Source organism: Camelus dromedarius, chromosome 13 (genome assembly GCF_036321535.1).
Source record: "Camelus dromedarius isolate mCamDro1 chromosome 13, mCamDro1.pat, whole genome shotgun sequence".
NCBI classification, from domain to species: Eukaryota; Metazoa; Chordata; class Mammalia; order Artiodactyla; family Camelidae; genus Camelus; species Camelus dromedarius.
In genome coordinates this window covers 43,220,038-43,292,126 of record NC_087448.1, presented here as the reverse complement: position 1 = coordinate 43,292,126, position 72,089 = coordinate 43,220,038, and the positions used below count along the sequence as shown (strand labels likewise).

Sequence of the window (72,089 nt, the reverse complement as noted above, 5' to 3'; positions counted from 1 at the left end):
GCTGGACTTATTATACACACACCTTCAGGGATGTGTATATTTCAATATGACATCTTTCCTTTTCCCCACAACGGTTTTGCATCAATCAGCCATCAATGGGTGTTCTTCAGGAGGCATTTCCAAAAAAGTGACAAGTTGAACTTTTCATAAATTTCAGTTTTATCTGACAAATGCACAAATTAGGTGAATCTTAAGCTTGGAGTAAGGGAGAGGTGTCCATTACTGTGACTAAAGGCTGAATGACCTAAGGCCCCCATAAAATATCACTGGATTCTGAGTAGCTTCACCAGTTAATCAAAGCTGAAGATTTCTTCACTTGATCTTTTAGAGCGATTTTAATAACACAGGTAGTTCATTAAGCACAGCCTGTCTTTTTTTTTTTTTTTTTTTTTTTAACTAATACTTAAACAGTCACTGACTTCAAGTAATTCAGGAGATAGAGAGATTTCTTCTAGCTTCCAAATGCCAGTTTGGGAAATTTCGATTGCCAATACAGCGTTGGAATCAAGGATTACCTATGGTTACAAAAAAGAACATTCTTTTTGATCTATCCTATTCACTGTGGAGAACCTGATCTCTTTGAAAGTTCTTTGTGGAATGTAGCTACCCCGTTGTATTTCTAAAAGACACAATTGGCTAAACCTTTACTGTAGCAATTGTATTTTCCATTTGAAGGTATTGAAGCTTCTGGGACTTGATAGGCTTTAGTAACTAAAAAAATAAATGATTCCCCCAGCCTGAGAGTCCTCTTATAAAAAGTGAAATTACATGAACTCCCCCTCATTCTGTTGAGTTCTGCTGGCACAAAGATGCCTGAATCTCCTCATCCAGCTGAAACTAGCATTTTTGTCCTTGCCTGGGGTAATGGGGTCGATGAGCAGTTGTTTTGCTTCCAGAAAGCAGGGGAAGGGCTTTGGTGAACTGGTGCAGAGGAATACACAATGCACTGCAACATTTCTTTAGGTAGGAAGGATTTATGCTTCATTCTAAAAAGGATTCATATCCGTTATTAACCTACATTCTTCACGAGGCCTTTAATCAAACTATCCCAGATCTACAGCAGAAATATTAAGCAGTTTGCTTTTGAATGGCTATAAAGGCTTTTAAATACTGGCTCAAGTAAGAATCCGAGTCAAGATAGGCTGTTCCAGATTTTTACCCAAAAAAAGCTCCTGGCGTCAGCTTCACTGGCTTAAACTGGGCTGCTGTGGTTGGAAATGAAAAGCAAGTCAGGAGACATCAAATGGGATCTCATTTTCAGATACACCAACTCTCTATTGCTCTGCAGTAGCCACTTGAGACTTTGAAGAAATTATACGTTAGAGGCGAGAATATGTAATTATGTCTCTGTGGGCTTCTTAGCCTGTTAAGTTAGTGAAATTTTGCTTTCTAAAGTAAGCCTTCCTACGAAGCAGGCTTTTAGAAATTCTCACTCTAGCAAATTGCAGCAGAATTCTATTCTTGTGAAAAATTATATCACTGCTTTTCTTCTCTCCCTTTTTTAAAGGAAAGATTTTTCTTCAATTGGCTAGCAGACAAAGGAGTTTCGGTTAATGTTCGTTTTCATGATGTCTTTAAAATTTTTGAACTATATCTTTTATTGCAAGGTTATAAATGGTGGAATGGCATTTAAATTGATTCACCGACAATGTGCTAATAAATGTTGGCATTCAGAAAATGTAAAATTATAAGGAGGCTTATTTTAGGACATACACATGTGAGAGGGTGGTGTGCTGCATAGAGTGTGCTAATTATAGTGGTCAATCCAACCAGACAACCACAAAGTTGCAAACATTGTTTCTTAATAGAAAGCACAGAATTTGACTCTATTGCTCTCAAATATGAACCACTGTAGGGATGTGGAGGTGCGGGCACTGGGAGGTGTCTTTGAGGAGCGTGCAAAGTCATAAAGAAACCCAACAAGAGCGATTAACCTTCAAAATGGCTTTAAAAATGCCATATAATTCAACCTTGTTTTGTGCTGTTAGACATTATTCAAAGAAAATACCTTAAAACAATTTGCAAGGGTCAATGAAAAAAAGACAAAAGATACAAGGAAGGAAATGAGATGTGGGTACAAAAGTTTTTGAATGAGATTAAAAAAATGAATGAAGAAGTTAGTAGAAAGAACTTATACCGAGAGCAAAGCCTTGAGTTCACATTTGACATAGAGGCACAGAAATGTTTTGGGTCTTACACTCAAAAGCCTAACAAATGTGAAACTGCCCAGAAAGGCATGATGACACTGTTGTCTACATCACTCTGCTTCCACAATTGTAGAAATCTTAGCAGGTCTCATAAGGGCAGCCCATAATCTATCTGAATATTATGGGAGGATTTCAGAAGGCTGTACTGAGGAAATGAAAATAGTTGAGTCGAAGGAATGGAAGATTATTTCCAAAGTCATTTACAATGTGACATATGCAGACACAGAAAAGATACAAGAAAAGAAAGATTGCCTAGTAAATCAGATAATTATATATGTATACATATTTTAAATCCACATTCCTTTACTTAATTTCACTATGGTTTTAGTTCTAGTGATCACTGTATGAATTAAGTTTTAGAAACAGATTTAGGCAAACCTGGCCCAATGTAAGAATGAACGGTAGTGAAAATCTTTGCTCTCTAGGCCTCCCTTTACTGGTCATGTATCTTCCACTTTGGCTCTTTTGAGCATCCAGGATCCTCATGGTGGCCAGGTCAGCTCCAGTTCCTGGTTGCAAGGCTTATATGTCTCTCCACCCTCCTTTTATTTGAGCCTTCTCTCTCTCTCAATTCATTCAATTTTTTCATGCATGAAACAAATGTGTATTTTTATATATTCCTCTTTCTATATCCCTCATTCTCAAATGTACCAGTATTTTTTTCCCAGTTTTTTTTGCTTCATGGCATTTGGCTGACGTGATACACTAATTCACCAAAAGGAATTATTGCATGTTGATGGATTAATGTTTTGTGCCTCCCAGAGATTTCTTGAAGATATGGCCTTATTTTCTACTATTGTTGTGGAAAAATGTGTTAGAGCTTGGTGTTATAGCTCGGTGTTACAGCTCAGTTTTGACAGCAACCTGGATCCGGGCAAGAGACCAAGCAGCACTTGGAGACTTGGAGAACTCAGGGTTATTATACCAGTGGGCCCAGAGAAGTTAACTCTTAAAGGTCTGGACCCCATCTGTAGGTTTACACAGGCCTTTTATAGGCTGCCAGTTTTACACTTTGCAACATCATATGCAAATAAAGTACAACAGAAGTTGACCAACCAGGAACAAGCTTTTTAGAAATAGACCAATCAGGAGTGAGAGAAATAACTAATCAGGAGTAAGCTCCATGCAAATGAAATACTACAAATGGACCAATCAGAAGTTAGGGAAATGAACCAATCAGAAATGAGAGTAATAACCAATCAGGAGTGAAGGAAATAACCAATCAGAAATGAGCTCAGGGAACCAATAGAATTTTAGGTGTAAGTTAGCAGCTTTAGAGGCAGAAAGTGAGATAGAGCCTCTGGGCAAGGGAACCGGACAGTGCTGGGAGGAGAGCAGTGGCCCTGCCTAGGGGTCCTGCGGGTCTTTTTATGGGGCTTCCCGCCTCACTATCAAAATGTTGATAACTACTTTAAAATAAAAGAGGAGCTTGTTTTAAGCAATAATCACCTCAAGTCATACGTGTGACAGCCAATCCTACCGAAATGTGAAATAGCCTAAAGATTAAGCTAGAGAAGATTCTTATGGGAACTTAGATTTTGGAACTTTCTCATTTTTTCTTTCCGTTCTATTGAATGTAGTAAAGGTGGTTCTAAAGCCCCCATTATGGTTATGGGATATGCCTGGGTCCTATTTACTCTAAGCTAAGTGTGTACAGCCTTAGGTATGTTTTTAGCCTGAGAATTTCAGAAAATTTGAATAAAGAGTTCTGAGAAAAAAATTATATGGACAAAACAATCATACAGGTCTTGATAAGCAGGTGACATGGGGGGGGTGGAGTGTCAGACATCAAGAAACCTGAGTTGTGTCTCTAGCTCATTTATGACAAATCTGGTCCCCCCTTAACCTCTCTGGGTGACATTCCTCAGTTGTAAGGTGAGGTGGTCATCGATGCTTCTCTGCTGGCCCCCATGAGTATCCATCGACGAATTTAAAACCTCTGGACTAGATGACCTCTTATGCTTTCTCCAGCTGCTCCAAACTTCATGGGTTTTGATTGTACTTTCCTGTTAGAAACAAAAACTGGGATTCAATAGGGAAACTCTGCTTTATTGATGAGAGATTCTTTGGGATTGAAGAAACCAGGTTTTCTGTGACACATCCTTTACTAAGAATTCTATGGTTGAACTCCTGCCAGAACTTCTGGAATTAAAATCCTCCAAGGTATTTAATAAATACAGATTTGGTATTTGATCTCTCCTAGGGACAAACTCCTTTCTCCTTGAATGAACATAAACAAGGGAGGCTAATATTTCCTTATGTCTGAGGAGTGATTGTTCTGTAGAAAATGAGACTGAGGCTTTCAGGTGCTAAGACCTTTCTTAGCTGAAAGCCTTGTGTCATGTCTAAGACAATCTTGAACAGGCCAAGTAGACATTTCCTTGGGGTTTCTCTTTATTTGGGGGCACATTCTGACATCTTCTGCTCATCATCTCCTCAAAAGTCTCACTCTTTCACTCTTTTATTTCCTGCATCTCTCATTGCCTCTGACTTTCCCTTTTTGTCTCTGACTTTCCCAGAGGATAGTTTGGAGCAGGGTCTCAGCCATGTTCCCTAAGATAATCTGTTTTCTCACAGCTCTTCTAGGTTATGGTTATTCCAAGCAATAGCTCTTTTAAGGACACTCTTCAGAGTCTTCTAGGTTAGCTTTGGGAAAACAAATCTGTATAAATACTCACTGTCATAATCTTAACTGTTCCCTCAGCAACTTCCTGTTTTTCTCAGAGGCAGAGAAATGATCTGTTGATTTCTCCTTTGGCTCAGAGTGTTATCTCAGGTACCCAAATGATTCCAGTATGCTGCACTTCTCTCCTTGCGGTGGATAATTCAGGAATCTAGGGAGCTTGGCAAAACCCTCCAATTTATATTTACTTCCTTGGGCAAAGCAACACACAACGAATTAAGGCTCAGAAACAGCTCTGGGCTTATCATTGTTCCCTGAGGTAATTATGCAAAGTAAACTCTAATAAAGATCATGGGTTATACACATAAGAGTGGCTTAAATCCATGCTTCATTTAAGCTCATTGTGATGAATAGATATTTGGTTGTTTGCTGCCTTTTCCCTGTGGACTAAAAGATTAGCATTCATTTCAGGGTCTTACAATTTGTTCTTCAAGGGAAGACAGTTAAATGATGAAGAAAATTATATCCTGAGGGATGACAGGTGACTTGGACTTCGTCTTTTTGAGTGTTTGTGTGTGTGTAGTTTTCACTGGCTAATCCTTCACAGCTTAGAGGTGGGAGGGATTCTAACGGGGACACCGCTATGGAAAGGGACCATAGGATGGACCAAAGGATGTCTCCTCCATCTCTGGTGCATGGCTGGGATATTTCTGATGCCATCAGACCACTGTTTAATTTTCCTTGGAGGAATAAACTCATACCACTGATGAAAAGATTAGGAAATTGTCTTAGTCAATTTGGGCTGCTGTAACAAAGCGCCATATCCAGAGAGGCTTATAACAATAGAAATTTATTTCTCATAGCCCTGGAGGCTGGAAAGTCCAAGATCAAGGCTTGGGCAGATTTGGTGCCTGGTGAGGGCCCACTTTCTGAGTCACAGATGGAGGTATTTTTGTTGTAACCACAGTATGGAAGGGGCAGGGGATCTCTCTGGGGTCTCTTTTTGGAAGGGCACTAATCCCATTAATGAGGACTCTACCTTCATGATCCAGTTACCTCCCAAAGGCCCCACTTCCTGTACCATTACCTTGCAGGTTATCTTTTCAACGTATGAATTTTAGGAGACATAAACATTCAGTCCATTGCAGAGATAATACACTGTGATGTAGTTTTGCTGATTTTGTGGGCAGATTAACTGCATTATAAAAGGACTTCAAAATCTTGTCCTTGAAGGACCATTAATGTCAGGCATTGTGTTCCCTAATTTTGCACATTTTCAGACCCTAATGTCTGTGAGGTAGTGGCCAGTTCTACCCAGGTTAATCCTCAGTAAGACAGGAACCAAGCATTAGAGCCTTATCTGCTGGCAGGTGAGGTCTGGAATCCTGCCATGTGTATATGGGGCGTGGAATCGAACTCTGCTTCTGACATTCCAGGAACAGCTCTCAGCTATGACATCTGATTGACACTCATCTCTTAATCTCTCCCAGGTGTCAGGCAATGTCAGTTTGGACCCAGGTTTCTTTATTCTAATACTCCAGAGATTTGGAACTCATTATAATTTTTAATAGCCAGGCTTATGGTTAAAAAAAATAGTAATATGGATGGTGGCTCCACTTTATTTAGCACTTTCATTTAGCACTATGTGGAATGAACTTTTTCAAGTATTTTACGTGGATTAGTTTAATTTCATTCTCACAACAGTCCTATTAAATATTTTTATCCTCACTTTAAAGTTCAGATAAAAGGAAGCTTTGAAAGGTTAGTGAATTTGCCTGAGAAAGCCAGTAAATTGCAGAACCAGGATTGGAAGCCAGACTTTCTGACCCTAGAACGTGCAATTTTTAACTAAAATACAGTCATTTATGATGTTGTGTCAATTTCTGGGGTACAGCATCATGTTTCAGTCATACATATACATACATATATTCATTTTCATTATAGTTTACTATAAGATATTGAATATAATTCCCTGTGCTACACAGGAGAAACTTGTTTATCTATTTTTTATGTAGTAATTAGTATCTGCAAATCTCAAGCATGCATTTTAATGATTCCTGTGTTTGTCCATTACATCACAGGCTTCCCTTTATGGGGACTCTGCTGAGAAACTCTTAAAACCAGATATAGCTTGTTCTAGTATCTGATTTGTTGACATCTGATGGAAACACTACCTTTTTTATCTGTGACTCTGGCAAAACTGGTGTGTACTGTGCTGCCCAGGGTGTCAAATTGTTCTCTGGGATTTCAGTGCCAGCGGGGAAATGGTTTTCTTCCAGGGTGAACACATTTTTGTATTTTTAAATAATTCTGACAGTTCTGTGAGCATACCCTTCCCCCACCCCGAACTGAGTTATTTCTCTTTTACCAAATCTGCAAGTAAAGTCTGCCAAATATAATCATTCAGCTTTTGAAACAGAACTTACTGCTCTAATTATCTGTGCCTTTTTTATATAAGGCCATGGTTCTGCATTTGTGTATGTTAATATTAAAAGCTCATGCTCAGAGAGGGTTCTTCCTGGGAGAATGAATGGTGTACCTGAGGGCCCTGAGTCATGGAATATAAAGCATGAAATATAAATGTTACTGGAATATAAAGTGGAGACCTGGTGCGCCAGCTCTGGGGTGTTGAGACCTGGTCCCATGAGCAGGGGAGCAGGTGATGGGAGTAACAGCAGCCTCAAGGAAGCCTCAGGGGTTGGGGGACTGGAGGAGCTGGGCCTTGCTAGATGGTAGGTGGGGGGTTGGTGGTTGGTGTAGGGAAAGGGGCAGCAGTGGCTGTTGGGAGTATAAACATTTTCTTTTGAAAAACAGGAGAGGGCTCATGATGTGGCTTTTGAAGTGGCACAGAAATTTCAAGTGGACAACACGTGACAATTCGTGATCATTGAACTCTGCTTCTCCTTGGCACCAGAAACCACACTGGCTCTAAAATTGTTGTAGAGCTAATGTCCTGTCCACAGGAGCAAAAAAATTGGGTGGGTCTAGAGCTGTTCTGATCCAATTGGGCTGTCCTTGGATACCTCCCAGCCCCCTCTCCATCACCAGGTGGTCTGAGCTCTTTCCATTGCTTGTTTAGCCTGGGAATGAATCTTACTCAGCTACCTGGCCGGACAGGGAGTATGTCCAGTCTCGTACTCTAGCTCTTGGGATAGATGTGCCTCAACTTTCAAAATTTCTGATTTTGAGAAGTTTATACTATGAAACAGCCCCACAAAATAGTGAATATTAGCATTTCTTTTCTTCAGTGAAATATAGGACAACTCACACTAGATAGTATAGGTAAAAATTATAAACCATTTTCATGCCAGTTCAGGTTTGCTGCCAAATAGCTTACATGTAAAAACTTCTGGTTTCCAACGTCTGTTGGCTTTGTGGTTGCTTTTGGTTTTATACATTATACTGATATTCTCATTTACTGATTTTCATTGTGTGGCATGTATTTCAGTGTATCGATTAGAGTAAGAATTCCAGCTGGTATGTCTTTCACTGGCTTTGCAAAGCAGAAGTTCATATTTCGTTCCCATAATCGTTCACTGTTGGTGTTCCTGGCTGGTGGGCTCCCTTCCTCATGGTGGTTCAGGGACACAGGCTGCTTTCACTGTGTGGTTCAGCCTTTCCTGAGGGTTGCACAATCCTCTGTGTCCAGTGGCAAATGGAGGATGAGAGGATGGAGGAGGCACATTTGCTTCTTAAGCAGCCTGGCTGGAAGTGACACATGTCAGTCTCCTTGGGAAGAACCATTCACATGGTACCACTTGAGGCAAGAGAACTAAGAAATACGATCACTGGCTTGCATCAGCTTCTTGACAACAACTGTATTCTGTGAATGGGTGAGCCAGAATCCTTGGTGGACAATCAGTCATCCTTGCCATGTTTGTTAACATGTAGATGTCCTTCTGTCAAAAGGTCAGGTATAAGTAAATGGTAAAATAAAGGTTCTGGAAATAGCTTCGCAGCTGCAAACTTGGACCAGTATGGCTGCCTGAGCCCCAGAAAGCTTTGTGCCTGATGGTCCAAAGTCTCTGGATGCATTTGTATAGTTTATGTGACTGTGCTTCTTTCCTGGTGTGTGATTACGTTCAGCCTTTCAGGTCCTGCCAGATAATCTGACCGTGACTTGATGCCCTCTATCTGGGGTGCCAGACCACTGTCTCCATCCTTACATCTGCTGCCTGGCTCCTCCTGCAAGGCTCGGAGAGCATGCACAACCATAAAGCTGATATCCACCTGGCTGTGAGTTCAGCCAATACCTGGAGACTCAGTGGAGTGTAATCTCCTCTATTAGTTCCTGGGATGGTGTTTCCTTTGGTAATCCCTAGTTTCCAAAGATTCTTACTAGTTGGTTTTTGAAGGCCCTGGCTCCAACCCATAGCAGTGGGATATCTCCCTCATATCTCAAACTGACTAACTAGTAGGTTGCTAGCTGCATCTAATTCAGCAGATGGTCACCAGTAAGGTACAGCTTCATGTCCTAAACACTTCCTCCTCTCCTCTGACTATTCTGATTTAGCCCCCACCTCACTGAATGTCCAGTTCCAAGTAGAGAATGTATATGATCTAGACTCAATCATTTTCCACTTCGTGTGCTCTTTTCCCTTGTTATCAATACTCTGTCAGATTCTCTGCACGCCAGCTGATTGTGAACCTGTCCTCTCTCTAACTCCAAGGCTGCTTCATTCCTTCCGAGTGTTCATAGTCAACAGCCTTTGGTTTCCATCTTACTGAAATCTAGGCAAATACTGACAGATCAGAAGAGGGACACACATCGTAAGTCAGATCACGTGGTACAGGGAGGTGGCCCAGACCATCTGAGGAATGCTGCTTACACTCCATCTTCTCATAGCAACTCAGTGTTTCCAACACGACAGTCACAGACAGTAGATGAATCAAGTTCACTTAACCTTTTCACATATCTGAACTCCCCAGTTAGATGGCATTAACAATCTTGTGTGGCTGAATTCATGATTTATCTTTCTCCCACCTTGCAAGCCAGGGGGCAAAAATGAATGAAAGCACCTAAATCATCTTATATCAATTTCTTTTAGGCAGAATGTTTGAGCAAGTAAACCAAAAAAATTCATGCTTTAGTTAAAGAGTGCAAAAGAAATACCCACTGAAGATGACTTTCCCCTTTAGATTCTCATTCTGCAGTGCAGGGCAGATATTCATGCCTCGGAGTAGGAGACAAGTTGGTAGAGGCTGCTCGTTTGTGCTGGTTGTGTTTCATTTTTACCGTTTGCCCTTTTCACATGTAGAGTGGTGTCCCAAAAGGTAATGTTATTACTCAAAGAGGTAGAACTGTGTTCCAGGGTTCAATACAGTAATACACTTGTGTGGGCCCTGAACAAATTTCTTTACCATGCCAACTTGAATCGGTTCAACAATAAAAGTAATGGAAATAATGATGACACAAATAGACTAGCACTGGGTCACGCCATCTGTTTAGGAGACTTTAGGACCCTTCCACATCAAAGAAGAAGCCTCCATGGCTGAGAAATTTGTTTCCAGATCACCTCTTATCAATTTTAGCTGGGTTGCTAAGCAGACCGAATTCTGCCTTTTTGTTGAATTATTTGGCCCATACAGTTTTTTTTTTTTTTTTAATGTTTGGAATTTGTATGATGTTAGCCAGGATCATGTCCTCTAGTTCACCAGTCCTCATCATTCCACAGAGCCATTTCACTTCTTCCAGGACATGGGGATATTTTATTTTGTGATGTTCCATTTAAAGGGTTTGAGTACAATCAGTTTTTCCTTAAACACTATGCCTTATAATACTATGAGCTGTCATCTAAGGAGGGAAGATAAAATGGAATTAATATTTATTGAGCGGCTACTTTCTGCCAGGCACTCTGTTTGCATATTATTTCAATGAATACCCACAGGAACTTTTGTGTAAGACAGTATCTTCTATTTTACAAATTAATAGACTAATATTATATAAATAGCCCCTGTACACTCGCAGAACCATACAATTAGGGTGACCTCTGAATCCTGTTTCTAGAACTTTCCTTCCTTCAGCCTCTGGCTCACAAGGTTTATTGGGACTACAGGCAGTCACATGCTTATGCTTATTAAACAAAAATCAGCAATAAATATTAATAATGTGAGGAACAAAAAAAAATTTTGAAACTAGGGCACAATACTATGTGCCTTTCCTTCTTTTCTTGAACAGAAAACACCACTAATTTCAAGGGCACTTTTGTGTTGATGAAAATCTTGAGGTAATCTGCTAGTCCTTGATTATTAGTTAGATAATATATATATGAAATCCTGTTTTCTATTTTTCGTATATCCACGGTATAATAGGGGTAAGTAGTAATTTTGCTGTTTAATGCGGTCACGTTTATGCAATGCATAGGAATGCATGATGAGTTTTGCAGCTGAAAACATCTAAAGCTGACATAAACACTGGGAACATGGATATTTACCTGTTATACTATCAATACTGCCATTTCCATCTTGCACAAAAAAGGTATGTGTCAGGTATATAAAAATATATGCATAATTATTTTTTTCCTCATACCTGACATATACTCCATCCATCACTTATACTTTCTAAGAAGCTGTGGAATAGTACTACCACACAATAGAACCACTGTCGGTGTAAGATATGAAAAAGCAGCAAGAGATAAATGGTCTTGTTATTGACTGAAGTCAAGTAGGATGACCCTATGATTCAGATCTGATTGACTTAATGACTTCCTCACATATGGACAGTGTCAGAAGGCCATCCGTTGTGAAACAATCATTTGCCTTAAGAACGCTGTTACTTTTTAAAGGCACGATTCCAACCTTATCAGAATGTCAGAGCAGCAGTCCTGGCAACTGCATTTGTTAACTGGCAAGAAACCCATCTGCAAGCCAGTGATAGAGGGATCTGGCATCTGTGGAGTGTCATTTTATTTTTACTGAGAATAAAGAAGCCTGGAAATGATGAGCACTGAATCTGTTAGGGGATTATGACTGTTGTGCCTTTTCTCTTAATCAGTTCCTGCCAGAACTAAGAAAGGACCTAACCCTTTCCCTATAATTCAGATGAAGAGAATCAGGGGCTAGGGCCTGACAGAGGCATTCAAAACAGAATTCTTAACCTCTTTGATACTGCAGCCCCCTTGGCAGGTGACTGAAGCTTGTGGATGTCTTCTGAGTAGATTTTAAATGTAAAAAATAAAATGTTTGAGTTTATAAGGAAAACCTATTATTTAGAAAAACAATTATAAAAATATACTAAACATTTTGTGCTAAAAAAATCTCTTTGATTAATGAAGCATTGATGACTATAAACACCATTTTAAAATCTGCAAGAATAATAATAAAGAGATATAAGTGATTTCTATTACTGACAAACTCCTAAGTAACACTAATACTACTGGGATTTGTTACCTACATAGTTTATAATTGAGAGGAATTCTCAATTTCAGTTAAAGGCTCTGAAAAACCTAACTTTCCCCCTTACATATTCACAAAACCCTGATTTCTATTCTTCTAGGGAGTCTATGTACACCAGGTTTGGGAAATCTGCTTCAGAATGGTCTAAGAGGGAGTAAAGGGAATTAAGCCCTTTGGTGGGGGGGCTGAAGATAGAAGCGAGATGACCGACTTGTGTACCTCAGCAGTATTTATACAGTAAGGGCAGAGGTTTCACTGTTCTTCATGACACCTCTAGAGGCATCTTTTAGGATCTGATATTGATTGCCATGAAAAAACATTTAAGTTGACTAATTCTGATTGTTTCACTTCAGTTTCTTAAAAAGGTTGAATTCAAGAAAAAGTAATTTTGATCATTTTTATTAAACACCATATCTGACACTATTCTAATTAAAAAGGCTTTTGCTATTTCTAGACTCATTTACAGATCCATTTATCTGCATACATACATAGAAGAGTATCCAGAATATTCCTCACCAATAGCTGCTAATGAGTATTGCTGAATGGAGATTTGGACATTTATTTTTGTCTTCTAAGCTGAGTGGATTCAGCCCATTATTTAAACATTTGGTATTGAAGGGAAGGAGGTATATGACAACAGCTTTTGATGAGAAGGGGAGATGGAAGCGCATTCATGCTCAGAGGAAAAGCAGTGATGGAAGGAGAGACTGGAATTACAAGCAGAGAAATTACAAGTGGTGGAAGAAATGGTGACAGCAGGTGGAGCACTGTCATCAAGATAATGGAGGCTAAAAGAGAGAGAACAATTATTTCTTTAGATGAGATCTAAGGCAATCTTGTCCCTAGACTCAGGAAACAGAAGCTCCTGCCTTGGGCCCCATGCTGGAGGGTCCCATCTGGATTTCCTCAAGCTATACCCCTTCCCACAGGGTCAGGAGTTCATTGGGTCAAGGGGCAAGTCACCCAAGCTTGTGCATGTGGCTACTCGACCGTGCTCCATCTTTCCAGGAACTGGAAAGGCTCTGGGCTGAGCCTAGGGCTCACATGGACTTTCTGCTCAGGTCTGACATCAAAAGGTGGGCCCCACTGCTGATGTGCACATGTCTGGGCTTGAGAGGTAGCTGGGGGATTTTGTTTTGAGGGTGCGTGGATGAACATGCTGGTTGGGTATCCAAAAGTGCATACACAAGGCTACTTGAATGTCAAGGTGGAGCTGGGAATAGAGAATGGAACAGGACAGGCTAAGGGCTAGGGCAGGGAGCCTGAGCCTCTGAGCCACATTCTTCCTGCTGCCAGATTCCATTATAAAACCTGCAGGAGCCAGCATATTCTAAATTTCAACTTGACCTGTTGAATCGTATGATTGTATGATTTTCAAGGTAGGAGGGTAGTAGAACATATTTATTTTAGTCATTTGTTAGATTAATTTACACCTTTTAAATTTTTGAAATATGGACAATGGGTCTCCATTTCTATTTTTCCACCAGGTCCCACAAATGTGGTCTTGATTGAGGCGAGTGTGGAAGACAAAGGATCTGAAGAGAGAAGAATTCATGTTGGATTGCTCAAGGTCTTCAGTAATTCCGGAATCAAGTTCTCCCAGGGATGGTGAGAGGAGAGGGATAGGGGAGTGCAGAGAACATGGGTTGATGAGAATTCACTCGGAACAGGCATGGTGAGCAGCCAAGGATCAGAAGGAGCAGTCAGGGCAAACATGTGAGGTAACATGGACTTCCTTGTGACCTCCTCTGGCAACATTCAGAGGGAGCAGTGCCGTTACCCTGATGAAGCATACCTTTGTCGACCCATTCAGCACATTTACTGGGAATCTGCAGACTATACATACGTTCTATGTGCCAGGGATACCCTGATGAACATGACTGACAAAGCCTTTGCTCTCCTGAGGCTACATCTGCCCTTTTCCAGTATTGTCAGGAACAATACCACTTCTCATTGGGCTACATAGTGAGGATAGAAATCAAAACACACATGCCTCTGACTCAGTAAATAATCACTCTGTGTAAAAACTACATTCAACTAGCAGTGTCGTAAGTGACCAAACTTTGCTTAGCAGTACAGAGATGTAGCCACCTGTACTCTCTCTTTTAAAAAGCATTTTACACAAGCCATTTTTCAGCATCTTGCTTTCCACAATTTTCCTCTCTTTTCTTTCTGTGCTGGCAGAGAAGCGAGTTATTGAAAATCCTCCTATACATTTCCCACTGCTGGATTAATGACTAACATTCATCTCACAATCTGGCTGTCTGTCCGAGTGCCCGGGTGTGCTGTGCTACCTGCTCAGTTGTAAAAAGGCAAGCTTGTACCTGGCCTGTTTTCCTCTTTTACGTGAATTACTCACATTCCAAACACAAGCATGAGAGAAGCCGGAGGCCACAGAATTTGCTGATGGAATTCCTGCTGTGGTCTGATGGAAGTGGCTTTTCTTCATTGGTTTGTGTCATGGTCACATGGTGATGCTAATGTTGAGTTAGTGTAGTTCACTGATTTCTGAGATGGGGCTTTTCAAACGGAGTATATGAGGAAGTCCAACCAAATCAGAGGGACATGCAAAGGTTTTTTTTTATTAATTTAAAATTTTAAAATGTTTAGAAAGACACTGGGCTTTAACACTACTTATGTGATTTCAGTGTCTCAATTTCATCATTTGTAAAATGGGGATAATAATACTTGTGCCAGAGAGTTTTTGAGAAGATTAAAATGAGTGATGTATTTAAAGAAGCCCATACATTGCTCCACTGACATTACTTGATACATTGTATATGTTATAATTAGCACTGCTGTTACTGAGTGAACAGATTTTATTGAGCATTTACTATGTGACAGCTACTGTGTTATACCTGGCAATTCAAGTAGACAAAGGCACTCATCTCTTTGAGTTTAAGTGTAGCAATTATCTGTAACAATTGTAGTGTGATTGCTTTTAGCACAATGATATGATATTTTCTAGTGTTCCTATTTTTTAATTCTCTGCCCTTAATATAAACATTGAAAGGAATTATCAGAGTGCCTCTTATATAATAGATCTATAATAAATACATCAAATGAACAAATAATTACTACAGCCGTGGTGTGAATTTTAAAAAGCCAGAGAATGTAACTACCTATATTAGGGAGGACAGAAGTAGTTACCAATGTAGATCTCAATGAATGCTTCAATGGCAGTTGTTTTCAGAGCACTATCATGAAAGGCTGCAGCAGGAAATAGAGAGTGGAGACCATGCTGGTTGATGTAAAAGAAGGCAAGTTTCCTGGATTTTTTTTTTTCTTATTTTTAAGTTAAGGGTGATAATTCTTCTGGGCCACTTACAAAGTGTTTTATTTATTTATTTATTTATTTTTCTGTCTTTGTTGACATCAAACTGACATATAATTTGTAAGCTTAAGGTGTACAACCTGTTGATTTGATACACTTATATATTGCAAAATGATTATCGCTATAGCATTAGCTCACACCTCCATCACCTCACATACTTACTATTTCTTTTTGTGGTGGGAAAATTTAAGAATTACTTTCTTAACAGCTTTCCAATATGTACTACATTATTGTTGACTATAATCACAATGACAACATTATATAGTATTAGGTTCCTAGAACTTATTCTTCCTACAACTGAAAGTGTAGTCTTCGATCAACATCTTCCCATCTCCCCAACCCCCAGCCCCTGCTAACCACCATTCTACTCTCTGTTTCTATGAGTTTGGCTTTTTTAGATTCTACATATAAGTAATATTATACAGTATTTGTCTTTGTATGCCTTATTTTACTTAGCACAGTGTCCTCAAGGACCATCTTTGCTGCTGGAAATGGCATTCTTTTTTCCTTCATGCCTGAATAATATTCCATTGGGTGTGAGTATATGTGTGTGTGTGTGTATCACAATGGAGTATATAATGTGTGTGTATAATGTGTGTGTATATGTATACACACACACAAACACACACATATCTCTCACATTTTCTTTATTCATTCATCTATTAACAGATAGTTTCCATATCTTGGCTATTGTGAATAATGTTGCAATGATCACAAAGGTGCAGATATCTCTCTGAGATCTTGTTTTTATTTCCTTTGGATATGTACCCAGAAGTGGATTGCTGGATCATATGGTAGTTCTATTTTTAATTTTTTGAGGAGCCTCCATACTGTTTCCCATGGTGATTACACCAATTTATATTCCCACCAATAATGCACAAAGGATCCCCTTTATGCACATCCTCACCAACACTTGTTATTTCTTTTCCTTTTGATGATAGTTATTCTAACAGATGTGAGATGATATCTGTTATGGTTTTGATTTGCATTTCCCTGATGACTAGTAATCTTGAGCATCTTTTCATGTAGGAGTTTGTCATGTGTATGTTCTTTGGAAAAATGTCTGTTTAGATTCTCTTTCTTTCTCCATTGAACTATCTTTGCATTTTTTCCAAAAAAAAAACAAAACAAAACCCAGTTGTCTTTATATATATGGGTCTATTTCTGGTTTCTATTTTGTTTTATTGATCTTTATGCTGATTTGTATATACATATCATGTCATAATAAGTTGTAAAATCAGGAAGTGTTACCCATCCAAAATTGCTTTGCTTTTTACAAAGTTGTTTAAAGCATTTTAGGTCATTTACATTTTTTATGAATTTCAGAATCAATTACTACCTTACTGAAAAAAACCTGGTGAGTTTTGGAAGATATTGCATTTAATCTATTGATTTATTTGGTGAGAATTGATGTTTTAACATTATTGAGTACTTTGACCCATAAACAAGCTATCATTTTTATTTATATCTTTTTAAATTTCTCTCAGCAATGTTTTATAGTTTTTAGTGTGCCAGTCTGATTTATCTTTTGGCAGATTTATCCCTAAATATTTAATAATTTTGATGCGTTTGTGAGTGGTTTTGTTGATCAAATATCAATTTCTGATTGTTCTTTGCTAGTATATAGTAGTATCATTGATTTTTATATGTTGATCTTATATTCTGCGAACTTATAAATTCACTTAATAGTTTATAGTAGCTTTTTAATTGGATTTTGTAATAGTCCCTATGTAGACAACCATGCTGTCTGTGGAAAAAAAAAATAGTTTTACTTCTTCTTTTCCAATCTGTATGCCTTTTGTTTTGGTTTTCTTGTCATATTGCATTGGCTAGAACATCAAATATAATGTTGAATAGAAGTTCAGACAGCAGACATATTTGTTGTATTATTTCTGATATTAGGAGTGAAAGCAATCCATCCTTCAAAATTAAGTTTGATGTTAGATGCAAGTATTTTGTAGATGCACTTTATGAGAATGTTGGTGGTCTTCTACTCTATTCAAAAATTTCTAAAAGTTTTGTCAAAAATAGATGCCAGTTTTTGTCAAATGCTTTTTCTTCATATTTTGATATGATCATATATTAACTTTTTTCCCTTTTAAACTTGTTAGTTTGATGAATTACACTGATTTATTTTTGCAGTTTAAACCAACCTTGCAGTCTGGGATGAACTCCAGTTGACTATGATGTATTATTCTTTTTATATATTCATAGATTCAATTTATTAAAATTTTCTTTATAATTTTTACATTTATGAGTGAAATTGACACTTTTTGTAGTATCTTTATCTGCTTTGGGTGTCTGGATAATGCCAATCTCAAAGAACAAGAGAGAAATAATTCCCTTCTCTTCAATTTTCTGGAAAAGTCTATCTATCTATCTATCTATCTATCATTGGTATTATTTTCTCCTTACATGTTTAGTAGAATTCACTAGTGAAGCCATGTGAATGGAGTTTTCTTAGTGGGACAGATTTTGAGTACAGAGTCGATTTCTTTAGAATATTTATAGAGCTACTGGTGTTATCTTTTATTCCTGAGGTTTAGTAGTTTGTGCTTTTCAAGAACTTTGTCTATTTAATCAAAATTGCCAACTTATCAGCATAAAATTCTTGGTATTATTATCCCAGTAGAATCTATTGTGATGTCACCCTCTCTCATTCCTATTATTGGCAATTTGTGTCTTCTCTCTTTTTTACTGATCAGTTTGGATAGAGATTTATTCACTTAATGATCTTCTCATAGAGTCCTCACTTTTTGTTTCATTGATTTTCTCTATTGTTTTACAATTTCACTGATTAACCCTCTGTTATTTCCTTTGTTCTGACTATGGGCTTAATTTGCTGTTTTTCTAGTTTCTTAAGGTGGAAGTTGAGGTCATTGATTTGAAACTTTTTATTTATTCTAATGTAGATATTTAAAGCTATAAAAGTTCCTCTAATTACTGTTTAATTAGCAACCTTATATTTTGATATGTTGTTTTTAAAATTTTTATTTGCTTCAAAACTAGATTCCCTTTTGTTATCTTCTTTGATAATATGCTTATTTAAAAGTGCACTCTTTAGTTTTCAAATATTTGTTGATTTCCAGATTCTTTGTTATTGATTTATAATTTAATTTCTTTGTGGTCAAGAAACATATTTTATATGACAAGAGTCATTTTAATTGTATCAAGATTTGTTTTATGGCTCAGAATACAGTTTATCTTGGTACACATTTTATGTGTACTTAAAAAGAATGTGTATTCCACTGTTGTTGGGTGAAGTGTTCTATAAATATGAATTAGGTTAAGTTGATTAATTATATATGTTTTTTTTTAATGAGGTATAGTTTATGTACAATATTATATAAGTTTCAGGTATACAACATAGTAATTTACTTTTTAGAGGTTATAGTCAATATAGTTATTATAAAATATCAGCTGTATTCCCTGTGTTGTATTGTATATCCCTGTAGCTTGTTTACTTTATACATGGTAATCTGTACCTCTTAATTCCTTACCCTTATCTTGCTTCTTTCCTTTTCCCTCTCTCCACTGATAATCACTAGTTTGTTCTCTATACCTGTGAGTCTGTTTCTTTTTTGTTATATTCACTAGTTTGTTTTATTTTTTAGATTCCACATATAAGTGATATCATAGAGTATTTGTCTTTCTCTGTCTGATTTGTTTCACTTAGCATAATATCCTCTAGGTCCATCCATGTTGCTGTAAATGGCAATATTTCATTCTTTTTTATGTCTGAGTAGTATTCCATTGTGTGTGTGTGTGTAAGTGTGTGTGTGTGTGTGTGTATATAGTATCTTCTTCATTCATCTGCTGATAGACATTAAGATTGCTTCTATATCTTGGCAATTGTAAATAATGCTACTTTGAATATGGGTGTGTGTGTATCTTTTCATTTTTTTCTGATTAATACCTAGGAGTTGAGTTTCTTGAGAAACCTCTATACTGTTTTTCATAGTGGCTGCACCAATTTACATTCCCACCAACTGCGTATAAGAGTTCCCTTTTCTCCACTTCCATGCCAACATTTATTATTTGTTGTCTTTATGATTAATAATATATTTCCTTCCTTCTGCTGACTTTTGGTTTTATTTGCTCTTCTTTTTCTAATTATTTTAGCTGGTGGGTTAGATTGGTTATTTGAGATTGTTCTCTATTTTTGAGGAAGGCCTGTTTTGCTAGAAACTTCCCTCTTAGCACTGCCTTTGCTGTGTCACATAATTTTTGTGTGGTCATGCTTTCATTTTCATTTGTCTCAAGGTATTTTTTAATTTCAGCTTTGATTTCATCATTGACCCATTGGTTTTTTAATAACATGTTGTTCAATCTCCATGCTGTCATTTTTTTCTCATTTGTTTTTCTGTAGTTGATTTCTACTTTCATGGCATTGTGGTCAGTAAAGATGCTTGAGATAATTTCTATCTTCTTAGTATTGTTGAGGTTTCTTTTGTGCCCAAGTACATGATCAATCCTAGAAAATGTTCCATGTGCACTTGAAAAGAATGTGTATCCTATTTTGGGGGGCTGTAATGCTCTGAAAATATTCACCAAATCTAATTTTTCTATTGTATCATTTAATTTCTCTGTTGCCTTATTTATTTTCTGTCTTGAAGATCTGTCTAGTGATGTTAATGTGGTGTTAAAATCTCCGACAGTGATTGTATTCCCATCAATATCCCCCTTTCTTTCTGTTAGTAATTATTTTATGTACTTAGGTGCTCCTATATTGGGTGCATATATATTAATGAGTGTAATATCCTCATCTTGTATTACTCCTGTAATCATTATAAAATGTCCTTCTTTATCTTTCTTTCTAGCCTTTGTTTTAAAGTCTATTTTGTCTGAAATTAGTACTGCTGCACTTGCTTTTTTGGATTTTCCATTTGCATGGAATATCCTTTTCCATCCTTTCACTCTCAATCTATATGTGTCCTTCTCCCTAAAGTGGGTCTCTTGTATGCAGCATATTGAAGATTCTTGCTTAAATCTTCTATATTTACTGTTATTTTTTGTCAGTTTTCTTTTTATTAATTTTTGAAAGAGGTTTATTGAAATCTCTGATTATAGTTGTGAATTTGTCTCTTCTCGTTGGAGTTATATCATATATTTTTCAGCTTTATTACTAGGTCCATAAATGTTTGAAGTTGTTATGCACTTTAAAATTATCATTATTAAGTAAACTTTTTTATTCCTGGCAATATATATATTTTTTGCTTTGACATTGATGTTGTCACTCCAGTTTTTATTTTGTACTAGTGTTAATGTGTATAACTATTTCTATCCTTTTACTGTCAAGTCATTTTTGTTTTTATAATAAAATGAGTTTCCTGTAGGCAACACAGAGTAGGGTATTGCTTTTTCATTCAATATGAAAATCTATGTCTTTTAATTAAGATATTTAGATCATTTACATAGCTAGTTTATCAACTTCCCATTTCTTTTGTTATCGTCTGTTCTTTATTCCTCCCTTTGTCTTTTTCTGTATTCTCTTTGATGAATTGAATTTTTAAATGATTCTGTTTCATCTCATTTGTTAACTTAATAGCTAAAAGTCATTGTGTTTGCTTTAAAGGTTTATAGAATACATCTTAAACTTATCAAGTCTACCTTCATATGTTATGTCACTTCTTGTATAGTGTAAGAACATTATAGTATACTCCCTGTTTCTCTCTTCTTGGCCTTTGTACTCTTGTTGTCATATATGTCAAATGTCATATATTTAAAATATATTTCACATGTAATAGAGACTAAAAATTATATTATTATTATTTTTATTTAGTCAATTATTTTTAAAGAGATTTAAATAAGAAAAAATGTTAAGTATTTACTCATGTAATTATTATAGCCAGTTCTCTTCCTTTCCTTGTGTGTCAGTAGTTATGAACAGGGGTTGGTTTTGCCCAGCAGTTAACATTTGGTCTAGATACATTTTTTTTTTAATTTCTAAATTTTGTTGAAGTATAGTCAGTTTACAAAGTTGTGTCAATTTCTGATGTACAGCATAATGTTTCAGTTGTACATATACACATATATTCCTTTTCATATTCTTTAGATACATTTTTTTATTGTCATAGTAAAGGTGATGGTGAAGCCATTGGTATCTAGTGGGTTGACAGAGATACTGATAAACATCTTATAATGAACAGGATCCACCATCCTCATTCCACCCTAACAAAGAATTATTTCCAGACATCAGTGGTGCTGTGGTTCAGAAATCCAAGTGTATATCCATATTTCCAACTGGTGTCATGTTTCTTTAACCTGAAAACCCTCCTATAACATTTTTTAGTTCAGTTCTGTTGATAATGAATTAACTGTTGCATACCTAAACAAGAATTTATTTTGTCTATATTTTTGAGATACTGTTTTGTTGAGTATAGAATTTTAGATTTTCTTTCAGAGGTTAGAAAATGTTCCTTCACTGACTTCTTTCTTACATTGTTTCCGAAGTCAAGTTTGCTGTCATCCTTCTTTCTTTTTTTTTTTTTTATGTGTGCAATATGTTTTCCCCCTCCCCAGTAGCTCTTTTAAAGATTTTCTCTACCCCTGATTTTTTGCAACTTTATTATGCAGATGTCCAGAGTTCTCTACATGCAGGTCTCCCTTATCCACTACTTTGTCCTGCACACTCTTGCACCTTGCTGGACCCCTAGCTCTCTCTCCTCAACTGATGGAACTTACTTGTGATGTGACCTGGAAACTCTCTCAAAACTGTAGGCTGGAGCAATCGTAGGGGTCATCAAATTTAAATTTTGTCTCTCAGAGACCATTGTTCTTCATTGCCTGATGTTCAGTGTTTTTGTTTGTTTGTTTGTTTGTTTTTTAATGTGCTAAGATAAATCTAGCTACAGATACTCCATCTTGGCCAGAGGTGGAAGTATAGCCATCTGTGACATTTTGCAATCAGCTGGCAGATTTGAGAAGCTGCAGTTCTTACAGGGATGTTGTCTTATCTTGGACAAATAGACTTTATGAGGAGGGAAACCTCTGAAGTTCAGACTTCTGTGATACACTGAGGCCCTGTGAAGACTGAAAAATCTGGAAAATTTAGAAAAAACTCAGGACAGAAAATGGCATTTTAAAAACAAAAAATTCTCAAGGATTAAAGTAAATGGAGTTTCTGATTTGTATTTTATTTTAAAACAAATGTAGCCATAAATTATTCTGAGACATACTTCCTAGAATATATACATCTATATTTCATTATTTACTTCAAAATTGTCCTTGGTAACTTATTCTAATCATGCTTCTATTGCTATATTTCTCAAAGCATATTTGGAATTACTTTTTTGGATTTATCTTATTACAAAAAGTCAAGAAAGTCTGCCTCACTTTTCTATAGCTCATTACCTATTTGAAAGTAGACAGTTTCCATGAAAATACCTAAAATATCATGGTATCATAACCATATTTAGTTTTATTTATTTTTCCATAATTTCCTATATTGTATTTCATATTTAGCTATTCTAATTACCTAGTACTTACAGAATAATTATTACAGGATCTAAGGATTTTGTGCCTTCATAATGACAAGCAACACAACAACCCTTAATTTTTGGTTTTGAACCAATTTGCTGTGTCCATGCTGAGACCAACATTTAATTTATCTAGTGTTATAGTGAGTTTTGCTTTCATGTATCTCCAAAATTACTGAATCTTCCTTTTTTAAATGCTGAAATTAATTTTTAAGAAATTTGGGGAAGCATAAATCTAGTGCACACTTCATTTCACTCATTAACAAACCTACACTGAATCCAATTAATGAGAACATTGACTAAAGTTAGTTATCATAACCAGTTCCAACTTTATAAATTTATAATACAGTGATGCTCCTAGGAGCTATTGAGATATGTAAGAGTGTTATTTCTTCTTTCACTAAGTTTCCTAAGATTTCTAATTTTTTTTATAGTATTCTTCTTTTAAAAGTTTTGTTTCCTCTCTTCTACTTGGCAGGTATCACTATTAATTTTTAACAAATATGTCACATAATTACAGTACAAGTATCTTTGGAAATACCTCAAGAAACACTCTTCTACATCATTGAGTGTGTTAAAAGTTTTACCTTTTTAATTATGATTTTATTATGTTTTGATTTTAACGTCTTTATATTGGTAAAGATATTTACCCACATCTATTTAATTAATTTTCTCAGAAGAATGCTTTCATGTTCATTTAAATGATAGCTATAAATATCACTTTTAGAAAAAATAATCTTTTCCAATTTTATGCATGAGAAAACTAAGGGTTACAGATATATTATACAAGCTTCCTCTCTTCCAGACTTCTGGAGGAGCCAATAGAGGCAATTTCAGTAATTTCCTGTAATACAGTTAAATTACACTGATGCTTCACTATGACCTTATATGTTAGAACCCTTAAAGAAATACAGCTATTTCTATTTCCTAGCTACTTTCTGTTTCAGTTACAAATGCATTCTAAAGACTCACTGCTGGAAATTTTAAAGAATGACTAGAAAAATTGGCTAGGCTACCTGGTACTGATAAAACATATGTAGATGACTTTAAAACAAAAATCATCCTGCTGGTGAATATCATCTTTAGGGAATAAAAGTTTTTACTAGCTGAACATTTAGCCTATCAGTAAATATAGCTTATATGGGAAAGAAATACCAGCATTCTATTTAAAAGGAAAAATATTCTTTCAAAACATGTTATGGAAAATCAGTGTTCTTAGTGCTAGTTTTGCAGAAGTCATTGCTTTAACCAAAATCTACTTCAGAGATCTACTGACATTAGAGATTCTGATTACAAGTAAAGACAGTTTGTTATACAAAGTTTCAGTGTATTGTGAGTTGTTAAATAGAAAAAAACTTCTTAACTTCAGCTCCACTCAAACAACTAGGGAAGAATACGATACAATATTTTTGGAGAAAAACACAGTTTCTAACTTTATCATAATATCAGATTTAACCAAATCAAAATTAAAATCCTTTGGAAATTGACCCTACTTCTTGGCTCCTTTATATAATAATTTGTTTTTTTGGAGGTGCCAGGATCTTACTTCTCAGGGTTAAATGTTTCAACTCAAAAACCTTTCTAATAATAATTCAATTTAATTAGAACTGCTGTATCATTTGGGTTTACACTGAAAATGTTTTTAAATTATGGATGTCTGAACATACTCTATTACAGGTTTAAAAATCTTGATTGTGTTTCATTCATTCAAGAAAGCTCTACTGAGTACTTGGTAAATGTCAAGTACTGTGCTAGGTAGGCACTTTTCAAAGGAATTAAAGAAGTGTAAGTTATATTTTTTGGCCTTGAAGACCTCAGTATCTAATGGGTGCAGGGAGGAGGAGTGATATGGAACATTTAGGTAACAACATAAGGCATAAGACAATTGTGTCTAAATGCCTCATATAGAAAAGACATAGCATGGAAGGTCAAGAAGAAGGCAGTGCTATATCCATTACAAAATATTTTCTGAAATCTTTATGAAAAGTTGTATGACTTGACATAGTCTCCCAGGCAGAATAGGAACTGGATATACATATAACGTCACTAGTGAAAAATGCATTATTTTGCTACTTTGAAGTCATTTGAGTCATAGTAACGTAGTAGAGAGCACACTGATTTAGTAAGCTTGTGGTCATGTTCATCAGGATCCTGCAGTGATCCTGTGCTTGAAGGGCTTGGCGCATTGTGGAGACAGAGCAATACTTCTTCCTTTGTTTTTTCTGGCCGGAGGCTTTTGTGATCAATCTATGATCTGGCTACTTCATTACCTTGACATTCAATACTGTTTCTACCACTGAATTACTATAGAGAATTTTCAGTTGATTACTGAATTGTCTGAAATGATTAAATTGGCCATTTTAGAGGTGTCAACTGAGTAACTTATTTGATTTTCTTGAGATGAAAAAGTTCTCAGTAACTTATTAGAGATAAGGACTACTTTCTATCCCTCCATTAAAACATCTACCATTACAATTATTATAAATACAATTAAAATACATTTTCTATAGAAAACAGTAACATTTTCCATCCAAAAATTTTCCTGGAAAAATTGGGAAAGATTGACTCATTTTAAGAAAACAGTTTAGTTTTTAGTGAGAGATTTTGTAGCAGGATAGAGTCTACTGCTTTAAGCCAACATTTATCTATGGCCTGACTAGAGAAACTAGGGTATTTTTTTTTTCTGTTGTTTGATTTTCTTTCACATTGAAGCCCATTTCTCCTTTTGAGAGAAATATATAAAATGAAAAGATATAAACCATTTAATTGACTATTTAGGCTCAGGTAGTTTAGGTAGACAATATAAAGATAATTTCTATCTCATTCAGTTGCTTGCACAGAAGTATATACCTTTTGAGCTTGAGTTGTCTTAGTGTGCTTTATCAGTACTGCTAATTTTAATTCTGGAAAATCTTGTATATTAGTCAGCTATTGCAGCAGTAAAGCTATATAACAAATAGTTTTTAAAAAGCATACAAGCTGTTAGCAGTTTACAACAATAGACATTCATTTTTGTGACTCAAGAGGCTATGGGTTGGCCAGGCTCCTGCTGGGCTTGGCTCTGGGTTGTAGGTTGGCTTTGGTTCTGCTCCACGTAACTCATCCTGGGATGAGTAACTCCTAAGGGCATGCTTTTCTCATCATCATGGCAGATATGCTAGAAGCCAAACCAAGTTATGCAAACATGATCAAAGCCTCTGCTCAAATTACAGTTAGTAATGTAATGACTGAAGCAAATCACATGGCTGAGTCACACTGGCTTACTTTAATGGGAGGTTCAGCTAAGTCATGTGGCAAAGAGAGTGTCAAATATTACTCTCTAGCAAAAAGGGATAAAGAATTGGAAACAATAACCTTCTCTGCCACTTTTTGGGTAAAGGAATATGGGTGCTAGTGCTCCCTAAGGATCTGTCAGCTAAACCTTATCATTGTGGACTGAACTGGGTATTGCCTGGGGAGGAATGAGAAAGAACTTGGTATTTTTTTTCCCCAGAAATGAGGCAAATTCTGTTTTTAATGCTTAGCACATATACTTGTGTGTGCATACACTCACACACATATACAGATTAGCATGGGCTCTTTCAAATGCCCAGGCTAATTCTGATTATATAATTATGAAAATGGCCCTGGTTTTCAATCCAAAGAGATTTCAGTGAAATATATCAGCAAAATTAAAAAAAAAAAAACAAAAAAGGAGAGATGCTCTGTTTCCTGCAAATGCTTCAACTTTCAGGTTCTTATTGTCTTAACATGCCTCATTGTGATTCTGTATAATATTACAAGGGTAATGGTCTGTCCCAGACTGAATCCCAGCCAGCAGCAGCCTCTATCAGCCATCTCCCAGTTTGCTCTTTGTTGGAGGGGACATGCTTAGACTAGCCAATGAATACACAGCCTGGAGTCATTTTGAGTGCCACCATTTTATTTCCATAAAAACTGTAAATTTGTTTTTAAATTGTAATATAGCCAGTTTACAATGTTGTGTCAGTTTCTGGTGTACAGCATAGTGTTTCAGTCATATAAATATATTCATTTTTGTATTCTTTTTCATTATCAGTTACTGTAAGATATTGAATATAGTTCCTGTTCTATGCAATATAAACTTGTTTGTCTATTTTATATGTAGTAGTTGGTATCTGCAAATCTCAAATTTCCAGTTTATCCCTTCCTACCCCCTTCCCCCCCCAATAACCATAAGTTTGTTTTCTATATCTGTGACTCTGTTTCTGAAAAAAACTATAAAATTAATCAGGTAAACTCTTAGAGCTGTGGAGGACCAAGTGTTAAAGATACCTTATTTATTCACCATTAAATCACTAGTCTCTGAAATTCTTTATCTTCGCTGGATCCTCAGGATTGAATGCTGAATCCAATAATGACTGTGAATAAATTGGTTTTTTTGGGGGGGGGATTAAAAATTTACTAGTATTTACAATCCAAAGCCACCACAAGCTGAGATTCACCTTTGCTGATGCATTTAGTATTTCTTCTGTAATAAATAGTCCTTTGGTTAAAGGACTTTAACCAAGGACTTCTTGTTTATATGGCAGATGTTTGGGATTATTTTAGATTTTGACATTCTCCTCAGAGGAAACTCAAACCTGCAATCTGCAGAGGAGTGAAATCCTTAGATTTGGACCTAAACCATTGACATCCAGGCCAAAAGGAAACTTATAGGCTGCAGTGACGGGCAGGAGCTGGGAACTCCGTAGAAGAGGTGGGTGTTTGTGAATCTCAAGCTTCAAGTTGAATGCATTTCCAGAATACATGAGAATTGTTTGTGTTCTCGTGTCACCATCACACTGATTCTGTCTTGGACACATCAGGCCAATGGCACAGGAGACCATGGCTACCTGAGATGCTGTGCATTGCCAGGGAGACCTCAGGGAGCCAGGGGTTGCTATGGAGCAGAGGTGCTGGTTTCGTTGTCCTTGCTTTGTGTTTCTAGACCTTGTCTCTGAATGTGTTTCCTGGAACTCTGGGGCATTTAATGTCCTTGATACCTAACTCTTAAACATAGTCTTTATTGGAGAACTGGATTATTTTGTATAAAAATTTTGTCCCCAAAGTAAACCTGAATTAATTGAGCTCATTTGCCAAACCCAAGCTTGACCCCAGATATTTTTTTACTGAACTAGAAGATTTGCTTTCAGACACTCTAGAGGGGAGAACTCTCTTATTTCCTCCCTATTTATTTACAAGATGTATTTAAGGGAGCTTGGAAGACATCAGACCAGTGAGGAGAAATTATAGGTAGGAAGACTTAAATTTAGTATAAATTTGCTTCTCCTAACCACTGGGACTACTTAACAATTAGATTGTTGAGAACAACTGGTTACTCATATCAACATTTCATAAACACACTGTTAGACTATTTTTTCATAATGAATTGAACTACATTATTTACCGAGTTTGAATCTTAACTCATTTTAGCTGAAAATCTCCCTGTGAGGGGGGAGAACCATATTCTAACATTCAGGCCACAAAACCTCCAGAGCAACTTTCCAGCAGACAGAAATGCAGCCTCTGGCACAGGCTTGCTAGTGCACTAGGGCTTGTTGGAGCTGCTCTGTTTTCAGGACAGTCTGCTCAGGATACCAGACCTCTTGGTCTCCTCATGACTGTGATGACTCTGCCTTCATTCTAGGGGGTTTATGCCAGGATGGTGCAGTGGAGGGCCTCCTGCAGTGGAACAGGTTAGGTCTGGAATTTACTTCTGACTCTGTCAGTTAACAAAACATGAGTAAAGCAAGGAGCCTCTCTACAGAATCCAAAGGTTGGTTTCCTTAAGGTCACTTCTCACTTTAACAGTCTGTGGTCTATATGAAAAGGGCTGAAGATGTCTTAAGGAGAGAAAGAATAGTAATACTCTTTCTATTTATTGCCCTTGTTCCATTTTCCCCTTATTTTCCTATAGTGATGACATTCAAAAGAACAAAGGATTTTAAGACAGAAGACCTAGTTTTCTTTCTTGGAAGCAATCTCTTAAATGGTCTCCCTGACTCTCACCAAAAATCCATTCCTGATTCTCTGCTTAAAAGTTTTGATAGTTTTCATTGCCTTAAAGATTAAACCCAAATTTCTTACCATAGACTATAAGACGACTCAAGAACCTTATCCTATTACTACTTCTGTTCGCCCCCTCTTTCTGCATTCTTTGCTAAAACGTGCTAAGTTTTTATCAACTCCTTGAACAAATTTCAACTCCAAGAGCTCTTCATAGCTCCCCCTTGTCCTGAGATATTCTGACTCCACCCCTTCACCCATCATCATGTAGATTTTAGTTTCATGTCACTTTCTTTAAAAGCTTGGCTCCTAGGACTACAGCACCATCATAATCCACCACTGTTGTAATCTGCCACTATCTTTCCAGCTGTATTTCCTGGTACAATAGAAGCTCTGTGAGGTAAGGCCTATGTGTGCCTTGCACACTGCTGTATTTTCAAGTGTAGCACAGTCCATGACACATTGAACAAACAAATGATGACCTGAGTTTGAATCTCACTTCTGAGATTTATTAGCTCTATAACCATTCTCTGGCCTTTCTAAATGTCACTCTCCTTGCCTTTAAAAATAAGACTGGAACTAAATAATCTTTAATGCTGTTTCTTCTCTAAAATTCTATATATTAATATCTTTAATTGGCATTTACATATTTAACATGCCTGAACTTAGTATGGAAAAAGCGTAGTACTTAAAAGTAATTTCTGTCTTCAGCATTCTTCCATCTGATGAATAATAATATTATTATATATATTAATATAGGTATATATATTTGGCACTTGTCATAGGTATTTTTCTAAGCATATTATATATGTCAATTCATTTAATCCTCACAATAGTGTAAATAAATATACCTTGAAAGTCAAGATTGAATTCCTCCACTTGCTGATAATAATGCTAGCCTTTGGTTTATTACATTAACAACTGAGATTCAGAACTGGAAAATAATAGATGGACTGTTAAGCCAAATCTGGGTTATGTTATACCTGGGCTCCTATACTTTCAAAGCATAAATAAATCACTATTATTTTTCCCAATTCATATAGGAGGAAACAGAGACACAGAGAGATAACGTGACTTGCTTAATGTCACAAATCCTAGGCAAAGCTAAGATTTGAACTCAGCAGATCCGATTCCTGGGTCGGTGCTCCTAACAATACATGGCAGCACATTCACTATAGTAAGAAAACTTTGTTTAGTCAGTGTCAGATGAACTTAGTGGAATAATTTCATCCATCATTTAAGTATAAACTCGGTCAAAGTGGAAAGGGAATGATGTGCAAATTCATCATCTTGGTGAAGAAAAATTATCTTCTTTGAGATCCTGATCTAAGTCCCATGGTAAGACGTGGTGCCTCCTGTGTGGTCCTCTTCTATTATGTTGTTACATAGAGTGCCTTCCTTCATCTGACCTCTGATCAGGGGGACCATACTGGGTCATCCAATGCTTAGTGTATTAGACCTCTGATCCTGAGGGTTCTGTCTTGGAGCAACTTTTCATACCCTTTTGGAGAGTCCCAGGAAGCTTTGAAATGCACTCCTATTCTACTCTGGTGCCACAGGAATCTCAGGAGGTTGTCTCTTGCTCTCTAAATCTTAGACCAACCACCCATGCCACCATTTCTACTCTATCTCTGCCAGACTGGGAGGGCTTGAGTGGCCTCTACAGGAAACACACTGCATCCTTCGGACTGACCTAGGAAGCAAGGTACAGGTCCACCCTACTTCCAGATTTTCAACATTAAACAAAGCTCAGTGGTTCTGCCTCCTGATGACTTAGTCTCAGATTGAGAATTCTCTTGGAACAGCTTCTCAAACTCATTTCCCTTTAAATTTATTTTTCTTCTTTCCTTAAACAGTCGTTTAGTTTGGAAGAGCTGGCCATGGAAACTAGCTTGGCCTAATTAAAAGTTCTCCAATATTTTTGTCTAGCATTGGTACTGTGGTTTTGAACTTGAAGCCAAGACTGTAATATCTTGAAAGTCATGATTGAATTCCTCCACTTGCTTATAATAATGCTAGCCTTTGGTTTATTACTTTGACAACTGAAATTCAGAACTGGAAAATAATAGATGGATTGTTAAGCCAAATCTGGGTTATGTTATGCCTGGGCTCCTATACTTTCAAAGTTGATCTTGGTGTCTAGTGAAAATGTTTATTTTCCATATCACCCAGAAGTTATTCTATATGAATCAATCAAAAAGCATTTTTGAGCACTTGCTCAAAAATGGATTCTGCTAGGATAATAGAAAAGGATAAATCCTATAGCCTCAGCTCTTGACTCCCTTCCAGCTCTTCTTAAATGTTAAAGCATCCACTAATACTGTAAAGTCAAACCACTGTAGGAGCACACTGCCCATTCCATGCAATATTTAAAGTAAGAGCTAAAGTATGTTTTACGCATAAAAGTAAATAGGTTACACAAAACAGAGTGGTTCATATACAGAGAGGCCTGAGGCTGAAAAGAACTGAATATCTGATCTCTGAAATGATATCATCTGATGTGTTTGGGAATGACTCCTGTCTATGAAAGCTGGAGTTGTGAAGACAAATGAGAAAGTCTGTTACAAATCAATATGCAAGATAGTGAGGTCATCCATCAGAGTCCCTTGGTAACTTAGTGCTGTAGGGAGAAAAATATCACACATTAGAGATAAGCAATGCAAATGAAAAATAAAGCCGTGCTTATTTGCCTATTATGCTGATCTTAAGACAAGAGAATTGAAGCCCAAGGCTTTATAAAGGCATTCAGGCTTCAGAAATTAAAACCAAACTAAAAAGAAAAAAAAATACACACACACATATATATATACAGCATGTCTGTGTGAGTCTCTGTGTGTACAAAAGGCCAAACATTTTTCAAGCCCAAAAGAATGCCAAACAGTAATAACTTTGTTTTTGAAAAATTAAGGCCAAGTGATTTGCATTCATCCATTGTGAAATGAAAATAGAATTTGTCAACCATTCACGAGTGGGCCATAAATCTTTATGCCACCTACATGGCAATGATATACAATGCCATGTCAACTAACAACATCTGGTAGTGGACAGATGTAAACAGAAAGCTAGACAAGGCAGAAGAGAAATCCTTATGGACTTCTAGGTATAAAACTCAGGAAATGGAATATGGGCTATGTGCTTTACTGTTATATGACCAGTATTCTATTGAGTATATTATAAAATATAGCTTGAAGTAATAGTTTGCAACCAGGCTTGGAGTCAAGAATGTTGAAATGTTTCTTAAGAAGAGAAACAAGATTTTTTTTTTTTCTGAAGAGATCAGAAGACAGAAACCAGCTATACTCAAACTTATTTTTTAAAAAGCCCACACCAACTAGTGAAAGCATCTGAGTAACAATATGTTTCATTCTTGATAAACATTTTGGAAATAAATGCTAAGATTACATAGCCGCCAAAAAACTTGAGGGATTATTGTTTATATTCCTGTAGAGAAAAAAATATGATTCTCAAATGTCAAAACATCCTGTGCGTTTCACTGAGGTACAACTTCCTGAAATATTCCCTGTTAATGACAAAAGGGAAAAAAGTCTATATATCCTAGAATAAGTTATTACTGCTCACCTGGTTCATAATATGTGTAAACAGCAGGTGGACCACACCTTTATTAATTTCCCCAGCCAGAGGGCCTCTGCTGGCCAGGGGGCTCTGCTGGCCAGGGGGAAACTGATTTGAGCAAATTAAAATAGACAAAGAATATTAAGGTCAGTCTTTCCTTGTCATCCTCACATTAGTTTTGCTCTCTGCTGGGGAGCTGAATGTGGACAAATTGTCTTAATTGTGAGAATGGCAACCTGTTCTGTTTTTTAGGTGACACATTGGGGAGTCTCACAGTCACTTTGTCACTTGAGGTGAGCTGCTTCTTGCTATTGATCTGGTTTCCTTTTCCATTAGCCACTCTGACTGGCGGCGAGTCAGCTGCATCACTTCACTGGTGTAGTTGGGGCTTGAAAACTGTGGTCTAAGGCCATGCATATGAGGCCTGGCCATGCCACTTACTAATCACTTAGTATCTCAGAGCTGCATTTCACTCAAATTAAAATTAAACTTACATTATTAGATTTCCATGTGATTCAAACATTCTATTAGGTGTGTTAAGATGTTAGTTATTGCTGCTGCTTGGAAAGCTCTCAGATGACCTTGATTTACATTTACCTTTTTATTATTTCCACGGTTTGTTGTTTTTGGACTCCAGTGACCTTCTTTCAAGTTGATCTTCCAAGCTGAGTTTCCTTTGATCTGAATTCAGTGGAGAACGGTTAAGACCGTTCTTTTTCTAGCTTCTGTAAAGTAGCAGAAGGTCAGAATCTTTGCAGTTCACCTGAATGTAAGTCCTATGATCTATACTATATTTTATGGCACTGCTAAAGATTATATTCATGACCTCTGATAAACTGGACTTTAAAGAACGTTTACGAACACATCAATGCCTGACATTTATTACATTCTTTCCTCCCTCAGTTTTCTGTGAAATTATTTAGGAATCAATTTCTGAAACACAAATCCATTATATTATACTCACTATGGGAAAAGGGGAAGTCAAAAAGATATGTTTAAATCTACGGCTTTCTTGGGAAAACTATGATGTGCAATCTGGTGCTGTCAGGCCAGCTTGCCAGACTAGAACCTGTGGGCTCTCTTGCTTTGCTTTTGGTGGTTGGCTGTCTATTTCTGTTTCTTTTTTGTTTCTCTGATTTGCTCAGCTTTTCTCCAAGGTTATTTCTTAAACAAGTATGACATCAAAATCCACAAATGGAAAAATATAAAAACTGTGAAGTAATCTCCTTGAGTTTATCCCTGGTTGGAACCATTTAAAAGTAAAATTTCTTTTTTTTTTTTTTTTAACATTTTTTATTGATTTATAATCATTTTACAATGTTGTTCAAATTCCAGTGTTCAGCACAATTTTTCAGTTATTCATGGACATATACACACTCATTGTCACATTTTTTTCTCTGTGAGTTATCATAACAATTTGTGTATATTTCCCTGTGCTATACAGTGTAGTCTATTCTACAATTTTGAAATCCCAGTCTATCCTTTCCCACCCTCCACCCCCCTGGTAACCACAAGTCTGTATTCTCTGTCTGTGAGTCTATTTCTATCCTTTATTTATGCTTTGTTTTTGTTTGTTTGTTTGTTTTTGTTTTTGTTTTTTAGATTCCACATATGAGCGATCTCATATGGTATTTTTCTTTCTCTTTCTGGCTTACTTCACTTAGAATGACATTCTCCAGGAGCATCCATGTTGCTGCAAATGGCATTATGTTGTCGGTTTTTATGGCTGAGTAGTATTCCATTGTATAAATATACCACCTCTTCTTTATCCAGTCACCTGTTGATGGACATTTAGGCTGTTTCCATGTTTTGGCTATTGTAAATAGTGCTGCTATGAACATTGGGGTGCAGGTGTCATCCTGAAGTAGATTTCCTTCTGGATACAAGCCCAGGAGTGGGATTCCTGGGTCATATGGTAAGTCTATTCCTAGTCTTTTGAGGAATCTCCACACTGTTTTCCATAGTGGCTGCACCAAACTGCATTCCCACCAGCAGTGTAGGAGGGTTCCCCTTTCTCCACAGCCTCTCCAGCATTTGTCATTTGTGGATTTTTGAATGATGGCCATTCTGACTGGTGTGAGGTGATACCTCATTGTAGTTTTGATTTGCATTTCTCTGATAATTAGTGATATTGAGCATTTTTTCATGTGCTTTTTGATCATTTGTATGTCTTCCTTGGAGAATTGCTTGTTTAGGTCTTCTGCCCATTTTTGGATTGGGTTGTTTATTTTTTTCTTATTGAGTCGTATGAGCTGCTTATATATTCTGGAGATCAAGCCTTTGTCGGTTTCACTTGCAAAAATTTTCTCGAATTCCGTAGGTTTTCTTCTTGTTTTACTTCTGGTTTCCTTTGCTGTGCAGAAGCTTGTAAGTTTCATTAGGTCCCATTTGTTTATTCTTGCTTTTATTTCTTCTAGGAGAAAATTTTTGAAATGTATGTCAGATAATGTTTCGCCTATGTTTTCCTCTAGGAGGTTTATTGTATCTTGTCTTATGTTTAAGTCTTTAATCCATTTTGAGTTGATTTTTGTATATGGTGTAAGAGAGTGTTCTAGCTTCATTGTTTTACATGCTGCTGTCCAGTTTTCCCAACACCATTTGCTGAAGAGACTGTCTTTATTCCAATGTATATTCTTGCCTCCTTTGTCAAAGATGAGTTGACCAAAAGTTTGTGGGTTCATTTCTGGGCTCTCTATTCTGTTCCATTGGTCTATATGTCTGTTTTGGTACCAATACCATGCTGTCTTGATGACTGTAGCTCTATAGTATTGTCTGAAGTCTGGGAGAGTTATTCCTCCAGCCTCTTTCTTTCTCTTCAGTAATGCTTTGGCAATTCTAGGCCTTTGATGGTTCCATATGAATTTTATTATGATTTGTTCAAGTTCTGTGAAATACGTCCTGGGTAATTGGATAGGGATTGCATTAAATCTGTAGATTGCCTTGGGCAGTGTGACCATTTTAACAGTACTGATTCTTCCAATCCAAGAGCATGGAATATCTTTCCATTTTTTAAAGTCTTCTTTAATTTCCTTCATCGATGGTTTATAGTTTTCTGTGTATAATTCTTTCACCTCCTTGGTTAGATTTATTCCCAGATATTTTATTACTTTGGGTGCTATTTTAAAGGGGATTGTTTCTTTACTTTCTTTTTCTGTTGATTTATCGTTAGTGTAAAGAAATGCAACTGATTTTTGAATGTTAATTTTGTAACCTGCTACCTTGCTGAATTCTTCAATCAGCTCTAGTAGCTTTCGTGTGGAACTTTTAGGGTTTTCTATATATAGTAACATGTCATCAGCATATAATGACACTTTTACCTCTTCTTTTCCAATTTGGATCCCTTTTATTTCTTTCTCTTGCCTGACTGCTGTGGCTAGGACTTCCAGGACTATGTTGAATAGGAGCGGTGATAGTGGGCATCCTTGTCTTGTCCCAGATTTTAGTGGGAAGCTTTTGAGTTTTTCACCGTTGAGTACTATGCTGGCTGTAGGTTTGTCATATATAGCTTTTATTATGTTGAGATATGTTCCCTCTATACCCACTTTGGCGAGAGTTTTTATCATAAATGGGTGTTGAATTTTATCAAATGCTTTTTCTGCATCGATTGAGATGATCATGTGGTTTTTGTCCTTTCTCTTGTTGATGTGATGTATTACACTGATTGATTTGTGTATGTTGAACCAGCCTTGTGTCCCTGGGATGAACCCCACTTGGTCATGATGTATAATCTTTTTTATGTGTTGTTGGATTCTATTTGCTAAAATTTTGGTGAGGAATTTGGCGTCTATGTTCATCAGTGATATTGGCCTATAATTCTCTTTTTTTGTAGTGTCTTTGCCTGGTTTTGGTGTCAGGGTGATGGTGGCTTCATAGAATGAGTTTGGGAGTATTCCCTCCTTTTCAATCATCTGGAAGAGTTTGAGAAGGACTGGTATGAGTTCTTCTTTGTATGTTTGGTAGAATTCCCCGGTGAAGCCGTCCGGTCCTGGACTTTTATTTGTAGGGAGGTTTTTAATTGCTATTTCTATTTCCTTTCTAGTGATCTGATTGTTCAAGTGTTCAGATTCTTCTTGATTCAGTTTTGGTGGACAGTATTTTACCAGAAACTTGTCCATCTCCTCTAGGTTATCCAGTTTGGCTCCATATATTTTTTCATAATATTCTCGTATGATATTCTGTATTTCTATTTTGTTTGTTGTAATTTCTCCATTTTCCTTTCTTATTTTGCTAATTTGTGCTCTCTCTTTTTTCTTCTTTGTGAGTTTGGCCAGAGGTTTGTCGATTTTATTTACTTTTTCAAAAAACCAGCTTTTGGTTTGGTTGATTTTTTCTATGGTCTTGTTAATCTCTATTGTATTTAATTCCTCTCTGATCTTTATTATTTCCTTCCTTCTGCTGCTTTTGGGGCTTTTTGTTCTTCTTTTTCTAATTCATTCAGGTGGTGGGTTAAATTGTTTATTTGAGATTGTTCTTCTTTTTTGAGGAAGGCCTGTATCACTATAAACTTCCCTCTTAGCACTGCCTTTGCTGTGTCCCATAGGTTTTGAGTGGTTGTGCTTTCATTATCATTTGTCTCAAGGCATTTTTTAATTTCAGCTTTGATTTCCTCATTGATCCATTGTTTTTTCAATAACATATTGTTTAATCTCCATGCGTTCCTGTTTTTCTCCTTTGTTTCTCTGTTGTTGATTTCCAGTTTCATGGCATTGTGGTCAGTAAAGATGCTTGAGATAATTTCTATCTTCTTAAAATTGTTGAGGTTTCTTTTGTGCCCAAGTACATGATCGATCCTGGAAAATGTTCCATGTGCACTTGAAAAGAATGTATATCCTATTTTTTGGGGGTGTAATGCTCTGAAAATATCCACCAGATCTAGTTTTTCTATTGTAGTATTTAATTTCTCTGTTGCCTTGTTTATTTTCTGTCTGGAAGATCGGTCTAGTGATGTTAATGCAGTGTTAAAATCTCCAACTATGATTGTATTCCCATCAATATCCCCCTTTATCTCTGTTAGTAATTCTTGTATGTACTTAGTTGCTCCTATATTGGGTGCATATATATTAACTAGTGTAATATCCTCATCTTGTATCACTCCTTTAATCATTATAAAATGTCCTTCTTTATCTTTCTTTATGGCCTTTGTTTTAAAGTCTATTTTGTCTGAAATCAGTACTGCAACACCTGCTTTTTTGGCTTTTCCATTTGCATGGAATATCCTTTTCCATCCTTTCACTCTCAATCTACATGTGTCCTTCTCCCTAAAGTGGATCTCTTGTATGCAGCATATTGAAGGTTCTTGCTTTCTTATCCAGTCTGCCACTCTGTGTCTTTTGACTGGAGCATTTAGTCCATTAACATTTACAGTAATTAATGATAGATGTGTGTTTATTGCCATTTTGAACTTATCTTTGCAGTTGAATTGGTATATCCTCTTTGTTCCTTTCTTCTTCCTTTTGTGCTTTGGTAATTTTCCTTTGTATTATCATGGATTTTATTTAATTTTTGTGACTCCTTTGTAAATTTTTGGCTTGTGGTTACCCTTTTTTGTAAATCTATCAACCCATTACTATAACTGTTTTTATTAAACTGATAGTAACATGATCTCAAACCCATCCTACTGTTAACAAAATTTAAAAAAGAAAGAAAAAATATTCTATATTTCCCTGCCTCCCTCTCCCACTCTCAGTGATTTGAATGTCTTCTTTTATAATTTCATGTTTACTTTATTTGTAATTTATTAGTTATCACCTTTCCAGTTGTGTGTTTCTCATTTCTGTAGCATCCTGCTGCTTTTCTATTTAGAATAGCCCTTTCAGTATTTCTTTTAGCATGGGTTTAGTGTTGCTAAACTCCTGCAGCTTTTTTTTGTTTTCTGTGAAACTCTTTATTTCTTCTTCTATCCTCAAGGATAGCCTTGCTGGATAAAGGATCCTAGGCTGCATCTTTTTTTCATTCAGGGCTTTGAATATATCTTGCCACTCCCTTCTGGCCTGTAGTGTTTGTGTAGAGAAATCAGCTGAGAGCCTTATGGGGGTTCCCTTGTAACTTACTCTTTGCTTTTCTCTTGCTGCCTTTAGAATCATTTCTTTATCCTTGACTCTGGCCATCTTGATTATGATATGTCTTGGTGTGGGTCTATTTGGGTTCTTCCTGTTTGGGACCCTCTGAGCTTCCTGTACTTGGATATCTGATTCCTTCTTTAAGTTTGGGAAGTTTTCAGTCATGATTTCTTCAAAAACCTTTTCAATCCCCTTTGATCTTTCTTCTCCTTCTGGGACCCCTATTATGCGAAGATTGGGATGCTTTATATTATCCCATATGGCCCTTATGCTATTTTCATTATTTTTTATTTGCTTATCTTGTAGTTCTTCTGAATGGGTGCTTTCTTTTGCCCTGTCTTCTAGATCACTAATTCATTCCTCTGCATTATCTAGTTGGCTTTGCACAGCTATTAGATCATTCCTCATCTCTGTCAATGAGTTTACCCATTCTACTTGGCTCTTCTTTAGAGCTTCAATTTCATTTTTGACATATTTATATCTCTAAACACTATCTCTTTTAATTCCTTCAGCAATTCGATCACTCCTTTTTTGAAATCTTGATCTAGTTGGCTATCGATGTCTATTTCGTTGATCTTTCTTTCATGGGATTTCTCTTGTTCTTTTAATTGGGAAAGGTTTTTCTGCTTCTTCATCTTGCTCATACCTCTTTGGCACTGTGGTTTATGGCGTATCAGTTGTTTATTTTGGTCCTTAAGGATTTTATCTATCTGATGCGCTTTTAGGACTAAAACTTAGGAAAAGAAGAAAAAAAAATTAAGAGAGAGAGAGAAAGAATTTTAAAAGAACGGAGAAAGAGTGTTTGAAAACAGTGTATAATGAATAATAGAAGAGTGAGTTGAAGCAGAGTATTAATCGGGTTGAGACGTCCTTTTAAAACCTTTACAAAAAAAGGGGTGGGGAGATGAATAGATGTATTTGAAACCTGTGTCTAATCAATAGCTGGATATCAAAATCCAAGAGAAATAGAAATGAATTAAGAAGTAAAGATTAAGAGAGTAATAGAAAATAGAACAGGTAAAAACAGATTTTAAAAAAAAAAGGGGGTGGTTTGTCGGTGTTCTCCTGGAGTCTGTGTGCTTTTAATGTAAATTCTTTCTTTCTTCGTTCTGTTTTGGAAGCTCAGCTTGCTGTTTTGAGAGGCCCTCCGTTGGCGCCCTCTTCTGTGCTGCTCCCAGCACCTGTTGGCAAGCTGATCGCGCCTCCTCCTAACACTGAGTCAGGTGCAGCTCTCTGCTGTGGGCGGGCGGGTCGCTGCCCCTCCGGATGCCGCAGTCAGATGTTGTAGACTGGCCAGGTAGGAGGGCGGCTCGTGCCCCCTCCCAGCACCTCGGTCAGGGGCTGTGTTCCTGCCCGAAAGGTGGGGGGCTGCTCTCGCTCTACCTGTGCCGCCGGTAGCTCTACCTGCGCCGCCGGTAGCTCCGCTGCTCTGTGCGGCTGAGTGCTCCACCCTGGTCGGCGCTCCGCGGGCGGGCTCGGGGAAGACCGTGGGACAGCCCTGTCCCTGCTCCGAGCCAAAACCCAGCTCCTTGTTTGTCTTTGTGGAGCAAGTTCTCTGAGGGACCAGGTTGGAAGGATCCTATCTGCCCCGGGCTGCAGGCCAGTCTCAGTCTGGCCTTTGAGGCTGCTAAGCCCTTCGGTGCGGATGCAGGTTTCGCCCCCGCCCCAACGTGAGTGCTCAGCTCGGAGGATATAGTGGCTGTGCCTGAGCCCCGCCTCTCTTCCCCCGAAAACTTTCCGCGGGATTTCAGAGATGGGGGTGTGCACCCTTCCCCCAAGAGCACATCAACCTTGCTGTTTTATGGAGGGCCCAGGTTGTTCTGCCCTGTGCACCCACAGCCACGGTGCGCAGCCCCTTGTGTTCCCCCGGGGCTGCCTCCGTGCAGCCACTTCCGTCCTCCACCCGGCTTGTGCAGCCTGGCCCTGCCCGCCGCTGCCGGCCCGTGTCTCAGGCTGGGTGTCGGGGGACGCTCTGTGCCGATTTAACTTAGTTCTGTTAGTCAAGGGCTGCTCTGTACAGATCCGAGCCTCGGAGGCTCCCCCTCCATCCCGCTGGCCTCTCAGTTGGAGAGGGGAGACCCAGCGAGCGAGCGCCAGTCCTCCTTTGCCGCTCCCTCCCCGCGGGACCCGTCCCGCGCTGCTTTGCCTTTTGTTCTTTCTTTTTTCCTTTTCTCCTACCAGATTTTTGGCGTCTTTATCTTTTGAAGAGGGGGATGTTCTTTCAGAGTTCCACAGGTGCTCTGGTTGGCTGAGTGGGTCTGTAGATGTGGGTCTTGGTGTATTTGTGTGAGAGGGTGACCTGCGAGCGTCCTTCTACTCCGCCATCTTCTCTGTCTCCTAAAATTTTTTAAACTAAGGACTGCAGATGAGATCCCATGTGATCTAGACATGGTATGCAAAATTGAATCTGGTGTGAGTTGGTGTGGGTATATCTATGTCTGTTTCTTGTAGAGGGTTTGTTCATTTTTTCTTTCCAAAATATTTACTGAGTATCTACTATATGCTGAGTAGTCTTCCAGGCACTGGGGTAAAGCACTGATCAAGATCCAGTTCCTTCTGTGATGGAGTTGGCATTCCAGTGGAGATATGGCTTCCATCAGATATTCAAAGGGGTTTGTGACCCCTCCCCCAGCCAAGGTAATACTATGGTTTTATAGCATTATGCCCATTCCAAGCTTAGAAAGGGTAAAGAATGATTAACAGAACCATTCTTTGAAATTTTTGCCTTCATGTATGGTATTTTTAGGTTGAAAAGTAAATGCAGTCAATAACCCAAGGCATGTTTCCAGTATATAAAAAATTTCAGAGAGATCACAGATTCAACATGTCTGAAGTTGTATTCATTCTCTTCACCCTACTAAATTAGTCAGAGTTTCTAGAGAAACAGAACCAAGAGGATATCTTTATCTCTATCTCTATTTGTAGAGATACATATATACGTATACATAAAAAATTAGCTCATGCAATTATGGAGTCTGGCAAGCTGAGAATTTTCAGAGCTGTTGTCCCCCTCAAAGGCTGAAAAGCAGGAAATTTCTCTTTTAATTGGGGGGATGGTCAGTCCTTTTTTCTCTTCCTGACTTCAATATGAGGAGGATAAAGCCTCCTCATATTGTGAAAAGCAACCTGCTTTGCTCAGTCTATCAACTTAAGTGTTAATATCATCCAAAAATATCTTCACAGAAATACACAGAATAATGTTTGACCAAATACCTGGGTACACCCATACCTATCTGGTCTTCAAGGGTTGATCCATGTTTTGTAAGGATTAAATTTATATAATTTTTGGCAACCCTCTTTAAGAAAAATAATACATCATTAGGTATAAAATTGAATATTTATTTAGAATGAGGAAATAAATCTCAGCAAATTACAAATTAAAAATCTAACATAAACATTAAAAAATTCAGAAAATGTCATTCTTCCTATTAATTGCCAGATAGACCTCTACAGTACATTTTCCCCATTTTTTAGCTTCATACTCATCACTTCTTTGTATGACAGTGATGTTGTTATATAATGTTTGATTGAACAGAAAGAAAATTTAATCTTTCATTTTTCATGGGTGAATGAAAACATTTTGTTATTGATTACTTTAAAATTTTTGATTTGTCTCAGTGGATATTGGGAATGTCATGTGAATTTTTAAGGTTGCTGACAAATTTTGAAAATCTCTCTCAAATTTATTCTTATGTGAATTATAAGATTTCAGAACATCTAATGTATACTTAGGCAGTGATTAATCTTATATAGCCTTGAATTGGTGATCTGCATTAGCCATAGACATGGGTGAAGCGTCGAATCAGTCATAAGTTTAAATCCTTTATTAATATGTTCACATGATTTATTTCTTTTCATTAAGTTGTTTATCAAGGAAGGCCTATTTATTACTTCTATTTGCATTTATCTTTTTTTCTTAATGAATTTATACTTCTGGTACGATCCTTTGATTTTTGTTAGAAGTTACTTTTCAGTGTTACAATAATATATATTATCTGTTGATTTCATTAATAACTTTCTCACTTTTGTTTCATATTCCATTTCTTAATCTAAATTAAAAAAAGATGAAAGAGTAGGTGCAGATCATATAAATTTGTGTTTTATTGTACTTCTCCCATTTTGAAATGTTCCAAAATGTTGTGTCCAAAATACTGGCATATTTCCCACTCAGCTTCCCCCTATCAGGGTGCCACGAATGCTCACATTTATACACAATGCACAAGAAAAAATGTGACAAAAGGAAACTGCTCTTACTGATTACAGTTAAAAATATCTTACTTCTACAAAGTTTTAAAAGACATATGTTATATTAACACTTTGCTGGGTCCCTAGGCCTTGGAAGTGATGAAGGAAGTGAGGGACCCTGGAGCTGAAAAATGGGCGTCTTTGTAGTTAATCTGCCTTTGCAGCAACCCTTCTCTTACTTTCCATTTCAATGGACAGTGTTATCCCAGGACAGATGGAGCCACTTCAGAAGCTTACTTTCTTTCTCCACATCTAGTTATCAGTTTATGTTAATTCACTGGCTCTCATGTGGGATGCTGTAAAGATCTCCTTACTTTTTTTTATTCTTACTGATAAAGAAAGATTGCACTGAACAAATTAAACAAGCAAGGAAGACTTTATTTAAGACTAGCAATATGAGAGAGAGATTGAGTTTAACTCTGCTGAAACAAAAGTTAGGAGAGTTTATAAGCACTGAGGTGAGCTAGTGGAAAAGTACCAGAGGACATTAGCAGGAGGTGGCTGGTGTAATTAGGCTGTCTGTCTTTGCTAACTTGATGCCCATCTGTTGGGCTGCATCCCTCAGACCTGCAAGGCCTGTACTTGCCCAGCTTAAAGACTGAAGAAAGAGCCTGGAGTCAGCAACAGAGACATCAATAGTTTAATAGACAGGGGATCTACACGTGCAAAGCAGGGTCCTAGAGTGACACCCCACTGTGTGCAGCAGATGGCAGACAGGACAGATGGCAATCTTCACTCTCCATGGATGCAAGGGAAGTGGAGGTTACCAGTTATAGGGGGAATTGATGTCAGGTTGGCTCATTGGTTACCATGGGAAACCAGCAGAGGGGCACCCCTCAACAACCCTTTGATAGTATGGTGGAGAGTTCTGATCTAAAGCTAGAACAGAGAAAGAAAGCAAGCTTATTTAGCTGGTGCTTGAGGCAAATATGTAGGAAGTTCAGTCCTGTGAGGAGGGTGTAGGTGAAGCAGGCACTGTTCGAGCAGGGGATGTACAGAGAGCAAGAGAATAGCCATCCTGAGTGGCCTGACCATACACCATCAAGTTAGGCTCCCACCTTCCCACTGAGCCTGGGAGATAGGGGCTCAGTCTTTGTTCATGATTACATTTTAAAGAGATGACTCCCAGGTCCTTGGAGAAGATATTCTTTGGCTGTAAAACTGGCAAAAAGCTGGGAGAAAGTCTCAAAGGGACAAAGAAATAATTTAAAACTATAAGTTTGCTAAATTAATGCCATAAGAAAAGGAAAGTTGGGCCTAGAGTCAAGAAGAAATCAGTCTAAAGTTTGCACAACTTTAGACCCTTTTGGTCATTAACTCCTCAATCCTGCCTATAAAATAAAGTCCATATTCCTTGGAATTCCATGCAAGCTACTCTATAACAGACTTCTGCTTGCTTCTTTAAATTTACTTTTGTCTTCATCCCACCAGTCATAATGATCCAGATGTATTCTCACTTTCATATCTTTGTTCTTACTATCCCTCTGCTTAGAGTGAGCGTCTCTTCCTTTCCTTCTGACTAAATTTGGCTTTTTGCATAAAATTAAACTTAGTTATTGTATCAGTCAGGACACATTAAGAATATATCAGTAACTCTGTCCAAAACATCAATCCCTTCCTTGTCTAACACCTGTTCTCCTCAAGATTGAGGAGTACCAGAGAGGGGAATTGTAATCCAGCAGGACCCTGTGGGGCCTTCCAGGGTCAGGCCTCTCCCCCATGTCCTCTGCTGCAGCTCCTGTCTGAAGTAACCAGATAATAGTATCTCATGTATATTTCCTGAGTTTTTCAGATGCTATAAGCCACCACCAAAGGGAAGAAGTTAACTATGCAGCAGAAAAGAGTTAACCTGACATGACTCAAAGTTCATTGTATTATAATTAACATTGTATTTTAAGCCTCCTCCCCATGGATTTTTCTGTGTGCATCATGGGCAAAGACATGCGCAAAAGGGGCCAAACATGACTAGGCACTCCAGGGACAAGATCTGTCAATCAAGAGATCACCTCTAAGCGAGGGTATAAGAGAAAAGAGAGACAAAAACTGCCACTTTTCCTCTCTTAAATCAGCCTGCTTCTTGTTCTTGGGGGTGTACTTTTCCTTTTTAAAATAAATCTTTAAAAATCTTTTGCTACACAACACACCGTCTCCCAACGGTAAACTTAAATTTCAGAAATGACAAAACCTAGGGTCTTTTCCGTAGGTGGAGGATAACACCTACATTCCTTACACCTCCCTACAGTGCTGTAAATGCTCGGCTGTTCAGACATGGTGCTCCAGAACCTTCTGTTTCTAGGGTAGGTCTCTATTTAGATAGAGGAGAGCCTATATTGTAACAGTTAAATATTTTGAGTATTATCCAGTGTCTGTTGTAACAAACATTATTGTAATATTTGCATGATTATCTTTCTCACTACGTTTCAAATTTCTTGAGGACTAGGATCATATCCTTCATTTCTATCTTTGGTGCTTAGTAAAGTGCCTGAACATAGGAATGTTTCTCAATAAATGATTAGTGAATTGGATTAAAAATAAATATCCACCTGAAACATCTCTTCATTGAGAAATAAACAGAACAGGCTTAATTAGAACATGAGACTCTATAGATCAGAATACAACTGTCAACACTAAGGATTGTTAACATTTGGGATAACTGAAGAAGACTGTGGAATCTCCACTTTTATGGGGCTTTACAAGAAGATATAGCAGGTGTTTTTCCACCATAATTTCCTTGTAGATTCATTTTGTGTCCATAAAATTACCTGTTGTGGACTCTTGAGATTTTTTTCCCCAGGCCTATACAGAAATACAGAAACAATTTTGTAGCACTGAAATAATTTTGATTTCTTGTAAAAGCACATTTTGTGAAGCAATTGGAAGCCTGGAGTCAAAAGTGGATTCATTATAATCTATTCTGAATTGCAGCTGAGGTGAAGGAAAAAACCCTGAAAATAACACTAAATCATTTTGGGATTGCTTACAAGGACTATAGAGTTCTAAAGCCCTTATGGGTTTATTGAAGAAAGATAGTACAATTTTCCACATAAAAGCAAAAAGTTTAGAGAAATCAGAGGATTTGAGGCTTTACCTGAAGTAGTGTTGGAAATAAATATTCCCTTTCTTCCAGTATATTTGAACTGAGTGAGAAAGAGAAAAATACATTTTAATGCTTTTTGAATTCTCTGAGTTTTAGCTACTCTGACCTCTTCAGGGAGCTTCAGGGAAAAGGAATTCTCCATCCTGTCATTGTTATTCGGGTAGCAGTCAAGGGGGAACAATTGGTCTTGCATATGGTCTAGAGGGAAAAAAGCCAATTATTGGGATGGGTACAGCAGTGGCACTTGGAATCATGAGGAAGAAAAACATGAGAACAATATGTGGTACTCAGGATCTGAGGTCCTGCCATGTCTGTAATGAGATTAATATGAGCTAAGGTGGGATGTGGACTAAGCCATTCAGTGGGAATGGTCACAAAGGTGGGTCCTGTAAACCATTCCAAGATGAGTAGATGCTCCAGGAACAAAACTCAGTTGGGAAATTTTCATGGCAGAAGTTGAGTTTGGGAGCTGGAAAGACAAATATCAAGATGAGGGGAAAAGAAATGTCAGGCTCAAGGAATTTCTGGTGTGTTTTGCCTGAATATTTACTTGTAGTTTTAATTTACACAGTTTTCCCTTTCTATATTACCCTTGCTTTGGGCACTCAAAAAGACCCTCTACAGTGTTAGTTACAAGAATTCCCTGGAATTTGATTTGCTTTTGAAGCTTGTTTTCTATGTAATATTATTTCCTGCTGAAGTCCACACATTTGAATGAGAAAATACATGCTAACCTCCCTCCCCAAATGTAAGTATTTGAAAAGACAAAAAATTATACCTATTAAACAACAAATGTAAAAGGCCATAATTGCTTATGTTTTAGTCATCTCTAAATATTACATTCATTTATTTTTTAAATTTTAACATCTTTATTATATTATGATTCCTGTACAGTAAACTACACATATTTCAGATGTATAATTTGATGAATTTTGATAGATGTATACACCAATGAAACCATCACCACAATCAAGATAGCTAACATTTCCATCACTCCTAAGAGGTACACATTTCAAATTCTCAATTTATTCCTTCTCACCCCTTTTACCCCTTGGTAACCATAAGTTTGTTGTTTATGTCTGTGAATCTGTTTTTGTTTTGTAGAGAAGTTCATTTGTGTACTTTTTTGGGGAGTCCACATATAAATGATATTGTATGGCATTTTTCTTTCTCTTTCTGACTTTCTTCACTTAGAATGACAATCTCTAGGTCCTTCCAGGTTGCTGCAATGGCATATTTTATTATTTTTTATGGCTGAGTAGTATTTATTTATATATATATATATAAATATATAAATTATATGTATATGTATACACACACACACACACACACACACACACACACACACACACACCACCTTTTCTTTATCCAGTCATCTGCTGATGGACATTTGGGTTGTTTTCATGTCTTAACTATTGTAAATAGTGCTGCTGTAAACATTGGGGTACATGTGTCATTTTGAATTATATTTTACTCTGGATATGCCCAGGAGTGAGATTGCTGGATCACATGGTAAGTATATTTTTAATTTTCTGAGGAATCCCTATACTGTCCTCAATAGTGGCTGCACTAATTTACATTCCCACCAACAGTGTATGAAGGTTCCTTTTTCCCCACACTGTCTCCAGCATTTATCATTTGTGGACTTTTTAATGATGGCCATTCTGACTGGTACGAGGAGATATCTTACTGGTTTGATTTGCGTTTCTCTAACAACTAGTGATATTGAGCATCTTTTCATGTGCTTGTTGGCTATCTGGATGTCTTCTTTGGAGAGATGTGGATTTGGGTCTTCTGCCCACTTTTGGATTGGGTTGCTTGCTTTTTGATATTAAGCTGTATGTGCTGTTTGTATATTTTGGAAATTAGTCCCTTGTCAGTTGCATCATTTGCAAATATTTTCTCCCATTCTTTATGCTGTCTTTTTGTTTTGTTGATGGTATCCTTAGTTGTGCAAAAACTTTTAAGTTTAATTATACCCCATTTGTTTATTTTTGCTTTTATTTCCATTACTCTAGGAGGTGGTTCAAAAAAAAAAAAAAAACAAAACAGTGCTGTTATTTATGTCAAAGAGTGTTCTGACTGTATTTTTCTCTAAGAGTTTTATAGTATCTGGTCTTACATTTAGGTCTTTAATCAATTTTGAGTTTATTTTTGTATATGATGCTAGAGACTGGTCTAATTTCAGTCTTTTACAGGTAGCTGTCCAGTTTTCCTAGCATCACTTGTTAAAGAGACTATCTTTTCTTCATTGTATATTCTTGCCTCCTTTGTCATAGATTACTGGACTATGAGTGAGTGGATTTAGTTCTGGACTTTCTGTCCTGTTGCATTGATCTGTTCCATTGTCTGTTTTTGTGCCATACTGTTATGACTACTGTAGCTTTGTAATTTAGTCTGAAATCAGGGAGTATGATTCCCCCAGCTCTATTCTCTTATTTTAGGATAATTTTTGATATTCAGGCTCTTTTGTGTTGCCATGTAAATTTTACCTTTTTTTGTTCCAGCTCTGTGAAAATGTCATTGGTAATTTGATAGGGATTGCATTGAACCTGTATATCACCTTGAGCAGTATGACCATTTTAAAAATATAGATTCTTCCAGTCCAAGAACACAATATATCTTTCCGTCTGTTTTTATCATCTTCAATTTCTTTTATCAGTGTCTTATAGTTTTTGGAATAGAGGTCCTTTGCCTTCTTGGGTAGGTTTATTCCTAGGTATTTTATTCTTTTTGGTGTGATAGTAAATGGGATTGGTTCCTTAATTTCTTTTTCTACATTGAAGAGTTCTAGTATATTTCTGATCACTTCTTTAGGGTTTCCTATATGTAGTATCATGTCATCTATGAACATTGAAGGTTTTACTTCTTTTCATACTTGGATTCTCTTTATTTCTTTTTCTTCTCTGATTGCTGTGGCTAGGACTTCCAAAACTATGTTAAATAAAAATGGTGAGAGTGGGCATCCTTGTCTTGCTCCTGATCTTAGAGGAAACATTTTAGTTTTTCACCACTAAGTATGATGTTAGCTGTGGGTTTGTCATATATGGCCTTTATTATGTTGAGGTATGTTCTATCTATGCTCAGTTTCTGGAGAGTTTTTTTTTTTTTTTAATCATATATGGATGTTGAATTTTATCAAAAGTTTTTCTGCACCTATTGAGATGATCATATGATTTTTAATCTTCAATTTGTTAATGTGATATTTCACACTGATTTGTGGATATTGAAAAATCTTTGCATCCCTGGGATAAATTCCAGCGGATCATGGTGTCTTACCCTTTTAATGCATTGTTGGGGTTGATTTGCTCATATTTTGTTGAGGATTTTTGCATTTATATTCATAAATGGTATTGAACTTTAATTATCTTTTTTGGGTAATATCTTTGTCTGGTTTAGGTATCAGGGTGATGATGGCCTCATAGAATGAGTTTATTAGTATGCCTTCCTTGCAATTTTATGGAATAATTTCAGAGGAATAAGTGTTATCTCTTCTCTAAATGTTTGGTAGAATTAGCCTGTGAAACCACTTGGTCCTGGACATTTTTTTTTTTTCTGGGAGTTTTAAAATTACTGATTCAATCTGAATTGAATCAGTATTGGTAATTGGTCTATTTATATTTTCTATGTCTTCTTGATTAAGTTTTAGTAAATTGTACCTTTCTAAGAAATTGTCTATTTCTTCTAGGTTGTCCTTTTTGTTGGTGTATAGTTGCTTATAGTAGCCTCTTATGATCCCTTGTATTTCTGTGGTGTCGGTTGTGACTTCTATTTCACTTCTGATTTTATTAATTTGGGCCCTCTCTCTTTTTTCTCTTGATGAATCTGACTAAAGTAATATCAATTTTGTTTATCTTTTCAAAGAACAAACTTTTCTTTTCATTGATCTTTTCTATTGGTTTTTTTTAGTCTCTATTTCATTCATTTCTGCTCTAATGTTTATGATTTCTTTTCTCTACTAACTGCATCTTGTTCATTCTTTCTCTACCTGCTTTAGGTGTAAGGTTAGGTTGTTTATTTGAGATTGTTCTTGTTTCCTGAGGTAGATTTGTATCACTATAAACTTGACCCTTAGAGCTGCTTTTGCTGGGTCCCAGAGATTTTGGATCATTGTGTTTTCATTTTCATTTGGCTCAAAGTATTTTTATTTTATTTTATTTTTGATTTCTTCAGTGATCCATTGGTTGTAAGTAGCATATTGTTTAGCCTCCACGTGTTTGCCTTTTTTTTCTTGTAGCTCATTTCTAACTACATAGCATTGTGGTCAGAAAAGATGCTTGATACAATTTCAATTTTCTTAAATTTACTTAAAGGCTTACTTTGTGGGCCAACATGTGGTCGATTCTGGAGAATATTCTGTGTGCACTTGAGAAGAATGTGTATTCTGTTACTTTCTGATAGAATGCTTTACAGATCCAATTAGGTCCATCTGGTCTAATGTGTCATTTAGGGTCTGTATTTCCTTATTGATTTTCTGTTTGGATGATCTGTCCATTGATGTAAGTGGGGTATTAAGGTTGCCTGCTATTATTGTGTTACTGTCCATTTCCTCTTTTATGTCTTGACAATTGCTTTATATATTGAGGTGTTCCTATATTTGGTGCATATATATTTACAATTATTATATCTTCTTCTTGGATTGATGCATTGAGCATTATGTAATGTCCTTGTCTCTTGTAACAGTCTTTATTTTAAGACCTATTTTGTCTATTATAAGTATTGCTACTCCAGCTTTTTCTTGGTTTCCATTTGCATGAAATATTTTTCTCTATCCACTCTTTCATACTGCATGTGTCTCTAGCTCTGAAGTGGGTCTTTTGCAAACAGCATATATATAGGTCTTGTTTTTGTTTCCATTCAGTCAGTCTGTGTCTTTTGGTTGGAGCATTTAATCCATTTACATTTAAGATAATTATTAATATGTATATTCTTATTGCCATTTTGTTAATGTTTTGGGTTTGTTTTATAGGCCTTTTTTTTTTTTTTCTCTTTCTTCTTTTTATTCTCTTTTCTTATGGTTTGATGACTGGATAAGTTCCTTTAACATTTGTTGAAAAGCTGATTTGGTGATGCTGAATTCTTTTAGCCTTTATTTATCTGTGAAGCTTTTGATTTCTCCACCAAATCTGAACAGGCACCTTGCTGGATAGAGTATTCTTGGCTGTAAGTTTTTCCCTTTCATCATTTTAAATGTATTGTGCCACACCTTTCTGGACTGTAGATTTTCTGCTGAAAAATCAGCAGATAACTTTATGGGAATTCTTTTGTATGTTATTTGTTGCTTTTCTCTTGCTGATTTTAATATTTTCTCCTTATCCTTAATTTGTCAATTTGATTACTATGTGCCTCAGTGTTTTCCTCTTTGGGTTAATCTTATTGGAACTCCCCACACTACTCGGACTTGGGTGGCTGTTTCCTTTCCCAAGTTAGGGAAGTTTTTGGCTATCATCTCTTCAAATATTTTCTCAGATCATTTCTCTCTTTCTTCACTTTCTGGGACTCCTATAATGCAAATATTAGTGCACTTTATGTTGTCCCAGAATTCTCTTAAACTATCCTCATTTCTTGTCATTCTTTATTCTTTTCTCTGTTCTGCAGTAGTGATTTCAACTAATCTGTCTTCTAGCTCACTGATTGCGTTCTTCTGCCTCATTTGATCTATTCTTGGCTCCTTCTAGTCTGTTCACTTCAGTAATTGTGATCTTCAGTTTTGTTTGGGCATTCCTTATATTTTCTAATTCTTTGTTTAAAGCTTCCTTCTGTGTATCTATACTCCTCCTGAGTTCTCTGAATATCTTCATCATCATTACTCTAAACTCTTTCTTGGATAGATTGCCTATCTCTTCCTCACTTATTTCTTCTTCTGGGATTTTGTCTTGTGCCTTGGCCTAGAAGATATTCATCTGCCACCTAATGTTGTCTAACTTTCTATTTGTATTTTTAGGTAGGTTAGTTATGTTTCTTGACCTTGGAGAAGTTGCCCTCTGTGGGAGACATATTATGAATCCCAGCAGTACACTTCTCTGTTGTCACCCAAGGGCCAGTGTCCAACTTGTCCCAGAGTAGGGTCTTGCCTGCATTTGTGGATTCCTTCCACCAGTTTTGGGATGGTTGTTTTCTTTTTTCTGATATCTGACTCCCTGGAGGATGAGGCTGGGCTTGAAGCTTATGTAGGATTCCTGGCAGTAGGAATCAGTGTGTGCCTACTGCTGGGTGGAGCTTGGTCCTGGTGCACTGGTGGGTCAGGCCATGGCTAGGTGTGTGCCTTGAGGCAGCTGTGGACTCCAGAAGTCTGCTGATGGGTAGGGTTGTGTTCCTATCCAGTATGTTATTTGGCCTGAGACTTTCTAGCCCTTAAGCCTAAAGGCTGCTGGGTGGGCTAAGTTTTGGTGCTGATAAGCCAAGCAAAATGTCAGCCTCCAGGAAAACTCATGTAGATGAACACTTCCCAAATAACTGCCACTAGCTTTTATGTACCCAGGGTGAGCCACAGCCACCCCCTACCTTTCCAGGAGAACTTTCAAAACCAGCAGGCAGGTCTGGCCCTGGTTCTATGAAATCACTGCCTCTGCCCTTAGACCTGGTGCATGCAAAATTCTGTGTGTGCTTTCCAAGAGAGTGAAGTCTCTGTTTTCCCTAGTCCTGTGGGACTCCTGGAATTAAGCCTCCCTGGCCTTTAAAACCAGATGTTCTGGAGACTCCTCCTCCCAATGATGAAACCTCATGCTGGGGAGCCTGAGCTGGGGCTCAGAACTCTCACTCCTGTTGAAGGGCCTCTGCAACTTAATTATTCTTCAGATTGTGGGTTGCCCACCTGAGGAGTATGGGGCAAGCATGCTCCTCCTACTGTCCTGCTGAGCTTCCCTCTTGACTGGAACTCCCAAAATCTTGCTATTTCTGGGGCTATATGCATTTCTAGATGATATCAGAAGGCAGAGCTCCTGGTGCCCACATTGTCTTCACAGTGGTCCTTCCTCCTGCCCACAGCCTCCCCACCACATGCACACGACCTAGTGAGGGTTGCCATCCACTCCTTTGTAGGATGGAAACTGTTCATCTGAAAACCTTATCAACTCTTAGGCCCTGTATTTAGCATGGGCAACTACACCTATCTGGCTTTGAGGCCCAGGACCAGGCTAAAGCCTCTGCATTCATTTATTTATTTCTTAATGAAATATAGTTGATGTGCAAAATTATGTTTATTTTTGGTATATTACATAGTGATCTGAAATTTATACATATTATGAAATGATCACCATCATAAATATAGCAACCATGTGTCCCCATCAAAATTATAACAATATTATTGACCATATTTTTACATATATATGTATTACATCCCTGTGGCTTATTTTATAACTAAAACTTTGTACCTCTTAATACTTACATCTATTTTACCCCCAACCTTTCTCTCCTCTGGCAACCACTCTATTGTTCTCTGGGTCTGTGAGTCTGTTTTCATTTTGTTTTGTTTGTTTGGGTTTTGGATTTCATATGTAAGTGAGATCACATGTTATTTATCTTTTTCTGTTTGATTTATCTCATTTAGCATAATACCCCTTGGAACCATTCATGTTGCATAGGGCAAGATTTCATTTATTTTATGACTGAGTAAAATTCCATTATATAATATAATTAATATAATATAATAATGTATTATAATATAAATACACACATATTATATATATATAATAACTTATTTATTCATTCATCTGTCAATAGGCACTTGGGTTGCTTCCATGTTTTACTACTGTAAGTAATACTGCAATGTTCATATGAGTGCATATTTATTTTTGAATAAGTGTTTTTGTTTTCTTTAGGTAAATACACAGAAGTGAAATTGCTTAATCATATGGCAGTTAATAGCTTTAATTTTTTTGAGGAACCTCCGTGCTATTTTCCATAGTGTCTGCACTAATTTTCACTCATACCAACAGTGCATGAGTTTCTTTTCTTCCACATCTTTGTCAACAGTTATTTGCTGTCTTTTTGATGATAGCCATTCTGACAGGTGTCAGGTGCTATCATAATTTTCTCATATGTATATACAGTTTTTTATTGAAGTATAGTCAGCTTACAATGTGTCAATTTCTGGTGTACAGCATAATGCTTCAATCATACATGAACATACATCTATTCATTTTCGTATTCATTTTCATATTCTTTTCATCATGTTACCACAAGATACTGATATAGTTCCCTGTGCTATACAGTATGATCTTGTTGTTTATCTATTTTCTGTATATTAATTAGTATCTGCAAATTTCTAAATCTCAATTTATCCCTTCCCACCCCTTTATCCCCTGGTAACCATAAGTTTGTTTCTATGTCTGTGGGTCTGTTGCTGTTTTGTGAATAAGTTCATTTGTCTTTTTTTTTTTTTTTCAAGATTCCACATATAAGTGACATTATATAGTATTTTTCTTTCTCTTTCAGGCTTACTTGACTTAGAATGACAATCTCCAGGTCCATCCATGTTGCTACAAATGACATTATTTTATTCTTTTTTATGGCTAAGTAGTATTCCACTGTATAAATATACCACAACTTACTTATCTAGTCCTCTGTCAATGGACATTTTGGTTGTTTCCATGTCTTGGCTATTATAAATAGTGCTGCTATGAACATTGGGGTGCAAATATCTTTTTGAATTAAAGTTCTCTCTAGATATATGCCTGGGGTGGGATTGCCGGATCATATGGTAAGTTTACTTTGAATCTTTTGAGGAATCTCTATACTGTTTCCCATAATGGCTGCACCAAACTACATTCCCACCGATAGTGTAGGAGGGTTCCCTTTTCTTCATATCCTCTCCAAGATTTATCATTTGTGGACTTTTTAATGGTGGCCATTCTGACTGGTGTGAGGTGATCCCTCCTTGTAGTATTGATTTGCATTTCTCTGATAATTAGTGATATTGAGCATTTTTTCATGTGCCTATTGGCTATTTGTATGTCTTCATTGGAGAATTGATTATTTAAGACTTTTGTTTATTTTGAACTTTTTTTTTTTTTATTGTTGTATGAGCTATTTATATATTCTGAAAATTAAGCCCTTGTTGGTCTGATGTTTTGCAAAAATTTCTCCCATTCCATAGGTTGTCTTTTTGTTTTGCTTATGGTTTCCCTTACTGTGCAAAAGCTTATAAGTTTAATTAGATTTCATTTGCTTATTTTTGCTTTTATTTCTATTGCCTGGGTAGACTGCCCTAGGAGAACATTGCTAAGATTTATGTCAGAGAATGTTTTGCCTATGTTTTCTTCTAGGAGTTTTATAGTGTCTTGTCTTGTGTTTAAGTCTTTAAGCCATTTTGAGTTTATTTTTGTGTATTTTGTGAGGGAGTATTCTAACTTCATTGATTTACACATAGCTATCCAGTTTTCCCAACACCATTTGCTGAAGAGACTCTCTTTACTCCGTTGTGTGTTCTTGCCTCCTTTGTCAAAGATTAATTGACCAAAATTTTGTGGGTTTATTTCAGGGCTCTCTATTCTATTCCACTGATTCATGTGTTTGTTTTTGTACCACTACTATGCTGTTTTGATTATTGTAGCTCTGTAATATTGTTTAAAGTCTGGGAGAGTTATTCCTTCACCTTCATTCATTTTCTTCAGTATCACTTTGGCAATTCTGGGTCTTTTGTGATTCCATTTAAATTTTAGGATTATTTGTTCTAGCTCTGTGAAAACTGTCCTGGGTAATTTGATAGGGATTGCATTAAATCTGTAGATAGCTTTGGGTACTATGGCCATTTTAATATTAATTCTTCCAATCTAAGAACATGTGATATCTTTCCATTTCTTTAAGTCATCTTTAATTTCCTTAGTCAATGTTTTGCAGGTCTCCACCTATAAGTCTTTCACTTCCTTGGTCAGATGTATTCCTAAGTAGTTTACTATTTTGGGTGCAAATTTAAAAGTGATTGTTTCATTCTTTTTCTGATATTTCATTGTCAGTGTAAAGAAATGCCTCTGATTTCTTTATTTTAATTTTGTATCCTGCTACTTTGCCAAAGTCTTTTATCAGGTCTAGTAGATTTTGTGTGGCGTCATTAGGGTTTTCTATATGTAGTACCATGTCATCTGCATATAATGATAATTTTACCTCTTCTTTTCCAATTTGGATCCCTTTTATTTCTTTTTCTTGTCTGATTGCTATGGCTAGGACTACCAAGCCTATGTTGAATAGAAGTGGTAAAAGTGGGCATCCTTGTCTTTCTCCAGATTTTAGTGGGAAGGCTTTCAGCTTTTCATCTTTCAGTGTTATGCTGGCTGTAGGTTTGTCATAAATAGCTTTTATTATGTTGAGATATGTTCTTGCTACACCCATTTTGGTAAGAGTTTTTATTATAAATATGAGTTGAATTTTATCAAATGCTTTTTCTGCATCTATTGAGATGATCATGTGATTCTTGTCCTTTCTCTTGTTGATGTATCACGTTGATTGATTTGCATATGTTGAACCATCCTTGTGTCCATGGGATGAATTCAACTTGATAATGGTGTATGATCTTTTTTATGTGCTATTGGATTTTGTTTGCTAATATTTTGCTGAGGAGTTTTGCATTTATGTTCATCAATGATATTGGACTGTAAATTTTTTGGTAATGTTTTTGTCTGGCTTTGGTATCAGGGTGATGGTGGCATCATAAAAAGAGTTTGGGAGTATCCCCTCCTTTTCAATCTTTTGGAACAGTTTGAGATGACTGGTATGAACTTTTTTTGTGTGTGTTTGATAAGATTCCCCAGTGAGATCATCTGGTCCTGGACTTTTGTTTGCAGAGAATTTTTTTTTTTTAATTGCTGATTATATTTCACTTCTAATGATTGGTCTGTTCAAATGATCTATTTCTTCTTGATTCAGTTTTGGTGGACTGTATGTATGTTTCTAGAAACTTGACCATTTCTTCTCAATTGTCTAATTTGTTGCCATATAGTTATTCATAGTATTGTCTTATGATTTTTTTTGTATTTCTGTGGTGTTGGTTGTAATCCCTCCATTTTTCCTTTCTTATTTTGTTCATTTGTGTCCTCTCTCTTTTATTCTTGGTGAGCCTAGCTGTAGGTTTGTCAATTTTGTTTACTCTTTCAAAAAAAAACAGCTCTTGGTTTGATTGATTTTTTCTATTGCTTTTAAAATCTCTATTTTATTTATTTCCTCCCTGTTCTTTATCATTTGTTGTCTTCTTGTGACTTTAGGTTTTGTTTGTTCTTTTTTTAATTCTTTGAGGTTGTAAGTCTGATTGTTTATTTGAAATTTTTCTTCTTTTTTGAGGAAGGCCTGTATCGCTATGAACTTCCCCATTAGTACTGCTTTTGCTGCATCCCATAGATTTTGTGTGGTTGTTTTTTAATTGTCATTTGTCTCAAGGTATTTTTAATTTCTTCTTTGATTTCATCCTTGACCCATTGGTTTTTTAGTAGCATGTTGTTTAGTCTCTATGCTGATGTTTTTTTCTACTTTGTTTTTCTGTGGTTGCTTTCTAGTTTCATGCTATTGTGGTCAGAGGAGATGCTTGAAACAATTTCTATCCTCTTAAATTTATTGAAACTTGTTCTGTGCCCAAGTATGTGGTCTAGCCTAGAGAATGTTCCATGAACACTTAAAAAGAATATATATTTTGTTTTTTGGGGATGTAATGTCCTAAAAATATCAACCAAGTCCAAATGTGCTATTGTGTCATTTGGTATCTCCATTGCCCTATTGATTTTCTGCCTGGAAAATCTGTCCAATGATGTTAGTGAGTTCTTAAAGTCTCATACTATTACTGTATTCCCATCAGTTTCTCCCTTTATGTCTGTTAGTATTTGTTTTATATATTTAGGTGCTCCTATTTTGGGTGCATATATTTTAACTAGTGTAATATCCTCTTCTTGTATTGCTCCTTTGATCATTATATAGTGTCCTTCTTTATCTCTCTTTGTGGCCCTTTGTTCTGTTTTGTTTTGTTTTTTGAGTTTTAAGAGATTCAACTTTTATCTCCTTGTTTCACAAAGAAAGTTTGCTGTGTTGGTTGCTTTCGGTGATCATTCAGAGAGACCAAATCCCATAACCTCGTCTGACTCCTTCCTTTGCTTCAGCCTTGGTTGGGGCTGCAGCGGTGGCAGTAGGAGCAGCAGTGGTGGTGGCATCCACGGTGGCAGCAGCCACAAATGCAGATGGATCAGCCAAGAAGGCCTTGACCTTTTCAGTAAGTGGGAAGGTATAATCATTTTCCACAGAAAAAGCCAGGACCCGCTTGTACCCACTGATGATAAAATAGGGCATGGATGCCACATTCTGGGTAACCAATCTGCAGACTTGCACTGGCAACATTGCGAACACCCTCCAGGAAGCGAGAATGCAGTTTCCTCTGTCATGTCACACACTTTAGGGTTTTAGATGCTTCCATTGTCAAACACTTGCTGGATGATCAACCCAAAGGAGAAGGGGGAGATGTTCAGCATGTTCAACTATGTGGCTTCACTGGCTCCCAGTTTGTCTCCAGTCTTAATCAGTTGCAAATCACTCAGGATCTCAATGGTGCCCCTGGAGATTTGGGTGGTGATGCTCAAAGCCTGGAAGAAGGAGGTCTTCTTGGGCCCCAGGCCAGTGTTCTGGGCAGGCATGGTGACCTCACACCAGCTTATGGCACCAGCATGGGAGGCAACTGGCACCTTATTGGCCAGCAGAATATCCCTGATCTCAGTGAGGTCCTCCTTGGTGAACATGAAGCCTACGTCAGCCCGGATGTGTGGAAACAGTTTCTCAGAGCTAGATTGTTTTCCATGTGCCCTCAGAGGGCTTTGTGCATCATTGTATTCTTGCCTATCAACACCACAGCCTTCCCGAGGAGGGACATGTGGATCTGTTGCATCTGCTTGGAGTCCACATTGTCTGCTCCCACAATGAAGCATTTTGGATAATCATCCAGTAGTTGAATGATCTTTAGGAAGTAGTTGGACTTCAGGTCACCCTGTCTTCCCTGGGCATCATGGGGGTTCATCAGGGATTGCCATGCAGGGTTTAAAGACTATGTCACTCACGTGAGGATGCCTGACAAGAGATTGTGACCTTTGTTTTAAAGTCTATTTTGTCTGATATGAGTATTTCTAGTCCTGCTTTCTTGTCATTTCCATTTTCATTAAATACTTTTTTCCATCCTCTCACTTTCAATCTGTGTGTCCTTCACTCTAAAGTGGGTCTACTGTAGGCAGCATATTGTAGGCTTTTGTTTTATTATCCAATCTGCCACTCTATGTCTTTTGATTGCAGATTTAGTCCAATCACATAGTAATTATTGATAGGTGTGTGTTTATTGCCATTTTGAACTTTGTTTTCCAGTTGATTTGGTATTTCTTCTTTCTTCCTTTCCTTTTTCTTTTTCTTTTTGTGGTTTGATAATTTTCTTTTGTATTAGTTTGGTTTCTTTTTTCATTCTTTTTTTGGTGACTCAATTGTATGCTTTTGATTTGTGGTTACCCTGTTTTTCAAGTATGTTAACCTCTTACTATAGTTGTTTGTTTTAGACTGATAGTTATGTAGGCTCAAATACATCCTAAAAGGAATGAAGAAAAAAGAAAAAAAGTGAAGAAAAAAATTATATTTTCTTGCTCACCTCTCCACATTTTATGATTTTCTTTCTTTCTTTCTTTCTTTCTTTCTTTCTTTTCCTTTCTTTCTTTCTTTCTTTCTTTCTTTCTTTCTTTCTTTCTTTCTTTCTTTCTTTCTTTCTTTCTTTCTTTCTTTCTTTCTTTCTGTCTTTCTTTCTGTCTTTCTTTCTGTCTTTCTTTCTTTCTTTCTTCTTTCTTTCTTCTTTCTTTCTCTATTTATTTATTTATTTTGTATCTTCATGTTTGTTTTCTTGCAATTCACTGTAATTGTATTTCCAATTATGATTTTCTCATTTATATGGCTTCCTATTTCTTTTCTATTTAGAGTAGACCTTTCAATATTTCATTTAGTATAGGTTTAGTATTGCTGAATTCTTTTAGTTTTTGCTTGTCTGTGGAATTCTTTATTTCTCCTTCTACTCTAAAGGATTGCTTGATAGAATATCCTAGGTTGCAGTTTTTTCTCATTCAGATCTTTGAATATATCTTGACACTACATTCTGGCCAGCAGTGTTTGTGTAGAGAAATCAGCTGAAAACATTATGGGGGTTCCCTTGTAACTAACTCTTTATTATTCTCTTGTTGACTTTACAATCTTTTTTCTCTTTTTTAATCTTTAACTTCAGCCATCTTAGTTATAATACGTCTTGATGTAGGTCTGTTTGGATTTTCCTTGTTTGGTATCCTTTGTGCCTCCTGTACTTGGATATCTGTTTCTTTCTTTAGGTTTGGAAAGTTTTCAGTCATGATTTCTTCAAATACCTTTCCAATCCCCCTTTCACTTTCTTCTCCTTCTGGGTTCCCTATTATGTGTAGGTTGGCATGCTTTATATTACCCCATAAGTCCCTTATATTGCTTTCATTGGTTTTTATTTGTTTTTCTGTCTGCTGTTCTGACTGGGTGACCTCTGTTATCCTGTCTTATAAGTCAAGTATTCATTCCTCTGCATTGTCTAGTCTGCTTTTGACTGTCTTTAGTTTGGCTCTTATCTCTGCAATAGTTTTCTGTTTTTAATTGGCTCTTCTTTATAGTTTTAATATCCTCTTTAAAGTATTCTCTGTCTCTGTTCACAGTCTCTTTTAGTTCCTTCAATGTACCTATCATTCCCTTTTTGAAGTCAAGATCTAGTAGGCGATCGAGGTCTATTTCATTAATTATTCTTTCAGGGAATTTTTCTTGTTCTTTTAAATTGGGTAGGTTCCTTGTCTTCATTTTACTTATATTTCTCTGTCTCTATGGATTTAGGAGTATCAGTTATCCACTGTGGTCTTGAAGGGCTGTTTTATTTTTTGTTTGTTTTTATTTGAAGTGGGAACAGTCCTGTGTAGACTATGTGCATCTAAAAGTTTTGTTGCGATGGCTGTTCTTAGTATGGATGGTTGCCACTTTTTCCTTCTGTGAGTGTTGGCTGTTATCCCTTTGATTGGGGGTGTGGTTGGTGCCATGGTGTTCAGAGCCTGCCCTGATTGTTGTTGTTGAGCCAGGCTTCCTTTTTTGTTCTGTAGTTTTCAGAGCCTTGACAAGGGCTTGGTCTGCTCCCCTGTTCCTGGAACAGAGGCCTCTAGATCCATTTCTGAGCTGCGGTGTATAGTAGGTAAGGTTGGAATACTTCAGCTGGGGAGAAGAGTAGGCAGGAGATGTCCACTGGGAAATGCCCTCTGTGGTGGTGTCTGTGACTTGTTATGTGGGCTTACAAAGTACTCTTTGTTGATGCTGCCTTTGTCCCCACCTTAGGTGTGGGAATGTTGGTCACCTGCTCTGGTGTCCCCCTGGTTCGGAGCCACTAGTGCAGATCCACCAGGCACTAGAACCCACTGCAGCAAGCATGCAATCACACACCTGAACCTGTGGTGCATCACAGGGTAAGTGAAGACCCCAGCTCTGCCTCCACATATGGTCCAGTGTGCAGGCCTGCTGTCAATACCCACCCCACCATGAGTCAGAACTCCACTCACTGCCTATAAGTCCCAGAAGTGTGGGGCCACAAAAGTTCCAGAGGGAAAAAATTCACTCTCTCTCTTGGGGCTGTAATGAAATCTGTGAAGTTGTGGGGCTGCTGTGTATGGATTCAGCTTTCAGCCCGGCCTCTGCACATCAGTGATGACTATGACCAAGCTTCATCTCTCTTCTCAGGAGAACACACAAACAATGGAGCCAATTGGATACAGTGGCTCTAGCATGGCTGAATTGCATCCCTTTCCACTCCCACACCAACAGTGGTGCTTTTTTATGGAGGTCTCAGGCTATTTTGTCCCACACACTGATCTGACCAGAGCTCACATAGCCCTCCAATCCCTTGAGGCTGTCTCTGTGCAGTTGGCCCCAGCCCTCTGCCTGGGTTCCTCACAGATCCTCAGCAGTCAGTCCCAGCTTATCCCTGCCAGCTCATGTCTAGGGCCAGGGATTGCAGGGACCCTCAGTATCAGTTTCCCTTAGTTCTGTGTATCAACTGTTTGCCACTTTCTCCTTGGAGCCTCAGAAACTCTGCTTCTGTCCCCATTTACCTCCTGCCTGGAGATAGGGTGTCCCAGCATGAGGGTGCCTTTCTTCCTATGCTACTCACTCCCTGCAGGACTGGTTCTGCACTAATCCTTTCATTTTTCTTACCAGATTTTGTGAGAATCCTCCTGTATTTTAAAACAAGGGACACTCTGCCAGAATACAGTAGGTGTTCTATGCAATTCAGTGGATTTGTAGATGTAATTCTTGGTGTATTTGTGGTAGAGGGTGAGCTGTGTGACTTTCTACTCCACCATCTTGGCTCAACCCTGCCCCCATTAGCTTTATAAGTGGTTGATTTAATACCTTTACTGTATGTTTGCCTTTACTAGTGAGATTTTTCCTATTGCAATTTTTATATTTCTAGTTGTAGCATTTTCTGTTTAGAAAAGTAACATTTCTTGTAAGACCTATTTAGTGATCCAGAACTTTTTAAGCTTTTTCTTATCTGTGAAACTCTTTATCTCTCCTTCAAATCTGGAGGATAACCTTGCTTGGTAGAGTGTTCTTGGTAGGTGTTTTTCCTTTCATTATTTTGAATATATCATGCCACCCCTTTCTGTCCTGTAGAATTTCTGCTGAAAAGTCAGATGATGGCCTTATGGTAGTTCTCTTGTATGCATAACTTGTTGATTTCTCTTGCTGCTTTTAAGATTTTCACTTTGCCTTTAATTTTTGTCATTTTAGTTTATTGTGTCTTGATGTGAACTTCTTTAAGTTCTATTGTGTCTTTGGGACTCTCTGTGCTTCCTGGACCTAGATGTCTGTTTTCTTTCTAAGTTTAGAGACAATTTCAGCTATTATTTCTTCATTAAGTTTTCTGTCTCTTTCTCTCTCTTTCTCCTTCTAGGACCCCTATTATGCAAATATTAATATGCTTGATGTTGTCTCAGAGTATCTTAAACTATCTTGATTAATTTTTTTCTTATTTTTCCTGTTCAGTTTGGTGATTTCCACTACTTCGTCTTCCAGCCTGCTGATTCATTCCTCTGTATCATATAACCTACTATTGATTCTTTCTGGTATATTTTTTATTTTAGTTGTTTATTCTTCAGCTCTGTTTGGTTCTTATTTATATTTTCAAATATATGTTGAAATTCTCACTGTGTTAATCTATTCTTCTCCAAAGTTTGGTGAACATCTTTATGATCATTGCCTTGAACTCTTTATTGGTCAAGATTACTTATATCCACTTTTAGTTCTTTTTGTGTGGTTTTGTCATGTACCCTTATTTTTTCCAATTTTCTTAATTTTTCCCAATTCTTTGTGTGTTTATTTCTATGTGTTAGGTGGGTTGGTTGTGTTTCTTGATCTTGGAGAAGAAGCCATATTTAGGTAACATCCTATAGGGCCCAGAAGCCTGCTCCATTTTGATCACCAGAGCTATATGCTCTAAGGGTGCACCCTTCTTTTGTGGCAGGGCCAACTACTGTGAGATTGGAATGAACTCTGGCCCAGTTTGTTGTGAGTCTGCCTCTTGTATGTTGGTTGTAAGACTCTAGAGGGCAGGGTAGGTTTCTTGCACAATTGGCTTGTGCTGGCCTGTTGGGGAGCAGGCATGGGTCCTCTTGAGCTGTCTGTGTGGCACTGGAGGGTCTCAGGAATGGAGCTGATCTTCTGGTGAATGGGTAAACCATGGCACTAATAGGCTAGAAGGAGGATTCCAAAATAGTGCTTGCCAAGTGCTCATGTTGTTGTTGTAGAATAAGATCCCAAAATAGCTGTGTCTCATCCCCAAGAGGAGTCTCAGCTCCTCCTGCCTCTTTGGGAAGCTCTAAGATCTGCAAGTCTTTAGTTATGGAAAAATCTTTAATGCCAGTCTTCAGGTTGTTCTCATAGATAGCCACTCTGTAAATATTTGTAATCTTGATTTGTTCATGGGAAGTGATAAGTTCTGGGTCTTCCTATTCCACCATCTTGGCTACCTCTAAGACACTGTGTTGAATATTAATTTTTGTGTCTTTCCCCTTCCTGCCACTACTGTTCTGTCTCAGGCTTCAGAGCAGAGGATCTGTTGTGACCTGAGTTCTCAGGTTAACTGAGGCAGTTGTTAGATTGGGATGAAGAAGATATCAAGTGATTTGGAAAATGTGGCACGAGTGAGAGTTCAAGCAAAGACAAATGGTCAATAGAAACTAAATCTGGACAGACTTTAGCCATCAAAGCTGGCTGAAAGTGAAATTTCAAGTAAAGCACAATTGATATTTCTGAAAGAAGCTTAATGTTCCAATACTTGATTTGAAATAAGTTAGCCTGCTTTGTGTTTTACCTGCCAGGCTTGGATCATCTTGCTCAAGTCATTTCTAAAATAACCCTAATTTGGTATATTAAAAATTTGTGCTTATTATGAGTCTTGTAGTGTTCCAATATCAGTGTATCCAGGGTCACAACATACAGCTGTGCAGGATGCATACTGCCCAAGGGTTTAAGTTTTGAGAAACTTTAAAATTGATATTACTGTTATGATAGTGAACATTTATAATCTCTTAAAATTAACTACTAAATTAACTACTCATGAGTAGTTAACTTCTTAGTAGGATTATTGCATAAATAAAGATTTAAAATTAAAGCAATACAAAAGCTGTATTCTCCATTCTTTCTATTGTGGGATAACTTTTTTTTTAAACATTAACAATTAGCATTATTATAAATCTAAATTTGATGTATATTAAACTCCTTTGCTACAAACTCAGAATGCTTTGGCACCAGCTGTTATTGTTATCCTGGTATTTATAACAGATGCTTTTGAATAATTCCCTTTGGCACTATAGGGATATGCTTTCTGATAGCTTTGTTCAGAATTATTCACATTTCTGCAGAAGCACTCGCTTTATGTTATATAGAATAAAGAGCCAAAAAAATTGTCCTTGGGGACTGTGATGAGTTATTCATCTCATTCTGTCAGCCTCAGAGGAGCTCATTTGGCTTTCAGTGTGCTATACAGTTATGTCCAGACATAAGATATACAAAGAGATACTATGAGATATACAAAGAGAAGAAGCTCCCTATAATCATCTCATAGTCTTACTTTCCAGTCCTGCATTTCTCTTGCTATGCCCGCAGAGTTAGCATGTGCTATAACCAACAGAATTAAGTCCCCAAGACTCAGAGGCCTTTGATGGACTGGGGAACATTCTCCCTAGTTAATGTTTCACAGATCATTTTAGGCCTCCTATGATTGGGATGGGGTCAGAGCAAGACTTGATATTTTGTAGTTCTAATTTCTCCCTATGTTCTGCATTTTTTCCCTATGTGGCTGCATAATTAATTGCCCCCCCCAGCTTTGCAAATGCGCATTGTCTGTGACTGATTGAAGTTCAAACAAGCTTTTGTGCTTCTCAATTTGAAAACATGTACCAGATGTACACTATATAGGGAGAAGGAAAGACATTTTCAGAAGGTAAGCAAACACTGGTGGGAAGGTATGGCTCAAGTGGTAGAGCACGTGCTTAGCATGCATGAGGCCCTGGGTTCAATCCCCAGTAACTCTTCTAAAAACAAATAAATAAATAAAACTCATTACCCTCCACCCCCCAAATTATCTTATAAACAAACACTGAATTTTTATTATTCAGCCCTCATGTGCAACTCCTGTTGACTCTCATCCCCTCTTGTCTCTGTGAGTAGGTCAGTTTGGGGCAGAGGTTAAGACTGTGCCATTTTGCATTCAGATAGGTTCTGACCATGTCTTTCCACTTACAAATTTCATGACCTTGGAAAATGTATTAAACTGAGCCTAATTTTCCTAATATGTACAATTGGTAGTTATTAATGAATATTTAATAGTGTAAAAGTAAGATTTAATTATGATGATACAAATAAGATTCTTAACCTAAGGTACCTCATTATAGATGGTTCTTACTGTTGCTCTCCAGAGGCTGAACAAAGGAAATCTGCATCAAAATTTGCCTTTGAGGGTAGAAATTCTATACCTGGCATGTGTGTTTCCATATATTCTCAAGTGTTCAGGTTAACCATGTTGGCTTTCTTTCATTTCCTTTTCTCATTTTCTTCTTCTTTTTTGTATGTATATATATATATATATATGTATATATGTGTGTGTGTGTATAAAATTGAAGTGTAGTCAGTTTACAATATTGTGTCAATTTCTGGTCATAATGCTTTGGTCATACATGAATATACGTATATTCATTTTCATATTCTTTTTCACTATAATTTACTGTAAGATATTGAATATAGTTCCCTCTGTTATACAATATGGACTTAGTATTTTTTTTTAGTTTTTATTTTGGGGGTAATTAGGTTTATTTCTTTCTTTATTTTTTGAGGCAGTACTGAGAATTGAACCCAGGGCTCTGGGCTTGCTAAGCACGCACTTTACCACTTGAGCTATACCTTCCTCCTCATTTTCTTTATTTTGACACTTTCCCATTAGCTTGTTTTGTAATCTATATGTGTCTTCTGCTCCCTACTTCTTGGAGCAGATGGCAGAGTCTGGATTAGGATGTGGTGAGTGAGTCACTACTTGCCTTAAGTGCAAAATTTAAGGGGGCACCAAAAAACCCAGCAATCAAGAGAAACAAGTTTTTAATGTAATATTTTTAAACAATAAAAATTATGCAAAAAGATCCAAATTGAACTAAATATAAAAATTTTAAATAGAGCAACCAATTCTGCACCTAAATGAGTCAGCCTCTCCTGAATCCTGGCCCTGGCAGATAATATTTTATCCCATTTTTAGTAATTCAACATGTGAAAAGAATTTCCTTAGGCCATATTGACATGTACTTGTAGTCAGAATGCAAATTATAAACACTACTATTATTTTTTCATTAGTCATGCGGCTGCTGGAACTATGGCCCCTCCAGTTTCCTCTCTATGATAAAAAAGTTGAGTGTTCCTGAGATGCAATGCTACTAGCTTCAGGTTACTATCTTTGGCACCTCCCTGAAATTCTGTTAGAAAAGTTCATTTGTCCCTCAAATATCATATTTCTCCACTGTTACATCTATATCCTACTAGAAGCAGAGGCCAATAGTGGAGATATTCTCACTGGAGAGAAGCTACAGAAAGCTCATTAACTTTAAGAAACATATCCACACTGGGATGTGTACACACATTCTCTATGCTTGGTTCTTTAGTCTCACACACTTCCATTTAATATGCTTTTGCTTTGGGGTGATCTTGCTAGGGGAGCAGCTTACCCACCTTTTTATTTGACCTGAGTTTCCCTTGACTTTTTTCTGTCTTTCTCCAGCTACAGGATCTGTAGTTACAGACCATCTTTCATTTCTGGTATATGGAAATAAAATTGTTTTTGTATGCTTGTCTTGTATCTTGTGACCTTACTGAATTTACTTATTACTTCTAGGAGGTTTCTGTATATACCTTGGGATTTTCTACACAGATAATCATGTTACCTGCTAACAGAGACAGTTTTATTTCTTCTTTTCCAAGCCATATGACTTTCATTTCTTCTACCTGCCTAACTGTACAGGCTAATAAGTATAGTAAAAGCAGACATCCTTCCTGTCCTCTCCTTAATCTTGGTGAGAAAGCCTTCAGTCTTTCACCATTCAGAATGTTAGTTGTAGGGTTTTTTTGTAGATGTTCATTATCAAGTTAAGGAAGCACCCTTTTATTATTATTTTTTCAGAATTTTATGATAAAAAATTTTTTAATTTTGTCAAATGTTTTTTTAAGCATCAGCTGGTATAATCATGTGATTTTTTTCCCCTTAGCCTGTTGATGTGATGGATTACATTAACTGATTTTCAAATGTTCAGCCAGCCTTTGAGCCCTTAAAAAAATTCCACTTGGTCATGGTGACTGATTCTTTTCACACATTGTTGGATTCTTTTTGCTAAAATTTTGTTAAGAATTTTTATGTCTATACTCATGACGAATAATGGTCTGTAGTTTTCTAATTTTTTAATTTTTTTTCTAGTTTTCATATCAGGATAATACTAGTTTTATGAAATGAATTGGGAAGTGTTCCTTCTTCCACTTTCTGGAAGAAATTGTGTAGAATTGGTGTTAATTCTTCTCTAAATATTTGGTTGAACTTCCCAGTGAAATAATCTGTGCCAGGAGAGTTCTTTTGGGGGGACATTTTAAAATTATAAACTCAATTTTCATAATAGTTATAGGGCTATTCAAGTTATCTATTTCATATTATGTGAACTGTGATAGTTTGTAGTTTTTGAGAAATTGACCCATTTCATGTAAGTTGTCATACTGATGTGTGTATTATTCCTTAATATATTTTTGATATCTGCAGGACCTGAAGTCCTATATTCACTGTTTCAATCCTAGTATTTGTAATGTGTGTCTTCTCTCTTCTTTGTCAGTCTTGCTAGAATTTTGTCACTATCAATGTTCTTTTCAAAGAACCAACTTTTTGTTTTCTTTTTTTTTTTCCTACTGTTTTTCGGTTTTAAATTTCAATTTCTTTTTTTCCTTCTTGCTTGTGGGTTCATCACCTGTCGTGGGTTCTGGCCAGCAGAAGTCCCACGGAAACAGAATGAACTACTCAAGACTCTGTGGAAAAAGTCAAGAGAGCCAGAGGGAGTCGGGAGCCAACTCCCTTGAACCTCTCAATTACTCCCACATTTATTGTCTACAATCAAAGGAGAAATCATTGACCACTGTGAGATGGAATGCAGGAATTTAGGAAATCACTGACCATTGTGTGATGGAATGCAGGAATTTAGGGAAAGACAGGGTGGGATTTAGATTGTAGGGTCTGGCTCAAGGTCAGAAGGCCCTCTAGGCTTTAGCAAGTCATATTTGTGTTGACATCTGCGAGGCTTACTGCTTATCAGGGCAAAAGGTCTGAGAAGTAGCTGCTTTAACATTTTTCTTGGACTCAGGCAGCTGTGCCTGTCTTAGGTTGCCCCCCTCTGGGGGTCTTACCCATCATTGGCTAACCAGCCTTTTCACCTCTGAGTGTGAAGCTTTTTATAACTTGTTTATCATTCCAGCCCAAGACTCATTTCTTTGGGGGCCTACAGTTTACCTTTAAGGAAGTCATGGGGAGAGGGGAATAATATACATTCTTATAGATATGTTAAAGCAGACCACCAGCCCAGAAGCAGCTGGGGTCTGTTACAATTTGTTAACCCAATCATGGGCTCCCACACTTGCTTTAGATTTACTTTGTTCTTTTCTAAGTTTTTGAAGTGGGAGATTAGATTGTTGGTTTGAGACATTTTCTCTTCTCTCATGTAAATACTTAGCTATTTAAATTTCCCTCTTAACACTGGTTTAGCTATTATCACAAATTTTGGTGGATTGCATTTCCATTTTTACTAATTTAATGTTAATTTTTGTTTTCCCTTGAGACTTCTTTGAACAAAGTAGTGTGCCTCATTTTTCTTCCCCCACTCAGTTTCCACAGACACCATAGGGTGTAGAGCTTCTTTATTGCTGGGAGATAATGAAAATTAACTTTCTACTAGAATTTCCCTGATACCACCATAGTGGGGAGTGGTAGGGGATCCTTGTTACTGCCAGGTGGCAGTGGAGCAGGGGGTGATGCTTGTCATTGCCTGATGGGATGAATGTCCTTGCTTTTATCCAGCCTTCTCTGACAGCATCCAACAATAGTGGGAGTGAAGTGCCTCTTTCCAGGTAGGCGAGTGTGGAAGTCTAGACCCCCCAACTCAGCCTTGCTTGGCATTGGTTGGAATGGGGTCATAGTTTTTTGTGTGTGTTTGGTGTACTAGTGACTTTATTGTCCAAATGATTTCTGTCTTGCTAGGCTTCCTCTTTCCTGGTCCTTTGGCTAGAGAGGGCAGGCTTTTGTTGTGCCTTTTTTTGCTTTCACTCATTTATGTTTCTGAGTTGTTAGCTTCTTCATCTCCCATTATGGGATATGTGATGCACAAAGGAAACTCAAGGGACTTACCACAGTGTTGTTCCTTGGGTCAGAAGGTCTCTAGCTGGGCTGCCTTCTTGCCTCAATCTTTCAGAGTTTTATTGTATCTGTCCTATATATAATGTCCAAGTTTTTGACTTTTCCTTAGTGGGAGGACTGGGTAAAAGTATGTTAACTCCATCTTTCTGGAAATAGAAGTCTCTCCTCGATGATTTTTGATGACCTTGCTGTTGTATATTGATCTTATATGGTCTTATATATGATTAAGTCTAGTAGTTCTGAGCTATGATATTTCATACTAATATAGCGAAACTACAATTTTTAAATTTTGGTAGAGTACTTCACCTTTAAGTTGGTCTAGCTTTATAATGTATTTAATATCTGGTTAGTTCATCTCTTTCAACTTTCTGATGACCTTTAGCTACAAAATCCCAACAAAACATTGGACATCACCAAGAACAGTATTAGGAAACAAATCTTCACATCACCTGTCTTTAACACTACAATGCATCTATACTGTGTGCCGACATAGTAGCTGCTTTTGCGCTGTGTGTTGGAACTAGAGAAGTCCCAGAACAGACAGTCCAAGTAGCTGTAGCTTGGATAATGTAGACACAAATTTGCTCAATAAATCCCCAAAGACTTGGATAAGGAATAGCCTTTGATACTATAGTAATTTTAGGACAATTATAAGCAGGACTTTTCACAGTTGGTATAAAATAATGGAGCTTTGATGCCTCAATACAAGAGCACATCTTTCATTGGGAGGAACTGAGATTAGCACACATTACACACACCCTCTCAGGACACTGACACCTAATTATGTCTTTCCAGGACTGGGTTTGTCTATCCTTTAAAAATGTTGGCCAGTATTTCTATACTAGTGTAAGTGCACTGATTCAGATTTATGGACGTCCAATCTCTCTCTTCCATTGTGAAATTTCTTGTTTAGAAATACTGTCAGCCTCTTTTTCTCATTCCAGCTCCTTTCTCCCAATCAGCTGATCTCCTTTTACTTATGTGTTTCTGGGATCAAATTGATAGATTCCTTTCAAGTGCCTGTTTTGCCTTAGTGTTCAATTTACCTCAGGCCCCTTAAATGTTTTACCAGTTATTCATGTGGCAAGTCATTCAGCAATTTCCCCATGTAATGGATCTGGCAACATGGTAGAGTTCAAAGGCATAACTGACTACAAATGAGAATCTTAACTACATCAGAGACTGAATGTCTGTTACACTTTCTTGCTTTAAAAAGACAGGAGTTGAACTTTGCTTTGAAATAAAATGATAAGATTATACATTCTGCCTTAAAAAAAATCTTATGGTTAGGATTTCAGGACACTGTTGATGAATTAGAAATGTGTGCTAGTATATGCTATTGCGATCATAATTTTAATATAAAAGTATTCCAGAGATCAGGCAATTAGAAATGAGTCTCTTTATGTTTATGTGGAATAACTCAGTTTTTAATAATTAGTATTTTAAAGCTGGAAACTGACTGATAAATATTTTTTCCTTTATACAGATGTTAATATGGCTAAATATTTTCCATGAAGTTTCAGTCATAGTGATTCACATTTGGAGGTTACACTTCATATCAGCCAAAAGGCCAAGAAGAGATCACATTTGGAGGTTAAGTTTTTATTTTGTTATTTTATGATCATCTTCAATTGTATCTGGAGAATTTAGGTCAAGTAGTTAAAATTCACATGAAACTGATTAGAATCTTCAATTTTTCCTTCCATAAATGACAAGATATTGTGTAATTAAAGAGCACAGTTTATTGTTTGGCATCTTTAAAACTTTTGGGAGGTATCTGCTCATATGAAAAAGACAATGACTGACAATATTCTTATTTATTAATATCCTTTTTATTTACATAGCTTTCAAGTTTATGCTTCTGTTATTTGTTTGTTGACTGAGAAAGAAATTTTCCTAAGCATGTAATATACCTATGAATTAAATGGCTTACCTTCATTATCATTTTAATTATGATAATAATTTCCAGTGTCTTGTGTTTCTTTATTTCTTACTGTATTTATCCATGCAAATAATTAACCTGTTAGCCTCAATTATGTATTTTCCTTTCATTAAAATTGATTGGACCAAGTGAATTCTGTTTTGCTTTCCTTGTCATGAT

At 37.0% G+C, this 72,089-nt stretch overlaps 1 pseudogene; it reads right to left on the bottom strand.

Annotated features, from left to right (window-relative positions):
• Nucleotides 1-58,043: 58,043 nt before the first annotated feature.
• On the bottom strand, nt 58,044-58,989 carry LOC105086656 (large ribosomal subunit protein uL10-like; annotated as a pseudogene).
• Between the last annotated feature and the right edge of the window lie 13,100 nt (nt 58,990-72,089).